Raw genomic sequence first — 72,089 nt, 5'->3', positions numbered from 1 at the left:
TGTGCAGATATGTTCTGCAGGCACTGAAGAGATATCAAAGGAGGAAAAGGAAGATTTATTATAAATAAATTAAGCTAAATGGACCCAGGAGCTGTTTCTGAGTATCAGAGTGCAAATTAATGAGATACTGATAATTATTTCTCTGTGGGCTTCTTAGCACCTTTATTTTTTTGTCACTCTTGTTTGTTTCAGGGAGCTAATGGGAAAGGACAGGTTGAAGTTGGCATTAAAAACTGTGTGTTCCACACTTTGATACTTACTCAGGGACACACATTCTTGTCTCAGCCCAATTAAAGGGAGAAAACATGTTTTTCCTATGCCCGGAGCCAATAGTCCAAAGATTAAAATGTGAATTGGCAGCACTGTAATAAGTTTATTTGGAAAAAAGCCCCACTGAGTTCAACTAGGCTTACTAGCAGAAAGGTGTGCATAGAATTACAATCTGATGGACAATCCTGTACCGCATTATAGAGCAATAATCTCCGCTGGGTTAAAAGATCTTTGGGTAATTTTGTGTAAGTCTGTAGTTTTAGTACTACCTCTTTAAAATGAAAGGATTGTGTACAATGTTGGCACCTAAAACAATAATCATCTCCCTGACCCTGCAGTCAATCATCCACTCAGAAAAAGCTGCCAGATCCTTACACTTCACCCAGTTCTGCTGTTGTTTTTTTTAAAAAAATTTCCCATTTAGTTCAGTCAGTGAAAAGAAAAATTAAAATTCTAGTGTTCCAAAATGGAATTCTGATTATTTATTTATTTATAATTTGGATTAAGATTTCAGGTGAAACGGATGACCACAAAGCTGTTCAGTTCAAATCAAATTCTGAAATCGGTTTGTTCCATCTCATTTGTAAAATGTCAGAAATAATATTTAGATAGTAATTGATATTAACATTAAATTTTTGAAAATATGGTGGATTTTGTTTTAAATTTTTTGGAGTGCATTTAACCAAAGTAACCATAAGTGGTTTCCAGGAAAGTATAATACTGGCAAGCTCAAGCTTAACTAGTTCAGTTACTCTGTCATGTAGCCTTGGAATAAATTGCTTCTTGGATAAATCTTTGAGCCAGAATATGTTTAAATCCGTACTAATGTATCTGTTTAAATAATTATTGGTCATTTGTATGTTGACAAGTTTGGCATGATCAGGCCCGAGGCAAAAGGTGGAGTCCTGTCTCCAGGCCACATAAAAATCTAACAGAGATGGCCATTGAATCATAGTTTAATTTTAGCAAAAGGTGGTCTGGGACAGTAGTTAAAAAAAATTACTTGGCAAAAGGAAAAGTTCCACCACCACCGCATGGAAGGGCACCAAGAAAAATTAGGTCTAGCTTTAGCTTTGGGACAAAGAGATTGGCTTAGCCCAGGGGTCTGCAACCTTAAACACTCAAAGAGCCGTTTGGACCCGTTTCCCACAGAAAAGAAAACACCGGGAGCCACAAAATCCTTCCCGTCCCTGGCTATTTCTTGAGCAGCCACCAAAACTAGCATATGTAGTTGAATTAAACGTTCTGTTGTCTTCTGAAACTTTTCTTTTATTGGATTTATTTATGGTTGGCCTACGGGGGTGGATGGGGTGTTGAAAAGCTCAATAAATCACATGCCGGTGGGTATCACACATTGGCGGTTGTGACACATATTTTGAGTGACAGGGAGCCACAGCAGAGGGGTGAAACAGCCACATGCGGCTCCAGAGCCGCAGGTTGCCGACTCCTGGCTTAGCCATTTCTGAATATCTGCCAATGGAAGCAATTGATTTAAGTTTGATAATACTGTGCCTAACCATGTAAAATGTAAATATAAATGTACAAAATGCAAATACAAAACAAAAGTTTCTTAAATATCTAGAGTCTAATTTTTTTGTCAGTGTAGTCGTAATTCTTCCAACTTGTATATCAGCAACCACATTCACTTTAGTTTTGAATTTGTAATGTTGTTCTTGATTTGAATTTCAGTGGGTGCACGGAATTGCAAGATTTCAACATCAATTTTTCTCTTGAGATTTTCATTACAAAACATGAGGTTAGCGATCCCCTGCTGTGCCCCAGTAAGCCCTATTCTATGCATGTTTTCTTGGAAGGAAATCCCATTTATTGTTCTGCTGGCAAAAACTTTCTGCCTTTGATGAAATTCACATAGGAAAGCACCGAGTGCAAAAATATTTCTTTATACCACATCCACACCCGCACCAATGCACACACATTATAGAAGTGCATACCAATGGGACTTGAATTTTTTCGGAACAAAGTTAAGGTACAAGTACAATCCTCAACGTGTCCAACAAAAATCTTCTTTCTTCTGTAGGAAGTTAGCACCCGCCTCTCTGCTAGGAAAATGAGATATTTGAGGAAATATTAAAAAGGCAGAATATTTCCCCTAAAAGGGAAGCAGGAACTCAGCCCCCCTCTACCTTTGTCAATGGGCCATTAAGGCCTGGGCCAGTCTATTCTACATAACAAAGATCTACCTCCTTCAGGCAGAGCCATATTAGGAATTGCCCAAAGCCCTTTCATTACATCATCACCCTGCAAGAATCAACCAGGCCTGGGACTCAAAAGACAACCTACAAAGTTACCCCTGCATGGCCCCATGGGAGTCTGACAACCAATCAGAACACAAGCTCAAATTCAAAGCCCAACAGAGGGCATAAAACCCAGGCACTCTCAGCATCTCTGCCCTTTTTTTTTTGCCCAGGATCTCAAGCCATGTGATCCTGTTCATCAATAAACCTTCTTTCCAAGCAACTTCCATGAATCCAGTGTCTTTTTCTCCACTTGGAACTGAACCCAGATGGACATTTCTTCCAACACTCCTATTTTAAGCACATGCCTTGGTCTCTTTCGCGTCTTCCTTAGAGGTAGACTAGCTTAAAAAAGATTCTGTAAAGATTCCAGGAACACTATTTTATTCTTGGAGGTATAATAACAAAAACTTTAAGAAAGATGTTTCCATAGTTTTCTCTGCCCCATCATGCAGTAAACAAAATCAATATTTTGAGTTTCTTGTTCCCATGTCCTTCAGTCCATGTACTCTTGTTCAAATCCTTTTTTAACAGTTTATTCATGCTTTCTCCAAGATCAACACTAAGCTTCTTTACAGCAAGGTCAGTATTGATTAATACTTAGGTGAGAAACTACCAGGAAGTCTCAGGACAATAAATTGGTCTGGGAAATAAAAAAAAGAAGACAACAACATCAAACCACTTCCATACTGTTGCCATGAAAGGAATACAGACAAGTTTGGGTAGTCGCTAAGCGTCAAGGGAGACTTCAATTTCACTTGGTCAAAACAACATACTACTACAACAGAATCTTAGGAATAAGAAGCAGGATGTTTTTCAATCTGCGTTTGCTGCCATGAAATGGCATTTCCCCTTCATAAGTATGACATCATTGACCCAAGGAATGTCAAAATTCTCCAGTTATGAGACACTTTGATGAGCCCTTCTATCAGCGGTGAAATCCACTTACCTTCGCTACCGGTTCAGGAATGGGAATGCACGAGCCTCTTCTGAACATGTGCAGAACCTTCTGCACATGTGCAGATGGTGAAAACATGGGACATGATGATGTCCCGGTAGGTGGGTGTAGCCTCCTATTGCTGGCGCTACCGGTTCGGCAAGCTGGATAGAACCGAGGGGGATTTCACTGCTGCCTTCTATCAAGACTGCACCTTTATCTGAAGGATCTTCTGCTATCTTGGTTGGGAGTGCCAAAGTTTGCTTCCCAACTCTGACAAAATTGAGATTCAAGTAACGAGGGAACCCAAAAAAGCTATTGCATAATCTGTTCATGTGTCTGCGGGAATAAAAATAAGAATGTGGGCTCCTAGAAGCCACCATTATTGCTGTGTCCTCACAGAGAGAAGCATCAAGCTCCTAATTAATGGCTGAACTAAATAATCACAAAGTTCAGTTACTTATAGCTATGGACCATGCATTTTTTTAAATTGGATGATGTATAAATTCCCTTGCTAAGTGACAAGTTATCTACTCAAATGCAGAACTACAGATACAAATCTGGGATGTAATCCTAACAAACTACTACTAGACTGATTGAAAGAAGAGGTGATCTACCCACTTCATCACCTACTTAGTTCTGAAAGGAAGAAGAAAATGACATCACGATTGATGGCATGATGACTGATGGAAATATTTATCTCAGCTTCTTCACCTGCTGTGATCTCAACGCAGAATTTTGCTATTAGGGAGAAGGTTAACATTCTGTCTCCACTTGCCTGCCTTCTCTTCCTCCCGATTCACTCTTGTTCCCATTCCTGAGGTTTGTTGTTCTTTGCAAAAGCCTGCAACTGTGGACTCCCTGCAGTGCAGTAACCAACCCATCTGCCCTCTGCCCAGAAAGGATTCTAGGGTCACCTGGTATTGCAGAGTCAAAAAGTGTACAGCAGCAGCTGCCACAGTGGTAACTCAAGGGAGGCCAGACATGGGAGGAAAAGCCAGGGCTAAATTAAAAGCTCTGAAGGGTCATTTGCAGACTGGGGACTGCAGATTGCCTGCCCTGCAGTTGCCACCGATGTTCACCAGGCCTGGCAGATGGTATCTGGTTTCTGTGCTCTAGTTCCTGTCAGGCTCCTAGAAAATCTCAGCAATTCCAGTTCTGCAAAATAGATTTTGCTCATTCCTGGCACTCAACATCAGATCAGCTAGTAGGCAAACATATGTCACAGAAACAAGTTCTGTGTTTCTGCTTGCTTTTTTTTAAAAAAAATAGTATAATTTCATCTAAAATTCCTTGTTTATAAAGATTCTGTTGCAATATTTTCAGGATCAGACTCAATAATATTAGTAAGAGTTAAAGGTTTAAATATATTTCCTTTTATTTACAATAGGCATTCTATATTCACTGAATATTCACAGATAGAAGCGAGGAAAAGGGTGTAGGTGGCTCCTTATATATACAATGGGTGGAGCTATAAGTGGGAGTGGTGAATTATGAATACATTAAGAAGTGAAGAATAAGTTAACCCCTGATACCCCGTTCATATATTATTTACACATTAGAGAATAAGGCATTTACATCTGACAAATCCCCCTCTAAATGCCGATTCGTTATACAACACCAATTACATTCAGATTCAGGACAATACAATACATATAACTTAGAAGTTAAATATTTGTGTTGCTTAGAAGGTAAAGGCTTTGTCAATATGTCAGCTAATTGTTCTGAGGTATCACAATGCACTGCTTTAATAAATCCATCCTGAGATAATTGTCTCACATGTTTAAATTTTATATCTATATGTCTGGACCTTTGTCCAATGGCATCAGATCTAGATATTTCAATGGCTGCTTTATTATCTTCATGCATAACAAAAGGCAAAACAGGTTTTTTCCAAACATCTGAAATTAAATCATTAAACCATACAAGGTTATTTACAGCTTTGGATAAACAAACATATTCCGCTTCTGTCGTTGAAGTGGCCACTAGTTCTTGTTTACCAGTGTACCAGTAAACTGGACAGTCATTTAAGAGAAATATATAACCAGATGTACTTTTTCTACATGAGGTGTCTCCAGCCCAGTCTGCATCTGCATAACATGTAAGCTTTGGTTCTTTATTGTCTTTAGGTTCTAATATTAAGCAAAAGTCTAGTGTACTTTTCAGATATCTTAAAATTCTTTTAACAGCTTCCCAGTGATACATTGTTGGTTTGCTGACATGTCTGGATAATAGATTGAGTGGTAAGGCGATATCTGGTCTAGTCCAATTAGATATATAAAGAAGTGAACCTATGATTGATCTATAAAATGTGTTATCCTTGAATTCGGGGGAAGATTCATCAGTATTTCTTAGAAAATCAGTTTGCATAGGAGTATCACAAGGTTTGGCATTGTTTAAATTGCATTTATTTAAAAGTTCTACAATCTTATCTCTCTGAGTAAGTTTGAATCCCCTTCTAGTCTTATTAATTTGGACACCAAGATATTTGTTTACTTTACCTAGAGATTTTAACGAGAAATGTTCATTTAGTTTGGTTACAAAGGTTTCTCTTCTCTCTTTATGTTTTCCTATGTATAAAATGTCATCCACATAAATCAATACAAATTCAATGTAATCATCATCCTTTTTGACAAAAAAGCAGTTATCAGCAGTAGTAGCGTTGAAGTCCATGGTTCTAAGTACTTTCACTAAACAATCATACCATCGTTTACCAGATTGTTTTAACCCGTATAAACTCTTGTTTAACAACCAAATTTCATTTTTGTTCGTGTATTGACTGTGAGGTGCTCTTACGTATATTTCTTTATCTAGTTTAGCGTGTAGATACGCAGTCTGTATGTCGTATTGAAATACATCAAGGTTGAGTGCTGATGCTACCACTAGAGCTGTTTTGACACTCTCTGTTCTTACTGTGGGGGAATACGTGTCAGTATAGTCCTCCGGATATTTCTGTGCATAACCTTGTGCAACTAGTCTAGCTTTGTATAGAGTATTGCCTCCCTCTAAGTTCTTAATTTTATATATCCACCTGGTACCAATAATTGTTTTATCCTTAGGTGCAATTGCAGGTGTAAATACATTTAATCCTTGTAAACTTTCCATCTCTTTTTTCATCGCTAATTCCCATTTTTCCTTTTCTTCACGAGGGAGTTTTAACACTTCCTCATATGTATTGGGTGTTGTTGGCTCACCATCCATATGCATTATGTAATCCTTGTATTTATTTGGCATTTGATTTCTGGTGTTTCTAATGGTTTTTTCAGGTTTACTATCGTTATCATGCAAATATCTTGCTTCCTTTTTTGTTAATGTGTCTGTCTTAATTTTGTGTTGGCTATTTGTCCAAATTTTGGTTTTGTTCTTATTTTTGTTGATATTTTGCTTTTCTATGATCCCTTCTTCATGAGATTTTGTACCTTTATATTTATTTGGAAATATTTCATTAAGATGTAATTTAGACCAGTTAGCCTGTTCATGGAACACAGCTGTTCTGGAGACTATAAATTTGTTATTGTTATCAATGAATCTGTACCCTTTAGTACCGGTTTCATATCCCATAAATCTGAGTCTTCTGGATACGTTTTCTCCCTTTCTTCTTAATTGTTTAGGTATGTGTACGTCTGCAGTGACTCCAAATATATGCATGTGTGCTAATTTTGGTTTTCTATTATACATCACTTCATATGGTGTCTTATTTACAATGCTGGACCATGTTCTATTTTGTGTGTAATTTGAATAATGTAAGGCTTCTGACCAGAATTGTTTGCTTAAGCCAGCATCTTCCAATGTGCATCTAATCATGGTTTGTAATGTGGAATTTTTCCTCTCTGCAATCCCGTTCTGGAACGCAGAAAATGGACTAGATGTGTAATGTAACATTCCTTTGTCTTTTAACCATTGGGAGAATTCTTTAGACATGAATTCGCATCCCCTATCTGTCATAATTTGTTTTATTTTGATGTTGTGTTGTGTTTCTATGCATTTGTAAAATTCTTTAAATTTTTGAAATGTTTCATCTTTGTGTTTTAATGTATAAACAAACCCATAGCGGCTATAATCGTCCACTATTGTCAGGAAGTAACGTTTTCTATAAGTGATTGATGGAGTTAATGGACCAACTAAGTCCATGTGTACTAAATCAAAAATTTTGTTAGTTGATCTAGTAGATTTTCTTGGCCTGGGGCTAGTTTTTAGTTTTGTAGATTTACATACTGAGCATTCCAAATAGTTTTCACAATTTTTTATTTTAACACCTTCTGCGTGTTCAGTCATTTTTTGTACTACAGGAAAACTGGCATGTCCTAACTTCCTATGTAAGATGAGCACACTCATCATGAATTGGCTTACCTATTTTTGGTTTTTTTTCATTGTGTGCATCTTTGTGATCATGAGATGTTTTACACTCATCATTGTCACTATTGCTAATATTTTCATCATCTACTTCAATACAATCTTCCATATTTGAGTCAATGTTATGCAACCATTTTTCCTTAGTTATCAGATAAGGTAGGCCTCCTTTAATCATCACTGTGCCTATATTTATTTTATTCTTCTCCAAAATCGCTTTTCCTTTTGAAAAAACAATGTTAATGTCAGAATCTCTACTTAGTTTTATGGCACTTAGTATGTTATGAGGTATCTCAGGTATTAGCAATACCCCCTCTATTTTTCCTAGACCAGGCAAGGTTACATTCCCTCTACCTAATACTTGCACCTTTTCTTGGTTAGCTACCTTTATTACAAATTTATCTTCTGCAAATGAAGACAATATATTTTTGTTATTAGTGGTGTGATTAGTTGCTCCAGAATCAATAAGCCAATTATTGTTCTCATTTTGCTGTATGTTAGTGTTGTCTTGTTTATTTAGCCCGTTCAGTGAGCCAGATTTTCTATCCTTTGAATTATCTCTGCCCCCTCTATTTTCTTTGTAATTTGGTGGGCTCCTATATCTATGTCTATCTATGGAAGACTGTCTGTAATTGTATTTGTTTCTATATTCTGACCTATGCCTTTCTCTTGAAATTTTGGGACAGTCTCTTCTATTGTGTTCCCTGGATCCACAATTGTGGCATTTAAATGTTTCATTATATTTTTCTTGGAAAGCTACTTTCCTATATGGTTTGTGTTCTGTGTGATTGCTAGAACGATTCCTTCTTGAATTGTCTTCTGCTATCAATTTATTGGATAGACTTTCTATGGATAAATATCCTAGATTGATAGTGTCTAAATGTGACATAAAATTGTCCCATGATGAATCAAGTGAGTTGATAATAACACTTTTCATTGTTTGGTCTGAAATCACCTCCCCCCTCAAATGCAGCTCAGCTCTTATTTTGTTTAAATATATTAAATGCTCACTTATGGAAACCCCTGGTTTTACCCTAGATGAAAAGAAATCTTTAGACATCCTTGTGGTGGTAGCTACACTGTCACTGTGAAACAAATTAAACATGCATTGAATGATTTCTGAAACAGTCAGATTTGGCTTAATGCTATGATACATTGCAGGAGACACACTAGATATTATTAAGAAAAATGCTCTATGGTGTAAACAATCTATTTTTAGAGTCCAAGGTCTTTTTGGGGGACTAGTGATAAAAAATAATAAGTTTTCCTTCATAAAGACAACCTGGAGCTGTTGATACCATTCTTGCAAATTAACGCCATCAACCCTTAGCTTTGGGAAGTCACTGGGTAAATTTCCGACATTATTGTGTCCATTACTTACAACCTGAGGTAGTCCGTGGTCTCGCAAGTGTAGAAAATTGCAAAACGGCATGGGGATGCTCGCAACGAGTCTGCATGGTCTCCTCGCCAGTTCATGTCTTCCCGGACCGTCTGCGTAGTTTGGCGCATGCGCGTTGTCCATTTCTTCTTTGGAGTCGTCGTGGAAGGTTCTCTCCATTGTGGCTCGCTCGTTCTGCTCCTCTTCAGATGAATCGGTCTCTGGTTCGATTTTGGGAGTCTTGACGACGGCGGCTGCTCTTCCTCTTCCCCTGAGGGCTTTGGTGCTTACTTCGGTCTGTGGCGTAGGGCGGTACCGGCAGGGCTCTCTGGGTTCGGGCGTCGGCGTTCTCGTAGTCAGGATGGGAGCGGGCAGGTCTTGAAGCATCGGCTTGCTCGCTCGCTTCTTCGGTAGCTGTTTGTTAATTTTTAGTTTTGGCCCAAATGCAGCAAAAAGCGTTTTCATTGCTGATTTTATTTGGGAGTTTGTTGAATCATCTTCAGTTTCTGATTCTGATTCTTCTGAGGAGTTTGAATCTTCTTTTTCATTTTCGTTGTTTGATAACGTTTTTCGCGCCAGAAATTTTGAATTGAGCATTTTGATTGGCTCTGCTTCGCTCACCCTGGAGGCCTGTTGAAACCAAGATGGCTGCCATTCAAAATTTCGCACGGGATCACCGTTTTTCTTCTTCGTAATGACTTTCTCTGCAGTCATATCACTCACTATTTTTGGGTCTTTAGACTTTTCATTAGTGATGTTTTTCTCTCTCGCTGCTCCGCTGTTCTTCAGCATATCTTGGAGTTTCGCGATGAGGCTTTCATCATTCTTCTGGCTCTTTAATAGTTTTAATATCTCTGACCTGAGTTCGTTATTCTCTATTTCGATTTCCTTCTGGTCATCAATTTCATCTATTATTTCTTCGTCTTCAGTGGTGTATTCTTCAGATTCTCTCGAAATTGCGTTTGTGGATTCGTTGATTATTTCTTGTTCTGTTTCCATTTCTTTGCTGTAGGCCCTGGTGTTGGGCCTATCTTTCTTAGACATTTTTAAGTTTTTTATTGAGTCAATTAACCATCCTCTGCTACCAGCTTGTTGCAATATTTTCAGGATCAGACTCAATAATATTAGTAAGAGTTAAAGGTTTAAATATATTTCCTTTTATTTACAATAGGCATTCTATATTCACTGAATATTCACAGATAGAAGCGAGGAAAAGGGTGTAGGTGGCTCCTTATATATACAATGGGTGGAGCTATAAGTGGGAGTGGTGAATTATGAATACATTAAGAAGTGAAGAATAAGTTAACCCCTGATACCCCGTTCATATATTATTTACACATTAGAGAATAAGGCATTTACATCTGACAGATTCCTTTTGCTGAGCACACAGAATTCCCATTCAGCCCTATGAAAGTCAAGTTAAATAAATCGCATTATGGTCTGGGATGGATGATCTGTGAAGATTAAGTTCTATTGTGCTAGTCTACTTTTCAAAGAGAGAGGAAGGATCCCTAACCATGTCTTGTAGACCTGGTTAAAAGTGTTTGCCCTCCAAATCCCTGGCTGTTGAACATGCTGTAATCATTTGCGATAATCAGTAGATCTTGTAAAATTTTATAATACTTTAAAAACTTCCAACTGTTCATTCAGACATAATTAAAAAAAGGGCAGAACACTGCAAGTGCATTCTAGGTACTTGCCTTCCCTGAATACTTAAATTGTTTAGATAATACGGATCCAGGTATTATTATTATTATTATTATTATTATTATTATTATTATTATTTACTTTATTCATTACATGAAACTCAATCAACTGAACATTCAAAAATGCATCACAAATACCATTGACTGGTGCTAATGGTTGATACGGGTTGTTGCCAGCGTCCTAGGTATCAACCAAGTACCTTCTTAAGATGTACGATGTTCCAAGTAGCACAGATTTTTATAGTTCCACTGGTGTTATTGCAGGAAGTTGCAATTTGTTTTCATCATCATCATCATCATCATCTCCTCCAAATCCCTGGCTGTTGAACATTTGTTTATTAGCTGCCTAGGGAGCAAACATAGTGCTCCCAACTCCATTTTTCCGCATATCAAGCATGGGAAGAAGGTTGCGCTGAGAGACTGTGATTGGTAGAAGTCACCAGCTAGCATGCATGGCTGAGATGGACTTTAACCTGTATTAGCTCCTATATATTGCAGGTGTAATAGAAGGCAAGATTACCTGGAGATTGGAGTTGGTTATAAATAGCAGGGAGCATTCAAAATAACATTGGCATTATTGGTTAGGAAAATTAATGGGATCTGAAATCAATTGAGGATTATCCTACTAGAATAGTTATTCTGCTGCCTCTTATGCATAAAACAATTCTATTTGCCAAATACCCATGAGTTTGTTTAAACTTTGAATATGCTTTTCTTCTATTTTATGAGTTGCTGATAGGTAGGAAGAAAGAAGGAGGTAGAACAAATGGTTGCTAAAAATTCTTGGGCTCTCATGTATTTCATATTCCTTTAATAATGTAGCACAGCTTCCTTACAACCACAGAGATCATGCAAGGAACATTTACCATTCTTGCTCTTTATTTGAGTTGAAGGCCTCAAATAAAATATGCTGAGAACTTGGGGGAAAGTCAAAGTAAATTTGGTGCCTGGTGAAATTTCTCTTGTATGAAGTCCACCTATACCTTAAAGTGATGTTTAGCAAATCTCGGTGTGCAGACATTGCTACTCAGCGCTTCATTTCTGAGATAATTAGGTTACAAACAGAAGCCACGTTCAATTTATGGTAGATAAAAAGAATATTTTTCTCAGGAGAGCCTCTAAATATTGAGCTCTAGTTGAAACAGCCAAATGACAGCAGAAATTACAGAAAATTATTTCTCATGGCGAGAATACCAAATTTAGGAGAGAAAAAAAGCAAGCACCCTGTTCTTTTGTTTTCTCTGAAAGAGAATCTCACTGGCTTAATTGTAACCAGATGAGGAAAGCAGCACTGTTGAAATGTTAAAAGACTGCCTTGGTACTTTTCTGATTTGTCTGCAGTGTGTTAAAATGAGAGGAGGAGTGACAATGCATATAACTAAAATGGTGGCTTTTATGAAAAATATAGCTTTGTCCAAATGTAAAAGAATGTGGTAAAAATACCTGTGCCGTTTATATATTTATACTGTAATCCTTTGTATGGTTCCCCAGAAGCAATAATCTATTCAGTGAGGACAACTCACGGTAGAAATGTTGAAGGAGTGCATTTCATTTCAAGAATCCATTGTAGCATTAATAGGGACAGAGAATCCAATTTCTTGCCCTGAAAATTGCTTATGTATTGCAAACAGTGATGTATACGATTAGCAGAGCTGCATAGAAAATTTCATGAACTAGAAGAGATGTCTATAAAACGTATGCTATAAATGTATGCTAGGGAAAATTATATTTAAAGATGACTTTAAAAAAAAAGGCAAAAAGATGCAAAAGGTTGATAAAAGAGTAATACAGGTAGTCCTCGACTTACGACTGCCATGAGCCCAAAATGTCTGTTGCTAAGTGAGACAGTTGTTAAGTGAATTTTGCCCCATTTTACTACTTTTCTTGCCAAAGTTGTTAAGTGAACCGCTGCAGTTGTTCCAACTAGTTAGAGGGTTGTTAAGTGAATCAGGCTTCCCCATTGACTTTGCCTGTCAGAAGGTCACAAAGGGGATCACATGATCCCAGGACATTGCAACCGTCACAAAAATGAACCTGTTGCCCAGCATCCAAATGTTGATCATGTGACCTTAAGAATGCTGCAATGGTCATGAGTGTGACAAACTTTCATAAATCACTTTTTGCAGTGATGTTGCAACTTTGAACGGTCACTGTTGTAAGTTGAGGACTACCTGTTCACCCAATAAAACTCCTCCCCCATCTTGTTTTTTTTTCCTCCTTGCTCTTTCCACCAGAGAGATTACTATGTGTATATTTCAACATACAATAATATTTATTTGTTTATTTAGCGTATGGCAAATGCATGGACTTATAGTTGTTTACCCAGAGAGCCAGGAGTTCTGCCAACTGTCGTTAACTGCCAATTCTTCAATGTAATCTGGTTGCTACGAGGAGGCGAACTAGCATCACACCTCATCCAATAATAGTTCATATGTAAGAGAGGAGATGTGGGGATCAATTCAGGGGTGAAATGCTCCCGGTTTGGACCGGATCACCCGATCCGGTAGCGATGGAGGCGGATGGCTTGGAGAACTGGTAGCAAAAATCCCTCCCCCCCCCAGTCCCCCCCACCATGCCTAGCTGAGCCGCACAATCATCAGAGGCTTTTTTTTTACTTTTAAAAGCATTTTTTCTACAACCTCTTCAGCCGAAAAAATGCTTTTAAAAGTAAAAAAAAAAAAGGCTCTGATGATCGCTCGGCTTAGCTGGGATCGTCAAAAGCTTTTAAAAGCATTTTTTATACAACCTCTTCAGAGGTTGTAGAAAAAATGCTTTTAAAAGCCTCTGATGATCCCAGCTGTGTTGCCTGATTGGCAAAGGTTTTTTTCTTTTAAAAGCCTCTGACGATCCAAGCTGAGTTGCCTGATCATCAGAGGCATTTAAAAGAAAAAAAGCCTCTGCCAATCAGGTAACTCAGCTGGGATCGTCAGAGCCTTTTGAAAGCATTGTTTTACAACCTCTTCGCAGAAGAGGTTGTAGAAAAAATGCTTTTAAAAGTTTTTTAAAAAGTGGCCACACCCACCCAGTCAAATTAAACCCCCCCCCCCACCAAGCCACGTCCACAAAACCAGTAGTAACAAATTTTAGATTTCACCATCAATTAATTTTATAAATCAAATGTGTTATTGTATGGCTGTGTGCATCGCATTGTCCTGGCCCTCGGAGTGTTGAGTGAAGCTTTCTGCACGTATATGTACCCCCATACATATACTGTACAAGTATATCACATGCACATTGGTTGTGTGATTTCAGAAAATCATTAGTGTTGGTTTCAGCTACACTTGGTAACTCTGGGTTGTCAAAATAAGGAAAGCTATGCATTGTACAGACATTTTTACTCATTTTTTTTTTAAAAAAATATTTTTTATTTGGAAAGCAGCATCTTAAATTCTGGATCATCTTTCATTGGACATATAAAATATATTAATATTTGAATCAATGCAATAATCTCATGAGGACAAATTACTCCCAAATTAGATTTATTTAAACATTTATAGCATACTGCCCATAGGCAAGGAGAAGTTCGTATACTTTTGCAAATGTAGAACTTTTTCTTGTTTAGGGAAATTAGCGATAAATAGCAAAGTAGATAAGTGGGTAAAATAATTTGACAGCAAACTGGCAAAAATGTGCCATTGGGCAAAATTATATACATATTTATATATTCGGAGAAATATGTATAAAATGCTTTTAAAAAATAATATGGAGGGTTTTCCCCATCTCCCAAATAAAATTAAAATTGAGATATTTTTCCCTCTTAGCTCTCTTTAGTACTTTCTACCTCTTTACGGTCCAGAATGAGAGGTGTATCTTCCCTCTTCTTGCCACTAATTTTTCTTCTTTTCTCTAGTTTATCTGATCTGAAAGAGTGGTGAAATAATTACAAAATTATAGGTGTTACACTTTAACATACAGGTAGTCCTCGACTTATGACCACAATTGAGCCCAAAATTTATGTTGTTAAGTGAAACATTTGATAAGTGAGTTTTGCCCCCTTTTACGACTGTTCTTGCCACAGTTGTTAAGTGAATCACTGCAGTTGATAAGTTAGTAACCCGGTTGTTAAGTGACTCTGGCTTCCCCGTTGACTTTGCTTGTCAGAAGGTTGCAAAAGGTGATCACATGACCTTGGGAAAGAGCAATGGTCATAAATATAAACCAGTTGCCGAGCATCTGAATTCTGATCATGTGACCATGGGCATGCTGTTCTTCACATAACTGTGAAGAACGGTCATAAGTCGCTTTTTTCAAAGCTCTTGTAACTTTGAACGGTCACTAAATAAACTGGTGTAAACCGAGGACTACGTGTATTTGTTTATTTTTGTATTTCTGACTCAGCTTTCCTCTATCACAGGGGTATCAAACTCAATTTCACTGAGGGCTGCATCAGGGTTGTATTTGACCTCGCAAAGCTGGATGGTGTGGCCAGGGTGGGTGTGGCCAGCTTGACGTCATTCATGTCGGGGATGCCTGTGGTAGCCCAAGCGCTCTGCCAGCAAGCTCCATTTTCACTGGTAGAGGGCTGCAGGAAGACATTGCAGCCAAAAATGGAGGTCGGGAGCACCCTGCACAGTGTCCACTGCCAGAGGCACCGCGGGCCGGTTCTTTGCTGTTTGAAGGGCGGCCCTGGGGGCCAGATCTAAGCACCCTGCGGCCGGATCTGGCCCACAGGCCTTGAGTTTGACACCCTTGCTCTAACAGCTCTAACCTTGTGTATATCTTCCTCCACAGACATGTACCCATGTAAAGAATATCCATAAAAAAAAAAAATAGTGCAGAAAATTAGACTGAAAGGCAGGGACTGATCTAAAGCCTTTGACCTAACAATTATATAGAAACAATTTTAAGCACCCAAGGGATGGAGAGTAGCAAAGTTGTGACAGGAAGGAATTTTGGCCTTGCATAAAACAGGATAAAGTACGACCAACAGGGGATGTAGGACAGTGGTGGGTTTCAAAAATTTTTACTACCAGTTCTGTGGATGTGGCTTGATGGGCGTGGCATGGCTTAGGGGGCATGGCAGGGGAAGGATACTGTAAAATCTCCATTCCGTCCCCACTCCAGGGGAAGGATACTGCAAAATCTCCATTCCCACCCCACTCCAGGAGAAGGATACTGCAAAATCTCCATTTCCTCCCAATCAGCTGGGACATGGGAGGCAGAGAATAGATGGGGCGGGGCCAGTCAGAATTTTACTACCGGTTCTCCGAACTACTCAAAATTTCCACTACCGGTTCTCCAGAACTGGTCAGAACCTGCTGAAACCCATCTCTGATGTAGGAGTTGAAAAGGCCTTGAACAACTGACACATTTTATTTATTCTCTGCATTTCCTCTGTTCTTCTCCTTCCCTCAACTGTCATGGACATTTCGATTTCAAAATACATCCTCTAATTAGCCCCATTAACCATAATCAGTGGAACATTTAATTGCCTCTTCTGCAGTTCATCATCTCATTGGAACTGCTCTCTACTTAATCTTCATCAAATCCCTGCAGAAAATGTCCAGACGCTGGGCTTCATGCTACAGTTTATGACAGGAATATTTTCCATTGCAGCTTGTGGTACGACACATACACGCAGAGAATGTTGAGGTTGCAGCCTTGCTGATCAGCTTTTGCGTGATCCTGCCATCCTGCCACAAAACAAATTGGTGACAGAAATCAAGGAAACAAATTTACATTTTATTCCAAACAGTTGTCCAATATCGTCGAATATGTTCCAAGAATTGATTATGCTTTCTTTATGTCAGTGGCCCATCTTCTCTGTCCCCTTTTCTTCTGATCTGTTTTGCTGTGTATTGAGGATAAGGGGAATATGGTTAAAATATATGTTTTAGTATATACAGGTAGTCCTCGACTTACGACCACAATTGAGGCCAAAATTTCTACTGTTAAGTGAGACATTTGTTAAGTGAGTTTTGTCCCATTTTACGACTTTTCTTGCCACAGTTGTTAAGTGAATCACTGCAGTTGATAAGTGAGTAACCTGATTGTTAAGTGAATCTGGCTTCCTCATTGACTTTGCTTCTCAGAAGGTTGCAGAAGGAGATCACATGACCTTGGGACACAGCAACAGTTATAAGTATGAACCGGTTGCCAAGCATCTGAATTTTGATCACATAATCATGGGGATGCAGCAAAGGTCGTAACTGTGAAAAATGGTCATAAAACACATTTTTCAGTGCCATTGTAACTTTGAACGAACGGTTGTAAGTCGAGGACTACCTGTATTTATAATATATAAAATGAAAATCCCTGGATAAAAAGAAAGATTAAAGGTATAGTGTGCTGCATTAAAATACAATAAAAGACAAAAGCTCTGGAAATTCCGAATTCATATTGCCACTGGGCTCCAACTAAGTACTTAATACTATTTTCTGACAAGACCCTGAGGAAAAGGACTCATGGCATCAAAGTTTACAGAAGCACAACTGCTATTAATCAATGGCCATCTAGTTGTCACATCTGAGCTTGATTGAGAGCACTTGAAAGCCGCTCTCAAAAAAAGTTTCAGCCTGGATAGACCATGGCAAAGATAATCAACGTAGATCTCATTAACAGAGCCCAAGATGTCCACTGACAAAATGAAATCAGATCTTTCTTTGGGAGGTGAGGATGATGGCAAAATAACTCTCAGGACAACCTGTTCAGTTGCCCAGCAAACTGCAGTTTGCTTCTGCTGAAGACACTTCAAACATGTTGTGCTTGCTCCCTGCTCATGTGGTCCCATGCTGAGATATTTCCAGTGAAGCTACAGCTCAACAGGAAATGCACTGAGTGTTTCAACAGGAGCAAGACTGGAGCTCTGTGGAGGTTGGATGTATTGTAGGCGGTTTTCCTAAGTGTGAGAACTTTTGCAACGCATCTGGGTCCTGACTGTTCTTTTTCCCCACAGAAGTTGAGCAACTGTAACTTTGCGCTATCATTTCCCCGCGGGTTCAAGAAATTGGGCAAAGGCATGGCACTCGGTCCACCTCAATTAACATCTGGGGATTTGGCAAGCAAAAATGACATTTGGTGTGGTGAGAACTTGGAACTCTAATTCTGCACTAAGCCCAAATATAGGTGGAAAGATATATTAGAACCAGAGGTGGTATTCAGCTGGTTTGGACCAGTTCGCCAGAACCAGTAGCGGAAATTGCGGGTGGGCCCGTCCACCCGCCCCAGCTCTATGCCATCCTATTTAGGCACATTTTTGAGGCCGGGCGCATGTGCAGAAGGCACGCATGTGAGCAAAGCGCATGCACGGAAGGCTGGGCGCATGTGGAAGGCGTGCATGAATTAGGCGTGCACACGCGGGGCGAACCGGTAGTAACATAATCTGAAACCCACCACTGATCAGAACCCAAGATGAACTTGCCTAACAGTTTTCAAGCAGTGTAAATTACCATTTTGTCTGATTTGCATCAGCCCATCCAAATGACCAAGGACCTACCGTATTTTTCGGAGTATAAGACGCCCCAGAGTATAAGACACACCTTAGTTTTTGGGGAGGAAAATAAGAAAAAAGCTGATTGGCAGGTGGATCGGCCTCCCAGAATACCCCCAATCAGCTGTTCCCAGAGGTGAATTTTAGCAACAGGTTCCTTGGTTGTGAGCTCTGCGCCTTGCTTTTTTTTCTGCCTCTGAAACTTCTGAAACTCTGTTTCAGAAAAAAACGTTTTTTTTCTGTCTCTGAAAGTCTCCAAAACAGCTTCAGAAAAAAAGCCTCTGAAGCTCTATTTGGGGGCTTCTTTCATGAAGCTTCGTTTCTGATGCTTTTTTCAGCCTCTGAAAGCTCCATTTGAGAAGCTGGGTGGGGCTACATTCGGAGTATAAGACACACCCAGATTTTCACCTTTTCACACTTTTTTTTTTGAGGAAAAAAGGTGTGTCTTATACTCCGAAAAATACTGTAAAATAGGTATTTTATTTGCTCAGTATTGAATGATATATGTCTGTAATTTAAACATGCTTCCGACACAAATAAAGAAGAGAAGCCCAGCCAGACTCTTACAGCAACCACACTGAAACTGAGAAAGTGAGACTTTCTTCATGTGTAATATATCCTTTATTTCCTTTCATATAACTCAGAACTCAGCAAGGTGCCATAGATAGCTGCAGAACTGTGTTTTTATTCAGTGCGTACAATGTGCTTCTCAATATTTCCAAGGTAAACCAAATTCAGATAAAGCCTAACCAGACTGAACTCAAATAATCTCGGCTCTGCATCAGATTGTTTTTGTTTCATTTCTTTTTATAAGCAGTTCTCGACAGACATGTATTATCATCATATCTTTCATTCTAATGCCATAAAGCTGTCATTCACGATCTCCACTGACATCAGCACAGTATTTGCTTCTGAGGGTGGTAAATTGGCTCAGTAGGACTCCATAGATGTGTTGTCACAAACCAAGGACAAACTTCGTATGTTACAGTAGTTTCTTAGGTGATTATGCAGTGCTGTCGGCCCAATATCTAACAGCCATTTCAGTTTAGTGCTTTAGTCTAGGATCAAGGTTCTTCATTGTTTTTTAGCAATGATTCATTGTTACATCTTTTAAATTATTTTACTAATTAGTGAATTTAATTGCATTCAGTTGGCTGGTTTTTTTTATATAGTTTTAATAGTTGCAAGCCACCTTAATCTTATATATATATATAAAATTGAAAGCATAGAACATGTGAACTAAACATGTTCCAATTGATGAAGCATTGGTTGTTTCTGCATCACTACTCTATGGTAAATATCAGGGTGGATTTGATTTAAATCGAGTTGATTTAAATCACAATTTAAATCATGATTTAAATCACTAGTTAAAAAGGCTTGATTTAAATCAACTCGATTTAAATCATAATTTTTAAAGAGCAACTGTCATCTCTGCTACTCCTTTGACCCACTGTTGACTCACCGATAGTCCCAGTGTTGCAGAATATACAGCCTCATACTACATAACTAAGCTCCATTTCATGCTAAATAAACTAAATTATTTATGTATCTTAAATAGAAAACTATCTTACGATAGATTTTTACCCCAAAAGTTTTTTATTAAAATAAATTCGATAAAAATAAAATAAAAAATCCAATTTAAATTAAAAAAATCTGTTTTTTTTGATTTTTTTAAAAAAATCATTGATTTTTATCCACCCTGGTAAATATCCAAGATGATTCCAATTATCTAACAGGACTAGAGAGGAGGAGGTAATTTTTAGAACATCACTGGAATTTTCAGGTCAAAATTCAAAACATTTCATCGCAACTATTGTTTTCTGCATTGCCCGTTGACTCTACAGCATGTATTACATTAGTATTATATTAATATTATAATATTCCAGCCAAAGTTCTTCGTATTATTGATTGTAAAGGGAAAATTATGCAAACATTAATCTCACCCGCTGAAATCTATTAGGCATTATTGGTTTGCTAGTTTACATTATAAAATTATATCCTGGGGCTTTATCAGAAATGTACATTCCTGGGGTAAAACAAAACAAAACCATGATAGAAAGGTACAATAAAAATTGAGAAAATACGATAGTAAATAACCTGCAGTTTAGCATGTAAAAAGTTTTTTTTTCAAAGCCTAGACTTCAAGCAGGCTGTCCAGAGAGTCTTGGAAAGGGAAGCCTCCCATCACCACTTGCTATCCAATCCCACCCACTCTTAACTAGGGATCAATCTAATTGCCTTGGCAGGGTGCTTCCTAATGAATATGCCCCACGGTAGGGATTTTAAAACTTTTTCAGGCTGTGGAATCTCTTAAAACCAGAAGTGTAACCTGAGAAAGCATGTCAGGAACAACTCTCCCTAGTTCTCAAGTACTTGGGGTGGGAGGAGTGGAAGAACGAGAACATTCAGAGTTGCAAGATTCTGTTAATGTAACCTTATAATAAAAGTAATATTTGCATTCATAATTATGGTTCCCTACTCTGGTCTACTTTGAAGGGATCAAGGGAAAGATATAAGCTTGGTGACACAGGTCTCTGACAATTCACCACAGCCAGTTCGCCATGACCAACCTGCCACAGCCAACTCACCACAGCCAACTCGCTGAAGGACAAGAGTTACGCTAATATCAAAGAAATGGTGGAATAGAATCATTAAAGTGTTGGCTGGCGACCCCTAGGGAGTGGACCTTCCATGTGGGCGCACCTACCCTCTGGAATCAGCTCCCCCTGGAGCTCCGGATGGCCCCCGAACTTCGCTCTTTCCACCGCAAACTAAAAACGTGGCTATTTTGCCTGGCCGGCCTGGACTGATGGGGGTTTTAAAATGGATTTTAATTGATTCTAGGGATTTTATGTGTAACTTTTAACCCGGAGTTTTTGTTTTATTTTTCTGCTTTATTGTTGTGAGCCGCCCTGAGTCCTCTCGGAGAAAGGGCGGCATATAAATCTAAACAAATAAACAAATAAATAAAAGAAAGAAAGGAGGGACAGAATGAAATGTGAATGGCAAAAATTAAAATAATTTTTATTTATTTTAAATAATTAAATAGAATTGTTAAATTGTCCTGCAATGAGTTGACTTGAAATGAGTTGGCCATGGCGAGTTTGCCCACTGCAAATTGGCTGTGGCGAGTTGGCTATGGCAAATTGTCCCATTCCCTGGTGACGCAGCCTGTGTTTTCCATTGAAAAGGTATCTTTTCAACCCAACTCTAAGGCTTTGTATCTCCCAACAGATTTGGAAAAGCTCCTCCTTGAAATGTTAAGAGTGCTGTTTTCCAATCAGTGTCGGCAATACTGAATTAAATAACCATAATAGTGTAAGACGCTTCCTTAAATTATTTAGAAACTGTGCTTGTCTCCATACGTTCTTCATTCTGCTCATAAAGAAGAATGCAGGATGAGTAATGAAGATGCTGCATGGCTCCTGTTTTTTCCACTGCAATCTCCCCAGGTAGACAGGGAAGAACTATGGTGAGGGTTTAATTGTCAGGTTTACTGCCTGAGCCAGCAATAAACCATTTATAGGAGCAATCTGAAAAGGGAAGTCATGATAAGTCCAGCAGCCTCACAGAAACAGGAAAACCTCAAAGTCCAATTTGTTAAGTCCAAACAGGAGAGAGCAGCCCAACAGCTTATTTTGGTATCTCAAGTAAGGCAAATTTTGGACAATGCAACCAGTGATTTAGGCATTCCAAGTGCCATGCTTCTTGATTGAGTTATGAAACATGACCCCGACAGACAAGATTGTCATTACAAGACTACAAAGCATCTTTGTGCAGTGAATATCAGCCCTACTAATTAGATCAGACCAGGAAGTCAACTCCACAGGAAGGTTCAAACTACTTAAAAAAAAAAAGACTGATTACACTAACAGAATCTTGCAAGTCTGATGGTGCTGTACCTACTCTTCTTTACACTTCAGAAAATTAGAGAGGCAACGGCCTAAACCACTTGTGAATGTAATCTTATGTTTCTAGATTTAAACATTGCTTCAATCCTTTTTGCCTATGTTCCTGCATGTCTCTGTCAAGGCCACCTTCCTTACTTTCTACAGCCTATGCACCAAGTAAATGAGCCTTGGTACTACAGTGGTTTAAAGCACCCTGTTATTAACACAGCTGCCTGCAATTTACTGCTGGTTCGAATCTCTCCAAGGCTCAAGGTTGACTCAGCCTTCCATCCTTTCTAAGGTAGGTTAAATGAGGACCCAGTTTGTGGGGGCAATAAGCTGACTTTGTATAAATATACAAAAGTATGAAGGCTATTGCTTAACGCACTGTAAGCCGCCCTGAGTCTCCGGAGAAGGGCGGCATATAAATCAAATTAAAAAAAAAAAAAGTAGGCACTAATCCTATACCTTTTAAGAACCATCTGTCTTTAGGACCCAGGATGCCTTTGCAAACTCATCCTCATCTGATGTGTCTTCCACCTGACTGAAGAGTTCATCTTTAAGGAGTTGTAAGCCCCTAGGGTCTTCCTGGGTAGGGAGGGACCTGCAATTCCTGCTGTTCTTCAGAAGAGGACTCTTCCAGAGAGGAGTGGCAGTTTGTGAATTCAGGTGAAGTTAATTACACCCTTCTGTGGTATCAAAAAGGGTGAGTTTCAAGTTTCATGGTGAATTCCAATAATGCTTGGCCAACCTTAAGTTTCAGCAGTGCTTGTCAAATAAAATTGCATCCCAAGGGTCACCAGAGGGAAACTGTGCATGATGATACATCCTACATGCATTCTTTTCACAAAAGAATGAAGAGGATATATATCTGCCTCCTCAGTACAACACATCACATTACTAATGTACAGTGGTCCTACAGAACATAAAGTTCATTTATCTAAGTAAACCAATCTGTAAGCCAGTGCAGACAAAGCTACCATTGAATGACCTAGCTCTGGAACCTCAGTCTCAAAGAGGAAAAAATAAGTTGTAGCAAAAATGATTCCCCCTCCCCAAAAAAGTAATGACTATCAAATTGAATTTGGCTCAATAAATCAGTTGATTCTAAAAATATCATAAACCTTGAAAGCATAGCTGACTGTTTTACAAAACTCAGCTGTCACCAAGATTCCGTTTCTTTCCATTTTGTTATTCAATCCAATATCACATAGTCTTTTTTTAAAGAATACTTGGTATATATTTGGAAATAGTAGGTGGGAGAAGAGAAATCAGAGAGAGGCAAATAAAAGGCCTTTTGAAGTGGAAATAAAATAAAAATTTGTTTGCTCAAGAGTGGAGAAGGAAAAAAATGTTCCCTTTTATATAATTTTCATAAGCTCCTGAGGGCAGATGCAATTTTTAAATATTACAAATTGGTGATATTAAACCATAATGCAGTTACAGAGGAAAGATTTAATAAAAACTCAGTATATACGAAAAAGAAGCAACCAACTAATGGAACGACAGTGCAATGCAGCTTTTCATTGTGTGTAATGGACATTCTTTTTTCAACAATTTATAGAAGAAATCCATGAAAAGTTTATGACTTTGACTGAAAATGACATTTTGCCCAGGATACGTAGGCAGGAAGGAGGGGAATACAGTAATAAACCCAGAAGAGTCTGTGAGTAATTAATCCCATGTATATCATAGCTGCTAGAATGCAGGGCCTGCCTCCAGAAAGAGGCAATATGCTGAAAATATTATTTTGTATCAAGAACAACTTATTATAGCTGCTATAATAAATAGAGACACTCTAAAAACCCAAATTTATTCAGAGAAAATGAATAAATCATGAAAAAAGTGCCAATGAAAGAGAAACAAAAGGAAAAGAGCACTTTATTCATCCTGAGGCATTATTATTATTATGTAAAAAGATTGTTGCCATTCAGTGGTCTTGAGAGTGCATGTGTGCTATAGGATTTTTCAGACCTCCAGTGACAAGAGAGAAGACTCTGATCTTGGAAGAAGATAAATCAGCCTCGTAAAACTCCTCTGGGTGTCTTAAAATATCTACGGCTGGTACCTGTCTACGGTTGAAACTGGGGTGGATGAGAAAGAGGAACACTGAAGTGATTATCTACCCACAGGGTTCAAAGCTGATTCATTTGGTCACTGCCCAGAAAGAGAAGTTCACGAGTGTAATTTATTTCTCTCCCATAATTTTTTTTTTAAAAAAACTTCCCTAATAGGAAGTGCAAAAGGCTCCCCATGAGGAAACCGACATGAAAAATGGAGGCTTAGGACAGGAGCTGCTTTACCTTGCTTTCTGTCTGTCAAGTGTTATGGAAGAGTTGCAAAGATTGAAGAAAAAGTTGCACTTCCCAAGTGCGTCTGCCAGGCTACGGCCTCAGAGTACTGCTTCAGCCTGTCGCCTCCTTTCTCTCTCCTTAAATTCAGCTGAAAAACAAAAACAAAAAAAAGGAGCCTTCCTCAGCTGAGTAGTTGCAATCAGCTGCTGATCAGTGATAAGGTCAAAAAGAGAGCAATGAGCTTGGTTCCAATTAGAGAGCCTTTCTAAACACTAGATGGGACTTAATGGAGAAGGCAGGGACTGATCAGACAAAATTGTCCTAGGTACTGAGCACTGCCTAAGGGACCAGGGCTGCTTCTTTTTTGGGGGGTGGGTGGGTGGGGGCTCCATTCCCTGATATAATTATCCTTCAGAGGTCAAGCTATAAAGCCAAATCCAACTTTTCCACTCCTTCAATAGGCTACTGTACATTCAAACTTCTTGCAATGTGGTTCAAAACGTGTACACAAAGTATGTCTGCTACAGAAAACTGTTCACAGTGGGAGTACACGTGAATTTACACACTTTTTGGCACGTGTTTTTCAAAAGAAACAAGCCATCATAGAAACATAGGAGAAAAAGGCTAAAAAAAACCCCCGGTTAACCAAGAAAAACCTAGGTTGAAGGTTTCTCCTAATTTGCTCTGGCCCACAGAGATGTGTGTCAAAGTCATTAACAGTCCAAGGTCATAAATTGATTGAGAAGCTCTTAAGTTAGCCCTGTCCAAGATAAGCCATAGTTTCTTATCAGCAACTGATGAAGAATAGGAAGCGGGCATCACTTCCAGGCACAAGATACATAAGACTGGGTAATCACTGAAGATATTCGAATCTCAAGATTCTCCAGCCTCCATGAATGCTGCAGTTTTTGGATGGAGGCCCAGAATGCAGAGATGGTGTCAGGATCAGGAAGGTCCCATTCAGCCTCACCACTTGATGCTAAGACCTAGTTGGATCTTCAAGATTGGATCTGCTTGGGTTTTTCTCCTGATCTCCTTGCTTCTTTGACAGGCCAGTGTTAGCTATATCTTAAGATGTAGAATATTCTGACTTTAAGGTTAATGAAAAAGCAGGAGAGACTGGGAGAGGGCAACTGCAACAAAATCCACTGGGATACAAATAATTGAAAGCCTCACACAGAAATGTAAATGTTGTGATTCAAAACAAGTTTTAATCATTGTTTTGTAATTATTTCTAAATATATGCCAGTCCAATTTGAACTGTATTTAGAGGACGGTGTTTTGTTCTGAATTTTCTAAATATAGTTCAATCTATAAAGTTCAATTTGGCTTTGTTTAATTTTATGCAAGCAGGCAGACATGCTAAATACTGAACAGACTGAATAAAGTCTCAAGAGGTAGCAGCATGTGGCTGCTACCTAAATAGCTGAGTGGCATAGGACCTCCAAGTGCTGCAAAAATCCTCTAAAATAGGGGTGTCAAATGGCAGCCTGCGGGCCAGATGTGTCACGCGCCAGCCACACCCACCCCAGCTCCACAATGGGAAAAAACATCGCAATACGACATGTGACAGCAACATGGCGCGGTGAGTTTGACACCCATGCTCTAAAAGGATGCAAATCACCATCTGTCTGCAAGGAGTATAAATCCTTCCATTTCCCACCATCCAGTCAGAGCTGAAGCAGCTTCTTGGATGAGAAGCGAAACGACTTCAAAGAAAAAACAAGAAAGTCCAGTTGCCTCCTGAAAAAAGCACCTTTGGAACAACCATGACATGGATGACTGAGAATCTCTATAGGCCATTGGACCTGGTTAGTACATGGATGGCAAAATCTAGAAAATTGGGGGGAAAAGATCAGCTTGGGAATTTGGGAGAAAAAGGGAAGCAATAGCACCCCAATTCAGTATGTCTTGCAAGAAAACTAACTGGATATGTTTATTGTCTTACTGTATATTGAAGTTACTTGGAATCAAGCTCAACATCAGAGCCTAAAGCTTTTAAAATAAATAAAATAATTGATAACTGTTAGGTACGTCTTTTTCAGCTTCCTGCAACTGGTTGCATGTCTACTTAAATTACTAGAAATTGTTTCCAGATCTGCATATGAAGATTTAAATTAACATATAGATATTTCATTTCTCTCTGCTTATCCTGCAGTTTTGAATGCATGTAAATTCAGCAATAAACCAAGCCAGTTCTAACACCACTGAATGCTCCCGTGCCCTCAATCCTTTTCTGGAACACTTTTTTTTTTTTTTTTAAATCCAGCACTGATGCATCAATAGACAGCAATAAGGGGATTTTATGAAAGGCCCTAATAGCACATGCCTGCCACAGCAACAATAAACCCAGCAAGTAGAGGACAAAGGAGAGTAGAGTCCAGTCGTACAAAATAGTGGGAATGTGGTAGATGGTTCACTAACCTGAGCTAACAAACCTCTTATGTTCTAATCCTTTAAATATATTTCATTTTCTCTGCGTGAGTCGTTTCTCTTTTCTCCTCTTCTCTTCTGCCCACCACTCCAAAACTTGATAACTTTTTTCATCATAATAAAAAGGGAGGCAAACGCTGAAGATGCTCTGAAGGCAGAAACCCTAAGAGGAAGAGAATGGGAATTGTGCAGCTTTATGAGTAAATCAGCAAAATAAAGTTACACAAGAAAAGCAAATGCGACCAAAACTGCATACTAATCTTTTGCTATGTCAAAAGAAGATGAGGGTTATTTATGATAATTGAAGTCTATGAAAATATTGTTATTGATCTTTGTGGGCTGAGGAGCAAGTCTATTTATCTGCTTATTGCTTTACATTTATATGCTATTTACCTGGCATCTTCAGGAGAAAGACAATTATGGTAGTTGCAGTGGCATAGAACAATATACACCAGGGTTTTTTTATTATTAACTTTTATTTCATTTTCATTTTCATTTTTTTCTGAATTTTTATTGTTTTCTGGTGCTTCACTAAGAAAGAAAATAAAACCAATTCATATAATATCAAATGCACATCAAATCGTATCAGAGTATGCACTAAGGTGGAGAAGGGAAGGAAAAAAGTCAGCCTAAAAAGTAATGAGGAGAGCTACTTCTAAGTGGAGTTCTAGAGTCACAGAGCTGTCTGTCAAAAGAACCTGTCTAGGCAGATGCATTTCAGTGTAAAGTCAATCATTTTCACCGTCGGCATTAATAGGATACCATTTCACCTTCTAAAATGCCTATTGTGGAAACCTTAGAAAGAAGCAAAAGACATTTATTGATATTAATGTTGGAATTTGTACTGAGTTAAACCTTCCCGTTACCAAATTCCATTCTTGGGGATGGACCTAGGGCAGGGGTCGGCAACCTTAAACACTCAGAGAGCCATTTGAACCCCTTTCCCACAGAAAAGAAAACACAAAACTCTTTCCGTACCTGACTATTTCCTGATCAGCCAAAAAACTAGCATATACTATACAGTTGAATTAAAGATTCTGTTTTCTTCTGAAACTTTTCTTTTCTTGGATTTATTCATGATTGGCCTACCAGGGATCAAAAAGCATAATAAATCGCGTGTTGGTGGGTGTCACACATTGGCAGTTGTGGCACATATTTTGAGCGACAGGGAGCCGCAGCAGAGGGATAAAAGAGCCACATGCGGCTCCAGAGCCACAGGTTGCTGATCCCTGGCCTAGGGAGTGAGTATCTATTTAAAAGGCCTATTTAAAAGACTTTTCCCTCCCATCATAAGGTAAGGTGTCATATTTCCAGGGCCTATTCCTTTTCAGGTTCTCCACTTACCACCCTCCAAAACTGGGAGCAACTTCAAAATGGAGCAGTCACTCGGGAGTTAACATTGTTGTCATATGGTATAGAAGCAAGAGACAGAGAGTGGGATGAACAGCTAGCTGTAGATGTACAGTTCATCCCCAAACTTCTAAAATATGAGTGTTAGAATTTAATTGGATTCTGTCTGAGACATTTTTCCCTTTGCCTGACATCTATCTTGGGGAACTGTAGGGATGACTGCTACATATGCCAACCAGTCAGCATTTGTCACTGCAGGTTCTGCTTCCCCCAAGCACACAGGCCCTGAACTGACAAAACTCCCTTTCGGCTTCACTTGAGAAAAATAATATCCCTTGCTAGCATGTTCCCATCCTCCCCCTTACATGATTCATGTATTTATCTACCTTAAACTGAAAACAAGCTCTTTGTGAGCTAGTTCATCAAATTAAAGAAATAGCAGAACTTCCTGGAGAGCAGAAATGACATCTGGAGGGCTAATATGGACAAATCAGAACTGATAATTCTACTCAAGTGGAGTTTATATTAATACGTCGTAGTGCTTAACATTCTGGCCTAGAAATCAGGAGACTGTGAATCCATCCCACGTTAGGCATGAAAGCCAATTGGGTGCCCTTGGGCCAGTCACACTCTATCAGCCCAATTCACCTCACAGGGTTGTTGTTGTGAGAAAAAACTGGAGAAGGAAGGATTATTAAGTATATTCACCGTCTTGAGTTACATATAAAGTAATAAAGGCAGGATAAAAATCAAATATCTCCTTTGTCCACCAATTGGGCAATAAACAAAGATCTGGGTCTCTATTTTAAGCCTTTGGAAGCTAGATGATCAACTGGAGGAAGGAGCTAACCTTTGGGCAGCTGCTCTCCAGGAAGAGCAAAGAATGAGGAAACAACAATGCCCTAATAACATAAAAGATTCACAACAAAAGAAACAAAAACGTTTTGAAACGTTGGAATGTTCAGGAAAGGTTACACACAAGGACAATTGAACTTCCTGGAATAGACAATGAAAAAAAGGCATCAGGCCACAAATTTGAAATAATTCGCTTGATAGGGATATTGGAAGAGCTGTTTGGAACCTGCTAACGCCAGGATAAAATGAGTGCTTGAAAAATCTCTTTATTCTGGATTTCTTTTTGTAACCCCTTTCTACTTTTGTATGTCCTTCAATGTTGTCAACCAGCTATTAATGCTAGAAGTTATCCATTCAGGGGTGTTATTTAAGAAATCATTAAGTTTTGTTTGGAAAGCAAGAAATGGAAAGAAACTAGATCTTATTGATGGTCTTGCAAATATATCATATGGCTGGTTATCAGTCTTAATTAGCATTGAGATTGGTAGTTGCCTGGCATAGATTTAGAACAACACCATCTCTATTGTTATTATTATTCAGTTACTAGAACTGAAAGTACTTTCCCTCAAAGCTTTTCTTTATATGCTATTGTACAAAATGTGTCAATTTTCTTTATGCACTCTCAGTTTCAAGCTCCAACTTTGAAATAGGAAAATACAATTGTATCCCTTTCGCTTTTCTGAAACATAGGTTTTTTTAGGCTAAATATGTTTTTCATATATGCAAAATTCATCAGTGATCAGCTGATATAAGTGAATATTAGACTTTTCAATTCTGAACCCAGTTTAAAAAAAAGGGGGGGGGACCAAACAGAAGGCTAACAAAGCACTTCCATGATGCTGAAAACAAAATATGCCCGTGAAGCTTCCTAAGTCAAGTTTGACTCAAAGGAAACATTACCTTCACTAAGTTGATTACTTGAAGTGATATTGAAAACAGCTTTCATAATATTTTTAAGTTAAGGTTTAAATACTTTATTTACATATTCTGCTTGGTTTAGAAGAAATAGATGGGACAACTATAATCTCAAGAATATTGGCTCAGTTCATAAAAATGAGGAAGTGCTGCATTTAAAAACACACCTGCACTTGACTTGCGTATGTAAAAGAGTAATTCTGAAGCTGGATTCTATATCAACATTCCAGATAGAGTTTGAAATAGTAGGTCATTGTTTCCCTTGTTTTAAATAAAGAATTAGCTATTGTCTTTGTAAAAATACAAATTAGGCATTCAATTGCAAATTTGATAAAAGTGTACATTTCTTTTCCTAATAGCATGATGATCTGTTACATTTGATTATCTAATTATACCTGGGTTACTGTATGTTGAACAATATTAGATTGTTTAAAATAATCCAGTGTGCCTGTCAACAGGGATTAGTAGCTAGTTCTTATGGTACTAATGCAATGTTGACATCATCTGCTTTATTTGGGCTCTGCCCTGATTTGATTTGATTTGATTTGATTTGATTTAGAGATTAAAGATTGGGAGAAGGCAGAGTTCAACTTGAATTTGTATCTCAAGATCTGGGAACAAATGGATTTGATTTGAGCCTCTTCAAAGTTGTAATAGTATCAAAATGCCTATAGATGCTTCATGGGGTGAACATAGGAAGAACGGAAGATTCATTAGAAGACATGGTTGCTGTCTAGCTTCAACTGGGTGTCTTCAAGAGTTTCTCCTGTTTTGAGGCAAAAATAAAAAGGTTGAGAAGAGGATAGCCCAGCAAACCACCTAAGATGCATTGGCTTAGAGCAGTAAATATCCTATCCCCAAAGTTGGTTAAAAGTACCGGTATATTCTTTTCCACTTGTTATTCTGGACTTCCCAACTTGGCACAACACTGCACAATTATTACTAATTTCTCCTTGTGGACTGATAGCTTTTTTGGGATACCTGGAGGATTGGCACAGTTACCTGAGAAGCTCCCCACCTAGGAACTACTCTTCTATCATCGGGTTAATTGGGGTACCAGGCTGGGAAGGCATGTTGGCAAAGTTTGACCTCTTCAGGGCTGGATTTGGAAGAACGTCTCCTGAAACGACCTTACTGTGTGATGTAGCTTTGCTGTTTCTGCTACTTAATTTGTAGTGTGACTGGAGCATTTGCATAACTAATTGGCAAGCTCTCCTGGGGGGAGTCATTCATAGGTAAGCAATGAGGAGCATCAATTCTAAATGTAAGTTAGCAGAGGCAGCAAAAGCAAGTAGGCATGGTGAGATGCATAGGCACTTGTAGCCTTCAGACTTAAAAAGAGTAAATGTTGAGGCTAGTACCTATGTATCTAAATACCCATTCACTGTTAAGAGCAAATATTAGATTGATTGGCCTTCAGCCCATGCACAGAACACGAATTTTACTGCTTCCAGTTGAATGGCTAGAAACCTGCATAGAACAGGGTTCCCCAGAGTAGGCAAAATTGTCTCCCCAAGATTCAATGGGATTATGTGTTATTTTATTCATAGTCCTATCAGTTAAAGTAGTATCTTACATACAATAAATGCTTGGGGGGGTGGGTGTCAGTGAACAATCTGAAACTTCATGAGAGGATTGAGGAGCTGAAGAGTTTGGCGACCTCTGCACTGGAAGAAAAGACCCAAAGCTTGTGAGTAGCTGAGCAAATGAAGGAAGTCCAAGGCAGTATTAGTTTTTTCATCTGAAGGGCAGGGATTTTAATGAGCTGATAACATTCATTGGGCCATCAACAACATCCTTCAGTCCAATGGGAGTGGCCTTGCAATATTATACAATCTATAGCTGCCAAAGCAGTGTAAATATGTCACGGAACCTTATGAAGCACTTTAAAAGACTTCAGAATGCTTTGAATCCACCTGATCCCTACTTTGTTGATTCTTTTTTCATCTGATGGATGCTTCTTTGCACATTCCTATAGAACACAGACTATGTGTTATCAAGCCCTAATGGGTCATGTTTATGTATTATTTGTTATGAGTGACTGTATATTGCTCCATTCATCTAAGTGGCTTCCTAACCAAGGAACAGCTTAAAAATGATTTAAGAATGAATCCTTGACTCTGACATTTTTGGAAGTTTCCATGTTTGCAGATTGTTGGCAATTTGAACACCACAGCAGTCAGAATATTTTCCCCAAATGCGGATATGCATGCACTCTCTGATCAGTTATGGTATGGATTGGGATTGAGAATTAGAGCACGGAGGTTTGGGAAAGAGCATGGAGGCATGAGGGAAGGATCAGGTGTCCCACTAATGTATTTTACTATAGAAAAGGACAGTTTTGCAGGATATTCTCCCCTATTCTTATAGTGATCACTATCCTACTGCCATATCCAGTGCCCAACAACATTGGGCCTCTTTGCATCTCTAACATTGTGGAACAGATAAAAATGGTCACCAAAATTTATTTATTTAATTTTTATCCCATCTTTATTATTGTTTTTAAATAATTCAAGGTGGTGAACCTAATACTCCCACCTCCTATTTTCCCCACAACAACTATCTTGTGAGGTGGGCTAGGCTAAGAGAGTGACCAGGCCAGTGTCACCAAACTGACTTTCAGGCCTCAGGTGTGACCAGAACTCACTGTATCCTAGTTTCTAGCCAAATGTCTTAAACCACTAGATCAAACTGGCTCTGTTCATACCGCTATTGCTTTATTTCTATGTTACTGCTACTGACAGGCTTGAGAAACTGCTGGAGAATTACGGCAAAATGGTCCTGTGTTTGCTTTGCCGACCAATAAGATAAAAACAAGGCATTTGTGCATAGCTCTACTAACAACTAAAGTGCCCTCCTGCCATAAGGCTTCTCAAATACAGGAATCACAATTCCATCTCTAATTGACATATCTCAGAATTGTTTGGAAGATGATGATGAGATCCATCTTGTAGAGATTCTGTAATAAATCCTCATCTACACTGTAGTCAGCATTGCCTAGTTAGTATTTCATATTCTTCTTTTTCCTAAAAACATTTCTAAGAGCTAGGGCAGGAGTCCCCAACCCTCAGGCTGCAGCCCACTAATAGGCCGTGAGCCATTTGGAACTGGGCCACAAAAGAGATGGGCGAGTGTGCATGTGCATTCTTATTTCTGTGAGCTTGCCCATCGCTCGTGCTGAACCATCCCCTATCCCCACACCCTCATGCCAGTCTGCAAAGCTGTAAAGGTTGGGGAAATCTGAGCTAGGGGATTCCAGAATATTTTTATTCTTATGTGGAGATTTAACAATTACTGGCAGGTTTTTGTTTTTTTTTTTGCAAGTGTTCTTTGGGCCAAAATGAAAAGCAGAAAAGAACTGTAGTTTCTTTCCTTCTTTCTGGGGCATATTTCTCTCAAACAAACTGTGGATCTTGCTCCAAATCTAGCACACGTAGGTGTGGCTGACTTTCCTAGCTGGTTTGGCCTCAACTGACCCTCATTATTCAGGGTCAAGGCAAAGTGGAGCTTCTGGCAGATTCCAAAGAGCGTCTGGCAGCAGAGTTAAGATTGCTGACATTTCAAAATCAGTGCATGAGAACGCTCAGCTATGGCAAGAACACACCCAAATAAACAAGTTTTGCTTGTAGGCGAGAAAGGTGAGGCAATAACTGTCCAGAAAATAGTCAAGGTGTACTCTTGCTAAAAGGTTTCAAGAAATGTGATTATTGGGCTATAAGTGTGTGTTTGAATATGATTTAGAGATTTGGCAATGATTTGCAAGCTTGTTCATTCTGTTATGAAGCTACGGTAATTAAGGAGGAATCTGTTCAAAGTTAGGCCTGGACCATTTAGAGCTTTATATCAGGGGTCTCCAACCTTGGCAACTTTATGACCTGTGGACTTCAACTCCCAGAATTCCTCAGCCAGCATGCGCTGGCTGAGGAATTCTGGGAGTTGAGGTCCACAAGTCATAAAGTTACCAAGGTTGGAGACCCCTGCTTTATATCATGGGATGTATTAACAGACAGTGCTGATCTTTGTAAATGTTCCCAGCCTCCACCATAGCAATACAGGATTTGATGTTTGCATGGCTTCTGAGGGAAAGCTGAGGCCAAAATAAAACAAATTCTGTTTACCCACAGCAAACTTTGAACTTTTGTTCTAAAGCAGAAATGCAATCTGTCTGTTATTATGGGAGGGGCATGAACATGGCATGAGTATACTGGCTTTTGATGGAGAATAGTGACAGACTTATGAGTAAACACTAGAAATAATTTTTGCCATGACCTTTTTGGCCCTAATGTTTAGACTGTAAATTATGGTAGTTAAAACCGGTTTTATAAGGAACTGTTTAGAGATATATAATCCAAAACAAATTCAGGATGAAAAATAAATCAAATGAACAAATAAGAGTATTTTTCCTTTCTTGTTTAAAGAAACCTGACATGAAAGCTATCACTACTAGCGATCAAACTGATGATTCAACAAAAATATGAAACCTCTTCTCCCTATTATGTATCTGTTTTGTCCAACAGACATCTCTTTGCAATAACACAGAGAAGAGGGCAATGTTGATTATAGAATGTTATTGCTTTGTGTCAGGACTGCTGTAGGTTGCTGCCCTCATCTACTGGACTTTCTCTTTCTTTCTTTCTTTCTTTCTTTCTTTCTTTCTTTCTTTCTTTCTTTCTTTCTTTCTTTCTTTCCCTTTTTCTTTCTTTATTTTTGAGGAAGGAAAGAAAAAAGGAATCCGCACATTAAGATAACAAGAAACAGTGCTACCACATTGAAAATCCGGGGGAAATATTTTGCAGTTCATGAAAACTCAATTCACATATGCAACAAGCTGCTTTGATGACTGAGCCATAACTCTGCCTATATTTGGAAGGGATTAAGCTGGAAGCTTGTGGACCTCACAAATTGCTGTAACTATCTTCCAACACAACAATCCTATTGGCTAAAGTTGCTGGGAGTAGAGTTCAGCAATGTCTGGGATAGTTTGCTGGTTAATCTTCAGGATTTACAAGAATCCTGAATTATTGATCAGTACATTAAAATATTGGGGCTGGAAGTGGGAGGGGAAGGAGAAGGGAAAGGGAAAGGAAAGGGAAAGGAAGGGAAGGGGAAAGGGAAAGGAAGGGAAGGGAAGAGGAAGGGAGGAGGAGGAAACGAAGGGAAGGGAAGGGGAGGAGAAGGAAAGGGAAGAAAAGGGAAAGGAAAGGGAAGGGAGGAGGAAAGGAAAGGAAAGGAAAGGAAAGGAAAGGAAAGGAAAGGAAAGGAAAGGAAAGGAAAGGAAAGGAAAGGAAAGGAAAATTATTTAATGTTTGAGAAAATGAATATGTTAAAGATGTAGGGCTGGATCAAAAATTCATACTTGGTCAAAGCAAGCCCCTTTGAATGTAGCTCGACTGAGAACAATTACATAAAAGAGGAGAGAAGATCTGAATCTTCTCCTTTCCCTAGAATCCCAGGGCTTCTTCTTTTGCAATTCTCCAGACCTTAATCAGGAGATTAGAGGCAGAATAGATAACATTCACTTCCTCTCCTGTGCAGAGGTCACAGGAAAACATTCACAGGATTTTTTAAAAAGCCTTTTGACTTTCTATTCGCAGGAGGATTCTCCCAGATCCTGTCTCTTGTGAACTGCACACCTTCGAGAAAGAAGCAGCATCGTTTCTTCATTTTTACCTGGCCACTTCAACAACCTTTCAACCTGAAATAAAGAAACGAGCAAGTTGGAGCATAGTGCAATTTGCTTGTAGTCATTCAGTTATATTGCTATACCATTGCTATACCATCATGACTTTGATTATTAATCAATATGGAATGCATGATACACATATGTGAGATTGGGTGTTAATGATAAGGAATATTAACCTTAACCCTAACTTTAACCCGATCTTCCTGCTGGCTCAATTTAGTCATTGATGCTTTTCCAAAGCAGTAATTGATGAGAGAGTTCATTGAAAAGAGATGCGACTGAATGGCAATCAAAGCTGGGGTGCTCTACGAAATCCCTGCAATCCAAGCAATGGGAAACAATTGCTTCAGGCATCCAGTGATGGTGCAATGCTAACGATTCAGCACCAGAGGATTTATCTTCATGTTTCCATTGCTATTTCACAACATGCTGCTTTATGGTAGTTGTATGTAAACTTCCAATTGTTCATTTTACAAACCAGCACGGGACACACAATAAACGAGAAATCAACAATGGGATACCGGCAAGATCCATAATGGCAGAGTGTCACTAGATGTTGCCTATTGTCCTCCAATATTCATTAGTTTTTTCATTAAACTCAAAAGATCTTGGTGTCACACTGAGTTTCAAATTTTCATCTGCGCTTTCAAAATTCATTCTTACGTTTACGCACACAAGCATTTATTTATACATAAACAACCACCTCAACAGGTGATAGCCTACAGTCAACATTGTCTGACTTTAAAAGGTAATCAATACTGATAGGATCCAGTCAGTACATGGATGGGAGACCACCAGAGAATTCCAAAACTAAGTAGCCAAACCAGGAAGCAGAAAAATATTGACAAAACAACAAAGACAATTGCAAGCTGCTTTCTTATTGATAAGAAACGTGTATCTGTGCTCATCAGACCCCACACTAACTGGGGAAATAGTCATAGGAAACAGTATTCAAGGACGTCAATGTTTATATATATATTAGTGTCCATGAAATTGCACTTAGAATTCCCAAGACGGTTTCTTTAGATCAGGAATCCCCAATCCCTGGGTACTGGTCCGTGGCCTATTAGGAATCAGGCCACACAGCTGGAGGTGAGCAGCAAGCAATTGAGCGAAACTGAAACCATCCTCCCCCCCCAGTCTGTGGAAAAATTGTCTTCCACAAAACCAAGCTCTGGTGCCAAAAAGATTGGGGACCACTGGCTTAGATGATGGGTGAGCATAATTCCTTACCACTTCAAAATCAATTGAATGTATAAACTATAGGTAATCCTTGACCACAATTGAGCCCAACATTTCTGTTGTTAAGTGAATTTTGCCCCATTTTACGACTTTTTTGCCACAATTGTTAAGTGAATCACTGCAGTAGATAAATTAGTAATCTGGTTGTTAAGTGAATCTGGCTTCCCCATTGAATTTAGCTGGTCAGAAGGTCGCAAAAAGATGATCACATGACCTTGGGACACAGCAACGGTCATAAGTATGAACCAGTTGCCAAGCATCTGAATTTTGATCACATGATCATGGGGATTTTTCAAGGGTTGTAACTGTGAAAAATGGTCATAAGTGACTTTTCAGTGCCATTGTAACTTTGAATGGTCACTAAATCAACTATTGTAAGTCGAGGACTACCTGTATGTACTTATTTTTTAAGCAGGAAAGTGCCATGAATTTGCCTACATGGAAGCAAACTAACCTTGATCCTATAGCCTGCTGTAGGAAAATACATTGCAGCTACTCCACGTGAAGGAGAAAGAGTTCTGTTTATACTAGTGGTATTTTAGGCTTATTTCAAGTTCTAATTAAGTATACCATCTTGCTGTTATAGTCCGTAAAATCTAAATTATTTTTCTCCAAAATATTCATGTACTTTGAACACTTAGGACTACCTATATACCAAAGTATTTTTTTAAATATGCAAATCAAGAGGCATTCCAATCCAATGTCTATCTGCTCTGAAATTGGTCCAGTTCAATTCAATGGGATTTGTTCTTGGGCAAAACCATATAGGATTATAGCATTCGTATAGAGAGAAGCCAGCACAGTCCCAGTTCCAATGAATCTCCTTCTGAATCCACTTGTAATGGTATGTGAGAAAGACCTAGGGAATGGTTAGATAAGAGAGAGCATAGCCCGCAGCTACGTAATGGATGGAGAAAGAGGCTGAGAATGGATCCTCCCTAGCTTCTCCGCTGTAAAGGAGATTTGTATTTTCAGACTTGGAAGATTCTGTTAAGGTAGCCTTAACAGTAAAGAAAAATGAGCTCATTGGTCATGTTCCTGTCTGGTCTAACTGGAAAGGCTGACACATATACTAAAAGGCTGGATGTAAGAAAATCGGTATACTACAGGTAGTCCTCAACTTACAACCGTTCATTTAGTGACCATTTGAAGTTACAACAGCACTGAACAAAGTGATTTATGACCGTTTTTTCACACTTACAACTGTTGCAGCATCCCCATGGTTATGCAATCAAAATTTGGATACTTGGCAACTGACTCGTATTTATGATGGTTGGAGTGTCCCAAGGTCATGTGATCACCTTTTGCAACCTTCTGACAAGCAAAGTCAATGGGGAAGCCAGATCTACTTAACAACCATCTCACTAACTTAACAATTGCAGTGATTCACTTAACAATTAAAGCATGAAATGTCATAATATGGGGCAAAACTCACTTAACAAATGTCTCACTTAGCAACAGAAGTTTTGGGCTCAGTTGTGGTCATAAGTCGGGGACTATCTGTATAGCAATATAAAAGCAATGAGCCATAAAAGTTTTCTTTTTCTCATATTGGGGTTCATCAATCAAACCCCAGCCATAACTCGCGAGGAACAAATTGCTTCTAACTATTCTTTTTTGGGTTACAAGAATCTTGTTTTTATCCAGCAATTCACAGGTGCTACATATTGGAACTACTGCAGCAGCTAGAAAGGCGAGTAAACATTTGTTTTGTGACTGGGAAGAGAAAGAGGTCACACAAACCACAATGCAAACCCTAATGGCTAATCTGACTACTAAGCAGCTTATTTGTTCAGGAGTTGACAGGGGTGCACCTTGAACCATTCTGACATTGAAATGCAGTCTATTTATTTGGCAGGTCCTTGCGTTGTCAGGCTGCTGAGAATGAACTGATGCTTGTGTTCTGAAGTTAATTAAAAGAGTAATCTAAATGAAGCAAGTTCCTGATGAGATGCCAGCTGTAGACAAAGGCATTCCTATCCACCGATACAGCATGAGAAAGCAAGCGACATGCAAAACTAATTATGAAACGAGGCAGTGTAGAGTCTCTGGTCCTGAAAACACTGCAGTGTGGAAGAACAACACGAGCTCGTTCTGTGGGTACGTGACAGAGGCAGAGGAGAAGGCATTCGGCTGCTGCTTGCATTGCGACGGTGTAACACTCCAAGTGGGCTTTCCTCTGTGCTCATTTTCATTCTTTTTGAGACATCCTCCGTTTAGGTTCAAGCTACCATCCCTTTCACATTACAGCTGTCAACTAGTCATTAAACTGGTGGGCTGTCTTGGTTCTAAAACCTGGCTGGGGAATTCTGAGAGTTGAAGCCCACAGGTCTTAAAGTTGCCAAGTTTGGACACCCCTGCTCCAAGGGTGAAATCGAGCAGCTTCTAATAGGTTCTGGAGAACCGGTAGCGGAAATTTTGAGTAGTTCGCAGAACTGGCAAAAACCACCTCTGGCTGGCCCCAGAGTTGGGTGGGAATGGAGATTTTGCAATATCCTTCCCCCAGGAGTGGGGAGGGAATGGGAATTTTGCAGTATCCTTCCCCTGCCATGCCCACCAAGCTACACCACGCCCACCAAGCCACGCCCACAGAACCAGTAGTAAAATAATTTGGATTTCACCACTGCCCTGCTCTAAAAGGGAGCAGTACTTATGAGGGATAATGACTATGCCAATCTTCCGCAACTTCTCTTTCCAAATGTGGACAGTGCCTACTGGTCAGTTAAAACAGGTTAGTCTCTATGTCATTTCTGTATGGGGCAAAATATCCAGAGTTTGAACAAGTATTACAAGACAAGAAACAAGGCAGGAACATTTTAGGGAGCTCTTTGGATCTTTCAGGTGCTTGAGGTGAGGCATATATTTGATTCACCACCTTGTTGGAACTTCATACAGTGACCAGTCTAACATTTGCCACAGAATAATCCATCCATGACTACAGAATTGCACAGAGCCCCTCTCTGCCTTACCTGACTTCTATATTAAAATTCACTTTTACATAATGAAAATGGAAAGTCAGTGCGCTGTAAACCAAAAGCAATCTTCTGGCATGTGAGATTTCCAAGAATCTTTCCCAAAAATGAGGTTGGCTATAGCCAGTGTTTGGCTAGAGGCATTCCCATCCCTTCCTAAAAAAGGAAAAGGATAATATAGAGCGGGGTCTCCAACCTTGACAACTTTAAGACTTGTGGACTTCAATTCCCAGAATTCCCCAGCCAGCAAAGCTTTGCTGGCTGGGGAATTCTGGGAATTGAAGTCCACAAGTCTTAAAGTTGTCAAGGTTGGAGACCCCTGATATAGAGCATCTGTTGAGAAGGAAATGGCAGGGAATATTAGTGCTTGTAACTGATTATGTCCCCCATTATGAATGGGCAGCATCCCCATCAATCATTAGTGAAAGTGCTACACAATGTTCTCAAAACCCCAGATCCAAAAAGTCAAGAACCCTTTCCTTGGCTTTACTTACATACTTAGAACCCGGGTCTCTTCCCTGGTCAGGTGATTACCGTATCTTCATGGGCAGCAGCAAGTTGTTCAGTTTGGTCTAGTGATTATGGCCCTACGCTAGAAACCAGGTGACTGTGAGTTCTAGTTCCACCTTTACCATGAAAGCCGGGTGACCTTGGGCAAGTCACTTTCTTTCAGCCTAACCCATTTTACAAGGTTGTTGTGGGGAAAATAGAAAGAGGGGGTTGACTTATCTTTTTTTTTCCCATTGCATCCAAAGTTGATCTAGCATACCAATACTCCTCCTCCTCCTTCTCAGGGTTTAGACTCTCTTAAAACATGTGCCCTACCGTTTAGCAATAGACACTCCCATAAATATATTTCAAGGCAGGATCTGAAGCAAGAGTGGGCCTGGATGGTAATACAACTAAATGAAAAAAGCCAGCATTTATACCTTGGTCTTATAGAGAGATCACAAAAAAATTATCTGAGGAAAATTCACAATATTACACAGGAATTAAAGCCAGTAATAACAGCAATTGGCTACACAATGAATGATGCAGTGGGGTAAACATCCTAAGACCAACTCAGCTAAGCTTGGGTAGGGGGTGAGGAGAATACAGAAAACTCCCCACATTTGAAAGAAATAATGGGATTTACCATTGAAGGTTGCTCCCTCATAAAATATTTTCAATCCTGAACTATGCAGAGTTGCAAACATATGATTGGTTATTTTAAGTTTCTCCATATTGTTTGGTTATGGTCCGTTTCCTTTATTCTTTGAACCTACTTTATTCACTAACCTTTGACCCTTGATGTTTATAGTTCTTAATGGATTTTTGTTCCCTATCTTCCCTTTTCTCTTCTCTTTTGCCGCCAACTGCTTTTCAGAGCTATTTAATTTGTACACCTCACTACTGCACGATAATAATAATGATTCTTATTATTATTAGCTTTAGATTGACTTCCTTGCTTGGTTCTGCTATGTCGCACCGTGTGCATTTTGGTCCAACTCTTTTATCTGTCTTTTATAAAGGATCTGTAATAACTGATTTTAACTTAACTGGGTATGCATGGAAGTATGCTCTACCAATTGAGCGGTAGAGCATTTAATCAGCAAGAATAAAACTCTACGCCATCCTTAGAGTTGGAAGAGGACATTCGGTCTTCTGAGTTCATTTCCCTGCTTGGTGCAGAAATCCAAATTAAGGAAGAGTTTCCTGTGTTTGAAGACATCCAGAGAAAGGGAGCCCACCATTTCCAAAACAACTACTTTATCCTCCGCTGACAACCATTTCTGCAAAATCCCCTCATTGTCGGGATAACTGGGAAGGCAAGCGCAGCTTTGGTATCTGTGGCAACTGAGATTATAACTCCCCAACCTCTGATACAGTTGTATTTACTGCTTTTGTTCAGAACATGCCATAAAGCCTTCCCCGCCACTCACCCCCCCATCTCCCCCCCCCACACACAAAGCACATAAACAGGTACTCATTTAAAGGTAATGGGCACATTCTCGAGAAATACACAAAATATTTCCTTCGTGATACCTAATTTTTATTAGTATTTTTTTTCCCTCCCTTCGCAAGCCAAGTTGAGCTGGCGTGTAATTGGGAAGTCTGGGTAAGGTTGAAAGGAAAGCCCGACTCCGAACCTAAGAGCGGTTTGGAAGCCTAGGAAGATCGGAAGGGATGATGATGATGATGATGATGATGATGATGATGATGATGATGATGATGATAATAATAATAATAATAATAATAATAATAATAATAATAATAATAATAATAATAATAATAATAATAATAATAGAATGAAGCGCGATTAATGGCACGGTTATGCATTACCTGGTGGGCTACCCGCTGGGGAGTGGGGTGGGGGGCGGGGTTAGCCCTGGGTTTCCCTTCCTACGGCAGCGGCTTGCCACCAGCGAAGCCGCCACCTCAAACTCCTCCAAGGGAGCCGGGCATGCCAGGCAGAGGGTGCCGGCCGGGGTCTCGCCCGCCGCAGGGAGAGAGAGAGAGGGAGAGCAGACGGCGAGCGTCTGGAATCCCACCCTTGGAGCTCCCGTGATTGACACCCCAGAGGATGGCTCGAGCTTTCCAAGCGCAGAGCCGAGCAACCAATGAACGCGACTCGGGGGCGGGCCTTGGCATCAGGAGTATCTGTTACTTTAGACTCGCCGGCGCTGCTGAGGGGAGCCCAGAGCCGAGCCGGACGGCGCAGGTGAAGGGCGCGCGAAGCGACCGAGCGAGCGAGAGAAAGAGACCCGGAGCGGACACTCGGGGCCGGGGGAGTCGCCAGCGCTTGGACGGCGGCGGGTCCTGCTGAGGGGCCACCCGGCTCCACTCCTCGGCTTCCCCGGCGGCAGCCCCCATGGCGACCAAAGGACTTTAAAGGAGTTCGGGGGCTTGGTCGGCATCTGGGCGATTCCGGGTACGCAGCTGTCGTCGATCCTTCCCACCTTGCAATGCTCCTTTTTTTGGGAAGGCCCGCCAGCGGGACAGGTTTTGCTTGCCCGCGACTGGGGCATTTTTTTTTTCTTCTTCTACCGGGCCAGGAGTTTAAAGAAAGGGCAGAGCCACGACCGAGCCTGGGGTGCAGAAGCGTGCGTGATAAAGCCGGAGAGCGGCGGCTTGGAAGCTCCCTGACTTCTCGGCGAGAAGTGGCCGCCGCCACCGCTTTGGAGAAGGAAGGGAGGACGACAACTGGAGACAAAGCGAAGAAGGGGCGGGAGGAACGTCTCGCCGGGACATCTCAAATCCACCCCTAGCCCGGATGTGGCTTCGATTCTTTGGGGAGGGAAGACCATTTGGGTGCCGTCCGAAACAGGCGACCTCCCCGCCGCCTCTCTCCCCCCTTTTTTCCCCTTCCCCTTTGTGCACCGCTAGGTCTCTTAGGAGAGCCGGCAGCAGATCGGGGGTGGGTGGGTTGGCAAAACGGGGCAGCCCGGGGGGCTTCTCGCAACCTCTGGCGACCAGGAACCATCCCCTGCCTGTCTTAAGGGTAGGGTCGGGCGAAAGGGTGGGCGTGTTAGGGGGGGGAAAAAAAGCAAGAAGGATCGGTCGGCGACAGGTTTTTTTTTCTCTTCCTTGGCCAAGATGGGGCGCTGAGACCCCTCACAATCGGATCCCCTTCTCAGCTTGCGCCCCCTTTTTCCTGCCGTGTGCGTGTTTCATTGTTGTGCTCCCACCCACCCCGGCCCCCCTCATGGCGTTAATCTCCCGCTTCTTCTCTCCCGTTTGCTGTCTCTCAGATCCGGCGATTCCTGCTCTCGCCGCGCCCTGTCATTGATGGGAAATCAACTGGATCGCATCACTCACCTGAGTTACAGCGAGCTGCCGACCGGGGACCCCTCGGGGATCGAGAAAGACGACCTGCGCGTCGGAGTGGCTTACTTCTTCTCCGACGAGGAGGAGGATCTGGACGAGCGAGGGCAGCCGGACAAGTACTGCGTGAAGGGCTCGAGCAGCCCGGCCCAAGAGTCCCCCACCCGCCACCACCACCACCACCACACGCCGCAGCTGGTGCTGAGCGAGACCCAGTTCTCCGCCTTCCGCGGCCAGGAATGCATCTTCTCCAAGGTGAGCGGAGACTCCCAGACTGGAGATTTGAGCGTCTATCCGGCGTCTTCCCTGCCCGCCCTGTGCAAGCCGGGAGACCTGCTGGAGCTGCTCTACCTGGGCCCGTCCGACCACCCTCCGCCGCCCCCGCAGTGGGCAGTCTATGTGGGCAACGCTCAGATCATCCACTTACACCAGGGCCAGATTCGGCAGGACAGCTTGTACGAGGCGGCCGCCGGCAACGTGGGCCGGGTGGTGAGTAGCTGGTACCGCTTCCGCCCCCTAGTGGCCGAGCTGGTAGTGCAGAACGCCTGCAGCCACCTGGGCTTAAAGAGCCACGAGATCTGCTGGACGAACTCGGAGAGCTTCGCCGCTTGGTGCCGCTTCGGCAAACGGGAGTTCAAAGCGGGCGGCGAGCTCCAGCCGGCCTCGGGCTCTCAGCCTCAGCAGCAATACTATCTCAAGATCCACCTGGCGGACAACAAGGGCCACACGGTGCGCTTCCAAAGCTTGGAGGACCTGATTAGGGAGAAGCGCAGGATCGATGCCAGCGGTAAACTGAGGGTGATCCAAGAGCTGGCGATCGTGGATGATGGCAAAGAATAAAAAGCGCGAGTGGGGAGGAGGGAGACCGGCCGTGGCCCGATCGGCAAGCACCACCCGTCTTCCCCTGGGACTCGCACCGCCGCCTGGTTGCTCGGCTTCTTCCGCCTTTTCTCTTCCTCCGGTCTTTCCCATGGAGGGAAACCCACGGCCACATTGCAAACGAAACCACCGGCTGCCCTTCCCTTGGCCTCGGCCGGAGGTTGGTTCGCCTCCCGCGAACCGGGATCGCCGTCACCACGATCCCGACCACCCGGAGGGAGGGGTGGAGGGGGGTGGGGCCGGCCCCGCGATGAGCAAAGTCTGTGGACAAAGTCACTCCGTGTTCATCATACTTCCCATCCTGCTTAAATAAAAAAAAAATGTTTTAAAAAAATTACCCCCCCTTTTTTTTCTAAAAAAAAAAAAAAAAACCACGTTCCTGGCTTTAATTCCCTAAGAACCATGGCGATTTTTTTGTTGTTAAGGTAAAAACAGAGATTAGTTTTTGGGGGGTTCTGCCTGTTCTAAGTGTGCAAGAACTTTGGATGGGGTGTTGTTATGGGAGAGGGCGAGCAACCTGGTGCCCTCCTGATATTTTGGCTGCAGTTGCCCTTGGCCACTATGTCCAGAGGGAGTGCAGTCACTTCTTTGCAGCATGGCAATTTTATAGGATGATAAATCTTGTCGTAGCATTACTCACCAGGGTTTTTAAAATCTCTTTTCTGAAAGGCTATTTATCAGTTATCGGAGTGTTAGACTGATATAAACATGCCGTAGAATTGTGAGGGGAAAAAATGGCCATCTAATGCAACTTACCTGGGCTTGTTTTCTGAGTAAGCATGTATAGGATTTCACAATACAGTTTCAGTCCTGGATCTGATTTTTATGCAGCTGTTGCCACCAGGACAATTACAGTCCCAGCGAGTTATAGTCTTAATTTGTTTGGATGGCATTAGGTAGTAAAAGGTTGTGCTTAGGCCATTGCATGGTTAAAACAGCAAAAAATACCTTCAAATTAAGTTATATTGGTGTCTGTATAGCATTTCCTCAGTGATTTTGCAAAAGCTAAGCAGAATGCAGTTGGTTAGTATTTGGATGGGGGGCCATCAGGAGATCTTGAGTTAAGATAAGAATTTTTGTAAAAAATCTGAAATTGCCAAAAATCCCTTATATGGGAATAAGGTCATCAAGAGATGCTTTATCTTTATTACATAGTTATGATTTATTTTAAGAGGTAGCAGTTGCCTTCCCCGCCTTTAGCAATTAATACAGTCTCCTGTTTGGAATGGAGATTTTACTTTATGGTAAAGCCATGTGGTGTTATTTAGGGTTGCCTGATGCCAAAATGACAGCACATCGATGGTAACATTGGCACATAAATACTGTATTGATTGAACTTGTATCCTATACAATAATTACAATATTTACATGTAGGAAAGTCACAGCATTTACATAATACTGAAACACATGTTTCAGCGTTTGGCACCTTGCAAATGACCATGTGATATATATGGTTACCTATTTATTTATTTACTTACTTACTTATTAAATTACCATACTTCCCATCTTGCTATCAATTACTGCAGAAGCAGTTGGATCTGTTCTGTTTCCTGCAACTGCACTGAAATTTCAAGAATAGTGAAGGGGATTTAGTCCCTTCATAATTCCCTCCTCCCTTTCTGTTGTTTTTGTTTTAGACTTCACAGGCATGGTGTGACTAAAATTGGGAAGTTGGGGCATAAATTTTATTAAGCCTATCCTATGCTTCAACCAAGGGACCAAATGATGCAGATTAAAAAGACCCTAAAGCTGCAATTCCATATCTATTTATTCAGAAACATCCCCACATTAAGGCAACTGGGGCTTGCTGCTCTTTGTGATTATACCCTATGAAATATAAATATTTTGTACATGGCCTTCCCAGACCTTGGAACTGCTGCTTTTAGAATTCCCACTTACCTCCTAATTTCCCCTGAATGTAAATTCTAGGTATTTTAATCAGGGCATGATTGGGGAAGGCAGGCTTGGACTGGATCAAAAATTACAAGGCACACAGTAGAAAGGGTTAAACTAAATTGTGTGGTGGGCAGAACAAGACTTAAAAAGTTGTTCTGTTAAACACATTGGAAGGGAGAGAAGATGGTTTCCTTTTTAATGACCCACTCAAAATTTTAACTTGTATTTCACTTGATAATGTTCTTAGTGGTTTCTTAAATGTTCCCTTCTGCTTGGAAGGCAGCCATGTTTCAGTGATCTAAAAAATTACTTTAATCCCATCTGCATTCTTTGGGACTATTATTTCTGAATAAACTTGCATAGGACTGTGCTACTGCTTATTTCTCCAGTTATAGTGGGGTGCTTGAGGGGAACTGGGGGCGATAGACTTAATCTATTCCCACAATCCATACCTCTCAAGAAACCAATGCTCATAGAAATGAAAACAACAATAACATAACCACAATAATTCAGATGTGGGTTGGAATTCTCATGTTTCTATATATAGATTTACTCTGTCCTTTTACTCAAAAGTAAGTCCCTCTTGTCTCCAGTAGACTCTCCTTTCAGGTAAGCGGACCCAGGATTGCAGCATTTCTGCTATGCATCTACAATCAGATACAATACTATCTGATTCAGTGAGGTTTATTCTGAGGTAAATATGTAGGAACTGATATCTTTAGATAGAACAGCCATATAGTTGGGATTGACTACATGGTAACCCATGAATCAGATTGAATGCAATATAATTGTGTTTTTGTATATGTTTCTATGGAATAATACTTGAACTCTTCTGTGCGATTACTCCAGCGTAATAATCCTTTTTCTTCCATGGGCCTACTTTGCTTAAGTGATTTATGAATCATTTCAGCTTTGGACTCCCACATATTACACAGCTATTGTATGCTCTGGTTCTGTGCCTGCCCAGAATATTCTTCAGGAAAACAAAGAAAGGTGAGTATAGATTCCAGCCGATAATAAGCTGTTTGTTGGTGATAGTTCTTTGCAAAGCCACAAAGAGATTGTTGCTGAGTTGCTTGAAATTCAAACTGATCACAAGCCCTATTTGGTTTGATTTCTTTGTTGTTGTTAAGTACAGAAAATGTACCTTGAAAGAGCGGAGTGCTTCATATATTTCAAATCTTTATTCTATTGTCTGTCCTCAGTGTTAACAAATCTGAGTAAAGAAAAACAGGAACATCTCCCAAAATAAAGTATTCTGCGCGGAGTACATTCTAATTCTATTAACATGATGTTTTTGTTCAATTGATCAATTTCTTGCAGATACTCCTACTCTGAAAGCTTGTTAAGCAATAACATACAAAATTATGCATTTCTTTGCCCTTCACAATGCAATCTTCACATGTCTTAAATTAACGAATATTTATTGCTTCAATATATTATTTTGCTGTAGAATAACTGACAGTTGAATAGTGAGCATGGCAAAAATACATCAAATCTGAGGCTCGGGTAGGAAAGAAAACTGACCTCCAATGTTAGCCAGTTTATTAGTTTCAACTGTTCTGATCTGTAGAAATTCATTAAATAAATAAGAGGAACCTTTACTTCCTTCAAATTTAATAACCTGTAAATATTCAATTGGAAAGAATCCCACTGAGAATATAGTGGGATACGTGCCTGCTGTTCATAGCTTGGTGATAGCTAAATCGGTGTGGGTTTAACATTTGTTCATATGTTCACCAATGCAATGCTTATTAATTATGTGTGAACAGAAACAGTAGATGTAGTCACACGTGTATTGCTTTCTGCAAAGTATTTTGGCACAATCACACTCTATTGGTGCTGTAATCCATAGGAAGATCACTGATACATCCAATAGTCATTGAAGGCTTCCACTTTCCACATGAATTGGACTTCACTCCTTAGTAAGGGTATAATATGTAAACCTTCTAATGCAGAGGTGTCAAACCTGCGTTGTGACATTGTCATCACGTGACTTATCACAACTTTTTTTCCTTTCGCTAAACCGGGGTGGGCATAGCCAGTGTGTGACACACCCGGCCCGCGGGCTGCAAGTTATCCCTCTTAATGGGATAACACCTCTTTCTCCCATTTGAATGATGTCATCTCAGTGATGTCAGCAGGAGACATGCCTTCACCAGAGCCTCTCTTAAGAGGAGAAGTAATGCCTGAAAAAGACTTCTCCCTCTTTCTTAAATATGTGATGGCTGGCTGGATGAATTAAGCTTCTTAAGGCAAAAGGTTAGAATACCTTCCAATCCTGCCTATTCAGCAAATACTTTATCATTCCCTTTGATCCCACTCCATGCTGATCTGCTCAGACTAATCCATTCTGCACTGTTTTAGGGATCTTGAAATAAGGAGCGTGCTGACCACAAAAGATTTGAGTAGCTGTAGCTTTGTGGTGGTTTGTACTTCACATCAACAATGGTTACGTGTTATGTGTTTTCTGCAGAAGCATGCCAATTTCTTGGAAGCATTGCAATTGTGGGTTAATTTTTTAATACGAAGTGTTGAGTGCCTCAAAGCTAGATCAATCCTTCAGGACTTCATGTTCATTCCTTAAAATTTACTTCAATAGAATTTTATAGAGATCATTGGAAAGGATGTTTGTGTATGCATATTTTAGAATCTAGGGTCCAAATTATATTCGATTTCAAGTACTGATTTCAGATTGACACTACTTTAAATTTGTACTTGAGTGAGCGTTGTAGACTTTACAGATGCAAAAAGGAACAGCTTTGCAGAACAATCAGCATTTAAGCATGTTTGAGTCTTTCTCAGGGCCAAATATTTTGCCATATCTTTGCTTCTGGAAACTCTTCAAGTCACCCCTGTAATGAAAATTCCAATTTGCAAAAAAGTTACAACTTGAATGGTGACTTATGACCTTTTTGCACATTTACAACCATTGCAGTACTTCATGTGATCAAAATTCAGACACTTGGCAACTGACTCATATTCATGAGATGGTTCCAGTGTCCTAGGGGTCATGTAATCACCTTTTGCAACCTTAAAAGCAAAGTCAATGGGAAAGCCAGATTCACTTAACATCTGTGTTACTAACTTAACAACTGCAGTGGTTCGCTTAACTGCTGCAAGAAAGCTCGTAAAATGGGACAAAATGCACTTCAAACAAATGCTTCACTTAGCAACAGAAATTTTGGGCTCAGTTGTGTTCATTAAGTAGAAAACTACCTGTAATTCATTTTGGATTCTTGGTTTATTCTCCCTTAGTTATAAGACTGACTTGTAGAAAGGCTCCCACAACTGAAAATAGCAATATGCATTCTTGCCCATAGTGTAGTCCCATTCAGAAAGAAAAATGCTGAGAATGAGCAATTTAGAGAAGCCATTCTCCTCAAGCTCCGCTTTCAACATATAAATAGCAATACGCTTGGCTGAAACTTTGAAATTGATCTACACTCCAGCTAAAAATATTAGGTCAATCTGGTTCCCTTGGTTTTTATTATGATATGGTTTCAGTAGCACTAAATCATCTTAAATCTAGGCACTTGGTTTACGTGGGATTTGCAATAGACTTTCATATGATTAGAAATTAAACACCTACTTGAATTCTTAAAGCTTTTCAGGGCTTTGTACTAAAATTAATAAAATGATTGAATATGACAAGCCCTTTTTAAATAATTCCCCTAATTCTATCTCAACTGCTCAATTTGGACTCCATCACCAGTCTTTTGGCAATCTAGGAGGGCAATTGATCAAGAGTTCAGTAACAATAATGAACATTTGATTATAATAATTAACAATTAACTGGATGCCATGTACTTTCTTTCAGCTTGGTGGACTGCATATCGTACAGATTTGATTTAACCTGTATAACTTGATTAGGGTAAGAGAGAAAACTTGTTCCTTCTGATTGTGCAAACTACAAAACATCCTTTTCAGAATTTATAATGCAGTAGGCAACATATTTATTTTTGCTCAAAAGCAATAAAAAAGAAGAGTACCTTAAAAGAACAGGGATGGGCAACCAGGTATCTTGCAGGTGATTTGAAACAACCCCCAGGGCACTCAATTTTGATGGCCAATGGCAAGAGGTTGTGGGAGTTGTAGTATCTGGAGGACACAGGTTGCCTATGCTTTCCTATGGGGGATGATTGAACAAAAATGTTTTCTGTGAGTAGAAATTTCTCAGAGAAAGTATCTACCTCTGGGGAAAGTGCGTATAAAATAGATTTATTAGGAGAAGTGCACACAAAACAGCCCTAGTTATATTAATGTTCATGCTGTCTTTGTTTTAATTGGGTCCAATTGGAAGAGACTGAAATCAATGTATAATCGGGAAAATGATATTCAGAGTGAAATAGGTTTGTTCATTCCTAATGATGATTGTTCATCCCTCTTTTAATGTCCTATTCCTATGTGAGTGTGTCTAAGAAATAGAACTTAGATATGATACAATGTTCTACCAATCTATGCAATCCTTCTTTCCCGCTCTCTCTCCCCCCCCCACAAGCTGTAATCAGAATAGGATGCATATAGGGGGGGGGGCAATATAAATCTTCCAAAGTTATCAATGACCACCCCCAAAATAGCCTTGCTGCAGCATCTCCAATGTAGGCAGTAAAATTCTAATTGTAGTTAAGGTTGTTGTTTTCTTTCCAAACTACTGATTATGCAGACTTTCTCTCTTTCAGTCTGATTATTTGCACAAGGTAGTGGATTACTCAGGAGAGGAAGAAATTAATTAATCATTATCCTGATCCAGCCAAGTGCAGTGAAGCACATTAAATTCTGGTGATTTCACCAGCCGAGTTGCATAAGGGCTTAAAAGTTTCCCACTGAACAGTAAGCTTTTAATCTGAAATCCTTTGCTCTGGGTAATAGCGCCTCGTTTCCACCAGGAAGACCGATTCTGTATACATGGGATTGCAAAAGAAGCTGTACACTTCTGGCTGCAACATACCTTAGGATTTTTGGTTAATTACATTTTCTTGATTTTCTATTTTCAGAACATTTTTTAAAGTTAATAATTTCTCCACATAATACCAATTAATTTCTTATTATAGCAGTTCATCTTCCCTTGATTTTCCTATTCTAAGCATTGTTGCAATATCTTTGGAGAGCTTTCCAAGCATTGCTCAATCATAATTTGCTTTTATAAAACATATCAGTTTAATTTTAAGGCAAGCAGCATTACAATGATCTTTTTCCCAAGACATCCAAAGAGTGTTTCTAAATTTAGCCTGTTAAACAATAGTTATTAAACCAGATTTTCTTTTCCATTCCTTTTTAATTTCCTGTTAGGATGTCTGTCAGGTTGGGCCGGAAAACAAAATCTGTGATGATAAGAGGAAAAACTCTAGTCTGTGACTTCATGGAATCAGAAACATTATAGCAGACTTATAAAGTAATAATAGGTGGATCGGGCTAGGCTTCAAAAATAATTCCAAAAGGTTGCCCTGGAGCATACAAAACAGTGAAGAGAACATCTGACTAGTTCTTTACAAAGTATCTCTGTCTTTTTCATTCAGCAGCTGCCATTCAATCTGGGGAGAAGAGCTATTCCACAATTCTGCTGATATTTTTTTTTCCTCCTGTTCATTTGTCATTCGCTGATGCTGCTTGAAGGCTAAACATGCTGTTATTGGCTTAATCAACTTTCACTAGCATACTTCATCATCTAACAACTGCAGTCTAAACTTGCATTATAAGCATCATGGGACTTGTATGTTTGGGCATTAGCACATTGTGTGCAACAGCTTGGGTGACACCAGCGATTATGATTTCTTCACAAGCCACATGTAAATCTCTGTAGCACTGCACTTCCTTTTAAATGCCTGGTTGTAATGGTTTTACAAGCTTGTAAAGTTCAATATTATGGTGGGTCCCACCACATTTTGGATTGTTGGGATTTTTTAAACCTAAAATGGTTTCACAACTTGTAATACTTGCCTCTTCTGTTTTGTTTTTATTAATTTTGGAGTTACTCTACTTAGATATTATTATATTGATCTATTAAAGAAAGAAAATCTGTAAGATTTAAATATGAGATCAAATCATCATCATCTAGTCCTGTGCAGGGACATTGGGCAGCAAGTATTTTCCAACAGTTTCAATCATTCACAACATCTTCAGCATCCGAAGGGACATTAATGATCTTAACTTCCTTAAGGGTTTTGTGCCAAGTTTTCTGAGGCTAGCCTTGTTTCCTCTTTTCTCCAGGAGGTTTCCAACATAGTGTAATTTTTGGATGCCGGCCTTTAGGCATATGTAATACATGGCCCACAAGCCACATTTGAAGTTCATTCCCAGTTCTCAATAGGTATTCTAAATCTGATCTTTGTAGGACCTCTTCATTAGTGAGGCGGTCATAATATGAAGAAGTGGAGGAGTCTTCTCAAGCAGCATGGTTAGAACACACTTAACCATTTTCATTCTTGGTTGTACACTTCCATGTTTCACAAGCATATATTGCAGTTGGTATAACAACACTCTTGAAGAGTTTTTATCTATGTAGTAATACTTATGGCTGCCGCAGATCGAATAGGGCGCATGCATTGAAACACATCCACTGCCATTCCAATTTGATAGTTAATGTCCTTATCTGTATCTCCATTGATAGACATAATGCTGCCAAGATAAATAAATCGTTGGACTTATTCTAGAGCCTGACCATGGGTTGTTATAAGCATATTATCCTGAGCGCTTCAGACTTGCGTGAACTTGGTCTTCTCAAAATTTATACGTAAGCCAATCTTTTTGGCCTCATTATCTAAACTGGTGGTCATTTCTTGCAAGCACACCTTTAATTTCACCGAGCAGTGTGATAACATCTGCAAAATATAAATCTGTTAAAGATGGGCTGTTGCCCATAGGATGCTTAAAGCTAGAGTTATCCATAGCTATCTGCATAACAGAGTCCATGGAGAGGAGCAATAAGAATGGTGATAGTATACATCCCTGTCTCCTTCCTGTATTGATGTTAAAGAAGGCTATGTGGTCACATGGGTTCTCAAAATACTCCACACAATTTGTGCAAGCAAAGTGTAGGGGGAGGAGTTATTTTCCTTTATTTCCACAAAAGGAGAGCTGCTGTAACCACTTTTGAGGAGTGATGGGAAATTAACTGGTGCGTTACTGCCATAATGGCAGTCCAAGTGCCTCTTTTTTTTTAAATGTCTTACAATGCCAAGTGGACTTTGAAAAGCGAAATTGTAAGAGTGTTGATGCTTTTGAAATGGAAGGTTCCTAAGTACACCGTGGACAGCTTATGATTTTTGGATTTGCTGATTGAAAAGGGTTGGATATCATAATAAGTGAACTATGTCCTTGATGGGGAAGAAGTGAAAAAAAAGTATGTTTGTGCCTACTATAAGAAAGATCAGAAGTTGCTTCTTTAAACTTTTTAAATGTTTCATTTTTTTTCTACTGCACTTCTTTTTCTTATTGTCATTTTCTATATTTTCCCATATTTATCTTTTATCTATGTTCAAAAAAATTCTAATGAAAATCATACTTAAAAGAGAATGCTGTGGACAGGCAAGAATATAAACCAATGAAGCATTGGACAAATCAATCCAGAATTCTCACTCAAGACACAAGTGGCCAGCTTCAATTTGTCATTGTTTGGCCACATTATGTGCAGACCCAGCTCTCTGGAAATAGCTATAATCCTGGGAAAGGTGGAAGGAACGAGAAGAAGAGGAGCAAGGTGGATGGACTTAACTCTAGTGACAATGGATGCACTGTTGGAGTCCCTGAAAAATCAGGTTGGGTACAGATCACCCTGGAAAAAAATCTGTCTACATGGTTGCTAAGAGTTGATGCTGACCTGATGGGATCTAATCCATCAACAATGCAAAGGGCATCTTGAAACATTATATTGTCTGTGTAGAAAACTGATAACAGGCACCTTAACCAGAAAAAGAAACTGGAGAATATTCAAAAGAAAAACCTACAAAGTGAGGTTAAAAACTCTGAAAAATGTTTGTGAAATTTCAATTGAACCCTAAGAAACTTAAAAAGAATGCAATAGGTAGATTGGAGGACTGGTGGACTAGTTTAGACATATTATTTTCTTGTTTTTTGGTTGGCCTCAGAATAAAATGGGGTTACTTTCTCCCTTTTCTCATCTTTAATGCATAAGCAATTTCATTGAGAATGAAGATTACATCAGATGCTCAATCAGCTAGTAACTTCAAGCCCAAAAATTAAAAAGAAGGTGTGTGTGTGTGGGGGGAGAGAAACCTTCATTGCGCTCTCTTTATTCCCTATGTCTTGGAAAGATGGCATGCAGGGAGAAATGGGGCCTTTTCAATTAATCATTTTATTTCTCAAGGAAGATGTACAAGGAGATGCCACTCTCCTTGCTCCTCCATGTAAAGGATGGAAAATCCTCTGCCAAAGGATTTTCTCTGCTTTTTGTTTCTGTTAGGAAAATGCAAATAGGAGAATAGAAACGTGTCTTCCTTGCAGCTCTTTGGACACTTTCTTCAGGTTGAGTTTCTGGAGCAAGATGTATTTTGTATTTGGGTGTGTGGAAGCTTTGCTTTCTTCTTATAGGGGTGTAACATCAGAGGAGAGACAAAACTCCCAGCAAAGGCACATACTTTCAAGTTTGAAAGGCTGAAATGTGCCTGTTTTATCAATTTTTTTCTTTTAAAATTCACCTTTTTGGAGAAAGCATGTGAAATAGTACAGGATTTCGCACTGAGAATGAAGAAGGCATGAAACACTGTACCTGTTTTCTGGCTTTTCTTCTTCTGAAAATGAAACATGAGACCAAACATTGTCTCATGGAGCTTTAACATCAGGACATGCATGCTTGCTTGTTTGCTTCTTAGGTTTAGGAGGCAGCTTAATTTCAGGAGGGGAGGGGATGCTATTCCAAAGAAGCAGAGTTATAAAATGATTTCCCCCTGGCTCTTTGGTGCAGTGATTGGCTGCTGCTCGGAACCGAAAATGTGAGTGCGCGCATGTGCGTAGCATCGAAAAAACAGTGATTATATAGGATGTGATAGCACCAGGCGGGGCCAGACACTGGTCGGAACTACCGATTTGCTCGAACCGTCAGCAGCCCACCACTGCTTTGGTGTCAACAGAAGCATCTGTTTAGTGATGGAACAAAGTCACCCATTGAGGAATTGGATGAACACAGTAGATGATTCCAAAATACACCGGGGAGATGTTGGCTCTTTAAAGAACAAGCCGGACTGGTATGTCCATCTCAGCCTTGACCATCAATAGAGGAAAAGGGAGCCCTATCAGACTTGGGGGAGGGGAAGAAATGTTTTTGGGGTCTTTAGAGAGCTGGCTGGTTGTCACAGATGAGGGATTGACCTCAGGCAAGGTTGGAAGCTTGAGTTATTTGGCTAAAAAGCTGTTTTACCTCTTTCTAATCTCATTGTTAGAAAGAAGCGTCTCTTCTTTTGGCACCTTTAAGAAAGTTGCTTAAATCCAGGAATTGGCAAGAAGCCCTCTAGCACCCGCCTCAGCTTGGCTGAGCACCAGATTCCCAAAGTTGTGGTGGTTTCCTTCCCTATCTTTAGTTAGGTTGTGGGGGAGATGGCCAAGGAGTCCCCCTTCAATCCTCTCCTGGTTTCCCAGAGGACTTGTGGGGAAGGGAGAAACTGGTTAATGGAGGGGGGGGCAACAACAGGATAGGTACCTCATTTTCCAGTCACTGTTCATCTCCAGGCACAGATTACCTCAGAATCAATGTGCACAAAAAGAAGCTCTGAGAAAACAAGTATTAAACCCAGTGCTCACTTTGTTCTTATACCTTGTCCCAATGGTGAAATCCAAATGTTTTTACTACTGGTTCTGTGGGCATGGCTTGGTGGGTGTGGTGTGGCTTGGTGGGCATGGCAGGGGAAGCATACTGCAAAATCTCCATTCCCACCCCATTCCAGGGGAAGGATACTGCAAAATCCCCATTCCTTCCCCGCTCCTGGGGGAAGTATATTGCAAAATCCCCATTCCCACCCCACTCTGGGGCCAGCCAGAGGTGGCATTTGCCAGTTCTCTGAACTACTCAAAATATCCGCTACTGGTTCTCCAGAACCTGTCAGAACCTGCTGGATTTCACCCCTGCCTTGTCCCCTTCAGTCTTACCTTCAGCAGCAAAGGATAAAACATTGCCTAACGCATATGTAAGTCAAAAGTCTTAACTGTTTTTTTTTTCCTCTAGAGGAGATTTTATTTCAAAGAAATAAACAATGGGTTTGCTTTCTCAGTTCGTTTCACATTATACAGGTAGTCCTTGACTTACAACAGTTCATTTAGTGACCAAAGGTACAATGGCACTGAAAAAAGTGACTTATGACCTTTTTTCACATGTAGCATCCTCATGGTCACGTGATGAAAATTCAAATGCTTGGCAACTGTTCAAATGCTTGGCAACTGACTTGTATTTATGACAGTTGAGGTGACCTGGATCATGTGATCTCCTTTTGTGGCCTTCTGACAAACAAAGTCAATGGGGAAGCCAGATTCACCTAACAAGTGTGTTACTAATGTAACAACTGCATCGATTCGCTTAAAAAACTCTGTCAAGAAAGGTCGTAAAATAGGACAAAATCCACTTAAATGTCCCGCTTAGCAACAGAACTTTTGGCTCAATTGAGGTCGTAAGTTGAGGACTACCTGTGATAAGGAACAACATGTGGTTTGGTTGATCTGAATGTAGCATGACCTACCTAACATGCTTTATGGCTTAATATGATGCGCAAACTCAGCCAATTAAGAATTATGCAGGAAATCATGACTTGGCAGAGCCAACAATCATTGCTTGTTCTGCAAAACCAGCAATGTAGAGAAGAACTGATGATTAATACACATTCACTTAAAAGGGTGGCAGCCTTATAGCAGTATAGAGCTTTCTCTTTTTAATTGAATGGGAGATTTCTTAAAATAGGATTGTTGTGGACCTACAATAGATTACCAATGTATTGGATTAAGGTGCAATTTTTCTCATGGTTCTTACATTTGGAGTTAGAAATATTTTTCATGAAGTAGAAGCGCTGACTTTACTTCTCCTTCCAAATCCTTAGAGGTAAATATGTCATGGTTTATCTGCTTTTACTAAGCCTGTGCATAGCATGAGCAAATTCCAGCTATCTCTATAATTTATTTTGTGATAGGACGGTTTGTTTCTGTGTATGATGAGGAGATTTACTGCAAGGTTGCACATTGAGGGTGTGGCTTGATAGCTGGAAAAGCATGTTCTCAGGTAAACTGACCATCTACGTTTTAAGATTTGGTTTCTCAAACATTACATTTCTTTTTAAAATTTAAAATTCACTAAATGTCAGAGATTATCGCATAGTTCAAATCCATTGCCAGCCATAGAAGCAGCCAGCCAACTGTAGATAAGGGAGACTACATATGTCATGCTGAATTAAAGGAGGAAATAAGCCTAAATCATCATCAATCCTATTTTTTATATTGTTTCTCTCATTATTATCAGTATTAAATAGTATAACTTGGTTACATTGAAATAATTTATTCAAACACAGATTACTTCCAGAACGTTAGATTTCAGTAATAACATGGATTTCTAATGAGGTATTTGTAATGAGATTTCTAAGTTCAGGTACACTTAGATATTCACTTGAGCTCAGAACAGCATTACCGGTCGTCCTCAGGTTATGACTGTAATGGAGTTCCACAATTATGGCTGTAAGTCATCATGGTCATAAAGTGGATCACCCTCATAACCAGATCCAGTTTTTTTATCTTTTTTACTGGAAGTCATTAAGTAAATGCTGTGGTTGTTAAACGAACCTATGGTTCGCTAAAGGGCAGTTTTTGCCAGAAACCAGAAGAAAATGCCAGTTTCTGACAAAAATGTAAATTGCAGTCACATGATTTCAAGGTGATGCAAATGGGTGTAAACATGGCCCAGTTGCCAAGCACCCAAAATGCGATCATGTGACTGTGAGGAGGCAGACGTTGGAACCCGGTCATAAGTTCTTTTTCAGGTCTGTCATCATTTCAAACAGTTGCTAAGCGACTACATTGTTGTAAATTGAGGAGTACCTGCACTGAACTGGACCTTGTAGCTGACAAAGATTAGGTAGAAAACAGTAGATGAAACATGAGACAGAAGTCAACACTCATATGTGCTTCTCTTGTGCTTCCAATGCATACAGGTAGTCCTTGACTTACAACAGTTCATTTAGTGACCGTTACAACAGCACTGAAAATGTGACCGTTTCTCACAGTTATTGCCTTTCCAGCATCCTCATGATCATGTGATCAAAATTCAGATGCTTGGCAACTGGTTCATATTTATGACCGTTGCTGTGTTCCAAGGTCATGTTCCAAGGACCTTCTTTTGCGACCTTCTGACGAGCAAAGTCAATGGGGAATCCAGAGTCACTTAACAACTGGGTTACTAACTGATCAACTGAAGTCATTCACTTAACAACTGTGACATAAAATGGGGCAAAACTCACTTAACAAATGTCTCACTTAACAACAGAAATAATAGGCTCAATTGTGGTCGTAAGTTGAGGACTGCCTGTTCATGCTATAATTTCTAGCCCTATGAATCCAATTATCTCCTCAGAATTAAGTTTTGTACAATTCTTACCAAGATTGTAGTCTTGGTTCCAAACAAACTGCTTGGGTTTTAATTAGCTTTTCCCACTTATTTCAGCAAGATTTATCTTGAATTGTACTGTTTTCTGTGGAACTTTAAATGCACTATGACCATTTTTCTGAGAATCTACAGCGCCAAAGAGTCTCGCTTTTGAACTGGGACATATACAGTTATGCTGTTTGCCATAACTGAAGTTTGCTGGAGTGAACCTGGTTAAACATCACATAACCAGAGGTAGCCTCATAAGGGACATTTTCTAACCAAACACAAAAACAAATCTTTAATTCTGTTACTTCCTCCAATAAAAAGAGTTATTTTTCAATGCAAGTAATAATGTAAGCCCCAATTTACCAGCAGATATCAATCATAGAACCTGCTGCTTGCTCCAACAACAGCAAGTCTACTTCTTGTACTAAACACCTTGACCCATTTTCCTTCTTCCTTCCCTCTCCCCAATCCAGGTCCTGAGATCTGCAAACAGCGATAGTGCCCATTTCTTTGGAAAGTGATCCAATTCATATTCCCTTCATACGCCTCTAAGAGTGCGTGGATGTCTGTCAGGCTCAGCTTCTGAGTGCAACTTGAGTAAAAATTGCACACAGGACATTGAGCCATAGTGGCACAGTGGTTAGAATGAAGTATTATGGGCAAGATGTGCCCGCTGTCAGCAGTTCGAACCTGACCAGCTTAAGGTTGACTCGGCCTTCCATCCTTCCGAGGTCAGTGAAATGAGGGCCCAGATTCCTTATTCAATATGCTGACTGTAAACCATAGGGCTGTAAAGCACTATGAGGCAGTATATAAGTCTTAAGTGCTATTACTATTACTATTTTAGTCAGACTTGGTGTTATTTTATGTGTTGTGACCCCTACTCCCGAGCCTGTCCTAACAGAGGAAGAAGACTCAGAAGGTGATGGGGAGGAACTGACAAGGCCTCCCTCTCCAGGACCCTCCTTTCTGCCAATGCCTCAGGTTCCATCCGAAGGCCAGGAGGAACAGCCTGGGATGTGCCAGGAGGAAGGCATATCGGAGCACCAATTGACAGGGAGTAAGGAGGATGAATCCTGGCTTGATCCCAGGCAGCGTCGGAGGGAGAAGCGTGTGCAGCAACGGAAGAGGCATGGGATTGAGCTGAGTCATGGAGCCACACCCCATCAGGAATAAAAGTGGGTGGGATTGCTCTTCAGGCTTTCTGACGGACAAAGTTAAAGCCTGAAAGTCACATCGTGATCTCTGAAATTCAGCTTGGATATATTTTGGACTGAACATTGACTAAACTCTTGTCTCATGGATAAGTTGTTGCTCCTGGAATGGACTGAAGATAAGTCCTCTTCTGCTTTATGGGAGTGAAAACGGTCTTGGCAGGCATTCAGCAGTTTGCTGCCAAAACCTTGGTCTGCCAAGAATTCTAATCTGTTTACCTAATAAAATATTGGCAGGTGTGCTTGGTATTACGTTTGCCTGTGTGAGGAAGGGGGACAGAACATCATGATTCTAGGTCAGGGGTGGGCAAATATGGCCCCTTTATGACCTGTGGACTTTAGAAGACATTAAAACATTAAAATGTTAAAACACATACACTCCAATTTGTGGCCGGGTCTCGCAAGTTCACTATAACGAGATGAACAGCCCCAGGCCTGCCAGAAGAGCCAGGTCTTCACCGCTTTCTGGAAGGCCAATAGGGTGGGGGCGGTCCAGACTTCAGGAAGTAATTGGTTCCAGAGAGCCGGGGCAGCCACAGAGAAGGCCCTCCCCCACGGGCCCGCCAGCCGACATTGTTTAGCTGACGGGACCCGGAGGAGACCGACTCTGTGGGATCGTACCGGTCACTGGGACCTATGTGGTAGAAAGCAGTCTCAAAGATAGCCTGGTCCTGAGCCATGTAGGGCTTTAAAGGTAATAACCAACACCTTGAATTGCGCCCAGAGACCGATAGGGAGCCAGTGCAGCTCGCGGAGAATTGGTGTAATGTGGGTGTATCTAGTGCACCCACTATAACTTGCGCGGCTGCATTCTGGACCAACTGTAGTCTCCGAACACTTTTCAAGAGTAGCCCCATGTAGAGCTCGTTGCAATAGTCCAACCGTAAGGTGACAAGGGCATGAGTGACTGTGAGGAGAGCCTCCTGATCCAAGTAGGGTCGCAATTGGTGCACCAGACGAACCTGTGCAAAGGTCCCCCTAGCTACAGCTGTCAGATGTTGTTCCAATCTCAGCTGTGAGTCTAGAAAGACACCCAAATTGCGAGCCCGTTCTGAGGGGGGGCACTTTCTCTCCCCCCAGAACCAAGGATGGTCAATCGACATAGTCTTTAGGGGGCAATTCTAGGTCATGCAAATCCAGAATGTTGGCTTAATAGTTCAGTTAATCATGTATAAGTATGGTGGGGGGAAAGCCATTTCCTGATACATTTCTAGTCAGAACTGTGTTTTTCTTCCTCAGTGCTTCTTGATGGCAATATCTCTTTCCTTCTGTAACTTAGATGAAGCCAATCCAGCCTGAAGGTCTCTAGATGGGATAGGGAATCTGATTGTGATTGGCGCAGACAACTTTTCTTCTTTGTTGATACCTTCCTGGCCTAAATGTCTCCCTCGGTTGTTAGTCCCCTTTAAAAAAGGGGTTGGGGGGGAATCAGGTGAATGTATCTTGCCTGTGTCTTCCTCTTCCTTATTTCTTTTTTCCATTCTCCTTTCTTCCATTTTGGATAGTAATTTTGACATGGGAACTCTAAATCTGAATACAGAACTAGGAGGAAAAGTTAAATGTGCCCCATCATCTCTGCTACCTGCTGGAATTAATTTAATTTGGATTTTTAAACAAATTCTCCTCCTAAATTACTATACAGGTAATCCTCAATTTATCAACAGATCATTTAGTGACTGTTCAAAGTTACAGCACTGAAAAAAGTGATTTATGACCATTTTCCACACTTACAACCATTGCAGCACCCCCATGGTCAGGTGATCAAAATTCAGACACTTGGCAAGTGACTCATATTTATGACGACTGCAGTGTCCTGCAATCATCAACTTTTGCAACCTTCTGACAAGCAAAGTCAATGGGGAAACCAGATTCATTTAACAACCATGTTACTAACAGCAGTGATTCACCACAAATGTGACAAGAAAGGTCGTAAAATGAGTCAAAATTCACTTAACTGTCTCGCTTAGCAACAGAAATTTTGGGCTCAGTTGTGGTTGTAAGTCACGGAGTGCCTATATAGAATAAAAGACAGTTTTCTGATGGTCAGTATACTTCTTCAAGCATTGCAATGGGTTCTTAATTCAAAAATCACGGACAAAAGAATGGCTATTCTAATGTTACAAAATAAATGCCTATTAATATATGTTTCTTAATCACAGAATATTTAAACATTGTATGCAGTGGTGAAATTCAAATTTTTTTACTACCAATTCTGTGAGTGTATCTTGGTGGGCATAGTGTGGTGAGGCTGGTGGGCGTGGCTTGGTGGGTATGGCAGGGGAAGGATACTGCAAAATCTCCATTTCCACCCCACTCCAGGGGAAGGATACTGCAAAATCTCCATTCCCTCCCCACTCCTGGGGGAAGGATATTGCAAAATCTCCATTCCCACCCCACTCTGGGACCAGCCAGAGGTGGTATTTGCTGCTTCTCAACTACTCAAAATTTCTGCTACCGATTCTCCGAACTACTCAAAATTTCCGCTACCGGTTCTCCAGAACCTGTCAGAACCTGCTGGATTTCACCCGATTGTATGGTACAATGACCGGATAGATGCAAAACTGATATCAAACAGGACTTAGACGGCTTTGCCCATTCTTTCCTAAAACAGAACCTTACATTATACTTGAAGAAAAGCATTTCTTGTTTTAAAACAAACCAGGACAAATTATTTTCTGTCAGTTGAGTCAACATTCAATAGTACATAGAGTCATTGTGTTTGAATTTTGTTACAATTTAAACCCCTTTGTTTTCCTTTCCAACCATCTTACAAAAGATTTTTCCCCATCTTTCAAGGTTCACTACCTTTTGGTTTTCTTTATTTATGAAGATAAAGAAGGTTGCAATGATATTATGCAGATTTTAAACTGGGCAACCAAAATAAACTATCATGAGCCAAACTCCAGGCTTAACAGGAGGCAGAAGTTCCTGAAATTGTGCTGTTAAACTTGTTTTCAAAATGAAGTAACAGCCCTATCCATGACATTGGTTATTCCAGATGTGTAATGATGACTCTTCTGATTATGTGCAGGGTTCTTTTCATTTTTAATCCATAAATAATTACAAGCAAATCTTCTAGATTTAGGAAGGTGGAACTTCCAAATCAAAAAGTTTGAATGGATTCTTGGCAACTTGAGCAGTCATTATTTTGATATTAAATAAAAGATTCCACTGCAGTACATTGAAAGTGATTTGGAAGACTGGAGTAAGTGAGGCAGAAGATTAAAACAGAAAGATGACAGATTATGATGTTCATTTCTCAGGTTCACTGACCTATGAAATCTAAAGCTTCCAAGGAGCTTCAACATAGTTCTTGGCAAATGATCCCCGATGGTGCTTTGTTTTTGATTTCTTGTACAATAAATTATTTCTTTCCTAGATGAGAGAAATCAGATAATGATGACTTTATCTTGCATAGGCTGTGCTCCTCAGAATAGAACTGATTTATCATCAGTATTACATTCAAGATGGGTCAAAAGATATATGGGATGTACCAGCAAATGGAGGCTTCTCCGTTCTTTAAGGCAGGGATGACCAACATTTTAACTATCAAGACAGACTTTTTTGTCTTTTCTTCACCCAAACAATGAAGGCTAAAATGAATGGGATACATAATTTAGTGGAGTGCGGTGGCAACTTCTGCTGGGAAAGAACATTAAGAGTTATCTTAAATGTTTTATTTTATTTTATCCTGCCTTTATTATTTTTCAAATAATTAAAAGGGGCAATAATTAATTTATTACAAGAGCCCTGAAAACAACTGTGACACAATTGCAGGAAAGGGGAGTAAGAATTTCCACAATATAAGTAATTCTTCTGTTTTTGTGCATCCTGAGTCCATGTCTACATTGGGGATTGAAGGAATTAAGGATTTAAGGAATGAAGGTGAGCTGTGTGAATCATTGAATTTTTTCTATTGGACAATGTAACCACCTGCCCCTCTTTCTAAGCCAGGGGTCAGCAACGCACGGCTCAAGCCACGTGGCTCTTTCACCCCTCTGCTGTAGCTCCCTGTCACTCAAAATATGCATCACAACCGCCAATGTGCGACACCCACCGGCACCCGATTTATTGAGCTTTTCAACCCCCAGCAGGCCAACCATGGATAAATCCAAGAAAAGAAAAAAGTTTCAGAAGAAAACAGAACGTCTAATTCAACTGCATATGCTAGTTTTGTGGCCGCTCAAGAAATAGTCAGGCACGGGAAGGGTTTTGTGGCTCCCGGTGTTTTCCTTTCTGTGGGAAACAGGTCCAAATGGCTCTTTGAGTGTTTAAGGTTGCAGACCCCTGTTCTAAGCATTCCTTTTTCCTAACAACATCTTATTTTATTATTTTATTTTGCTATTTTGGAGAGCATAGAGGTAGCTGCTTAGGAACTATGTGAAGCTGATAAAACGTGACATTGGTGCAGTGTCCTAATACTCAAAACACACCTGTATTTTGTCTTATTGCCATATTCCAACTACCCAATAGGGAAGTCAGAATTATCCCTTATATTGCAGATGAGATAGAGAAGGAGATTAAGTCTGAGAAGAAATAATTGATTGCCTTAAGCCACCCAGCAAAATTAATAACAATTTTAAAGCTCGTACTTCGAGCTATCTGATTTGTGGTCCAGCAACCTGAATGAAATAACTATCATACAATTGTAGAATTTGCTTTTTTTTTTTTTATCCAATGTAGTTGGAGGACACAATAGGCTGCAGAGTTATAGCCTCACATCCCTGGGTCCTTTTCTGCTACAGTCCCCCCAGTATTTGCAATTGTTTAAAAGCTAATCACAGTACTGCAAAAAGTGGCACAGCACTAGTTTTTGGGCAGAGGCCCATGGTAGCATACATGATTCTTCTTTCTCCTATTTTCCTCCACAACTACCTTTGTAGTTTTTGAGGAAACGGGGGCTGAGAAAGCATGCTTGTCCTAATGCTTCAGCTGGTGTAGAATGCAGTGGCATGAACAATTTTATGGAAGCCTAGACTTCCATAGCACAAGAGAGGATGGGATAATTATTCCTTGCTACCAATTCTCACCCCAGGAGACTCTCTGCCACCTTCCCTTCTTTTTCTTTTCTTTTTATTTGAACTAGAAATGGAGCTGCAATCACCCTCCCTTTTTATTTTCTAAGAACTTTCAACGAGCCCAGAGGTATTATAAGAAATGTAGAGGCATTGCCAGCTTCTCACTTATTAAGGTATTTGTAATTGAAACTTAAAAAGCCAGGAGGACCAAGGGAGCTGGCAGGCAAGCACCAAGTAAAGTGTCAAGAGCTATACTTGGATCCATAAGAAGTCAGCTTCAAATTGTTCTTGCATGGAAGAATAAACTGAAAGAAGGGCTATTACAATTACATGAATTATTTTATGGTAATAATACAACACATTCATTAACCAAAGCTGTGCAACCTGTTTTGCAGAGAAGCTGCTCTCTGGTTGTTGTTGTTGTTGTTGTTGTTGTTGTTGTTGTTGTTATAACAGGAGTAATCTAACACAACAGACTTGTTTCCAAGCTTTGCCAAAGAACTCAATATTCAGAATTACTGATGGAGTAATTTCCATGAGTCTTCTTGTGAAATGACCCAGGTAAAAGGAATGAAGAGGCTTCCAAATTCACCAGTCCTACATTGTGAGGCTTTTGAAGAAGTTGCATAATTTTGATTAGAGTTATGCACTTTGGGTTCTATATTGCTTCTTATTTCACATTGTTTTCATTGGATTGCATATGTTTTAAATTGCCACAGAGGTGGCTACCGTACTTCGTGTGTAGTTCATGCTATATCAAAGAAACAGTCCTGATTGTCCTCAGGAAAATATTCTTGGGAAACCAACATTGTCTTTCAAATAATGATGGACCCAAAAGAAAACTGGCAGCCAGTACAGCAGCCATACTGCACTGCTAAATCTCCATCTGCTGGTCTAACAGTCCAGGAGAACCCCTCCAGTCATAGACCTGACTCTGGGAAGTGGGATTCCTTCTAGTCAAACTTGAAACCATAATCATGCCAGTTCAAACACCAAAAATAAGCATTGCACAGGGATTTAAATCTGATTTTGTTTTGACTCAACCATGTTCTCACACAAAGTCATTCCTGGTAGGGTTCAGGGTACAGCTCTATGTACCTTGTGTTAAAGCAGCAATTGGAAAACTGATTTTTTCCCTATGCATTCTGACTTGACTCTCCAACTGAGGAAGGAGCAGAACTACTAAAATCATTGCCTCCTATCTCCAACTCTCACAAAGGTTGAGCCTTCCTCAATCTTTTTGGCACCAGGGACCGGTTTCATGGAAGATAATTTTGCCACACATGGGTGGGATGGTTTCATGTGCAACCTAGATCCCACACATGTGCAGATGAAGCTTTGCTACTTGCCTGGTACTTACACCCAGCTGCACAGCTCGGTTCCTAACAGGTCATGGACCAGTGCTGGTCCACAGCCCAGAGGTTGGAGACCCCTGGCCTAGAAGGATACAATAATCAATGGTATTGAACCCTGATATGAGAGCAAATAGCATCATGATTGATATTACTGGCAGCCCTTCATGACACTGGCAGAAAGTGACAAAAATGCTACTGTTTTCTGTTGGCAACTTGTTTTCCTTGTCCATGTTTTACTCACACGTGTACAAAAATATTGCAGAGATCGATGATTCTTATTCTTACAGAATGCTAATGCTTGCACTTCTTAGCAGAGCGAACTAAAGACATTTGGTTGAGAGATTCTGCTACACAAACTCAGTGAATGAAAGCTGCTCAGTATCTTACAGTGGGATACAGTTTTATGGAAACTGCAGGGAAATTTTACAATGGATTGCGTTCATTACATATCACACTTAATCACACAAGATCCATCTGTAGGTTTCTGGTGTGCCTCATTTGGTAGATTGCTTCATCGTTTGATTGTCAATCTGAATGAAGCTCCAGTGGAAAATATGTTCATCATTACATTACTTTGATATTCACGCTGGCCTGCATTTTGAAATCTACAGTCACACTTTTGTATAACTGCTCAGGTATGAAGATCTATCTTGATTATATTTAATTTGGATGTATTCCTAGAAGTTAAAGAAATCTCTAGCTAATGACTTTAAAATAGTGGATGCTGTCTCATGTCCAAACTTTAGTCCATCTGTACCGATATTATTAACACTGATTGGCAGCAATTATCCAGATTTTAGGTAGGAGTTTTCTAATCTTATCTAAAGATTAAAACCTTCTGCATACAAACTAAGAAGATGTTCTGCCAATGACCCTCCCAGAGACTGATTGGAAATATAGTGACTCCTACTTAGTATCTCTGATTCATCTCTTCAACAAATGAGTTTACAAATTAAGTTTTTCTCACACTATTCCACTGCAAATCAATATTCCACAGGCCCTATGAGCCGCTATTGTCTTATTGGTGCTACCAAAAGTTTGATTTTAACTAGGGTGTGCTTTTATAATGTAGCAAATGTAGCATAAAAGACTAGCTGGACCCTCATGCTTTGCTACGAAACTATGTGCTCGGCTTGATAAATTGACACTTACAGCCTGAAACTTAATGTAGAATGTGTAACTCCGTAGCATCAGAGTGTGTTAATATAATGCAACTGGCAGTTGGAACAGAGGGGGAAGGGGATTAGAATGTCCCAGCCTATAGCATCCATCGGTATTCATTTGGCTAGCATCCTGTCAGTGTGTGAGAGAGTTGAGGGATGTTTGGAAACTCAAACAGTAATTGCTGTGTGAGCAAGAAGGAGACAGGAAGGAGCCTGGACGTGGCTTAGCTCAACTGTTCTGTAGTAAAGCTGCTTGCTGCCCTGAAAGTAAAACTAAAACTGAAACTCCACTCCTCTGCTTGTGTTTTGCATTTGGAACAGATTTCTTTTCAGGTGGGGAGGGGGAGTAGAACTCCTTAGCATCAGAGCTTGTTAATAATAATATAGGAAATACTAATGCTCTGATGGTCATGTTGAAAAATCCTTTCTTAGTGAGCGCCTAGAAGCCAAAAGAAAAATATGTGGCAAATTTCAAGTTTGTAGGTTTTTCGGTTGTGGAGATTTCGTGATTATGGCATGAGTGGTTTTGGCTTTTATATATATAGATACTGTATATGATTATACTGATTTCAACAAACTTGAAAGGTAGGACTGGCAGAGCTAGGGGGAAGAGTGAAAAGGATCACTATGTAACTACAAATGAACAAAGATCAACCCTCCTTTGACTGATGTAGACCTTTATCTAACTCCCAAGTGCTGACCATTAATTGAGAATATTCCTGTGCATAGACTTTTAGCACTAAATCAGTTAAATTGAATCTTTACAAGTGGATTCATCTCTCATGCCCAATGGTTTCTTGATAATCATTGAATCTTTTAAGACAGCAAAAGATTTTTTAAAGTTGGACCTGGATGAGAGAAGATCACAGACTATATGATATTGGGCTATCAGTGGTGCTGTTAGGACTGGATATTGGGACCCAAGCAATCTTGAGCCAATAACAAACAAAAATATAAGGGGGGGGGAGGTTGACAAGGATTGTCACAATGCCATTTTCCTCTTTATTTTAAAGCATTTTATGATTAGGGGTGGCCAATTCGTGTTATGTAATATTTGTCAGGCTTTCTTAAAAATTTTTTTCATTGTACGATAATTGTTCCCAACTAAGACACAAAATGCAGAATCTCCTAATTGCATTGCTGAAAGTTTTAGGGTTAGGGAACAATGAGAGGTACGTTCCTGAAAGACTTTTAAAGGTAAAATGGGAAATATTTTGCATCAGAAATTGGAAGAAAAAATCAATTTAATCTTTCTGAAAGCAACAGCCTTGATCCAGCTACATTGACAAAATGATTTAGGAAAAGAAGACAGTTATTCAAACAAAGAGGAACATGAATGTAGAAGTAGTACTTAGCTGACAAGAGCCATGCCACATGACTTTAATATTTAGAATTATAAAGTTGATTCTCAACCCTACCTCCCTTCAGTGTTAAACAACTCTGTTCATTTTAGTTTGATTCTCAATAACCTTCATGGTGATACCAGATTATGACCTTAAATACTGCTGGAATAATCTATCAAATGTCTTGGATCAATGCAGTTTTATAAATTGAAGTATTTAATTTCTTTCCTGTAATCATAAGTGTCAAGCCATTATTACTGAGGTTAACGTTGCTTCCAGAGATTAGTGAACGTACAACCAAGAGACAGAGTACATTCTCTCCCCATGTCTAACAAATTGTAAGAGTTGATACTTTTTAAAGTATTAACTAAACTATATTTTCTCCTCTGAATTGTCCTTGGTTGGAACGACCCATGCTACAACAATATCTGTTGAAAATGCGCTTGAAGAAGAGGAGAGATTGGCATTTTTTACTCTATTATTATGGTTGGCCATACTGTCAGCCACAGCTACATTTTGACTTCTTAATGGCAATTCATTAAGAAGGAGGTGGTTCTTACATATGAGAGCAAGCTGTTTTACAGGAAGGATAAAAAAGCCCCCCCACCCCCATGATATTTCTGTAGCTAGAACTCTTTTGGAGCTGAGATCATCAGCAGGAACTCTCCCACAGATCTTAATAAATTGGCAGTCTCTGAGATGACCAGGCCCTGAGTCATGCAGGGTTTTAAAGGTGATAACCAGCATCTTGAATTATACCCAGAAGCACACTGACAGCCACCAGAGCTCTTGTAGGAGAGAGGTTATGTGGGCAAATATTGAAGCACCCATTGTTAGCTGGATCAGTACACGTAGAACCAGTTTATGTTGTCAGAGGGCTTGAGTGACCACACACAACTTATATATTTGTGACTAACAATGTTCTTGGCTGTATTAGAAGCAGCAACGTATTAAAAACATGTGAAATCTCTTTTTGTCTCTACTCAACACTGAGGATACCACACTCAAGGTATTGTGTATGATTCTGGGCACCACATTTCCAGAAAAACATGGCCAGGTTAGAAGGGCAATAAAGATGATACAAAAATGTAAGGAAATTCCTCCTGAGGTAGGTTGAAGGACCATTGGCTATTCTCAGTATGAACAGAGGAAAACTTCAGAAACATGATAGCCATGTTTAAATTCATACGGGGATCTACAGACAACATAGTCAAGAACTATTTTCCATGGTCACAAAGAAGGATGGGAAATATAAGTGGTATAAGTGCAACTACCCAAATTTCATTTGAATACAAGGAAAAAGGGCCCAATAGAAAGATCTATATCAAACTAAAACAACCTACCTGTGAGGAGGTTGCAGGTTCTCCATTTTTGACAATTTTTAAGAACAGTCTGGACAGTCTGTGGGTGGGTTAGTTTATTTTTCTACAGAGATTATTTTTCTAATCTTTCCAGGTCTACAGTTCTATGAGTCTATGATTTAAAGAATAAACTCTGCAGATATTATTTATAAAATTGACTGCATATAACAAATATAATTATCTGCATATAATTATATGATATCTTCCCTTCCTCCCTTCCCTCCCTCCCTCTGTCCTTCCATCCTGTGGTGGATCATTAACATGTATCACAAAATGTACCTTTGCTTGTGTGTGAATCTAACCTAAAGCACTAAGATGCATTAAAATTTTCCTAATTGTACAGGAATGCTGCTATTTATTCCAAGGCTTTTACTCATTCAGTTATGTAACAATCAGACAGAGTGATTTAACTATGAAGGCTTCTTTGCTGCCTTCTGGAAAAAAAAAATGTGCAATCCCAATCATGAAGCAACCAAGCTAACTTAAATCAGGGAGCCCATTTGTGTTTTCACAAAGTTAAGTTTGATTGACATCACTGAGGTTTTCTCCCAGCATTGCAGCCTTTCTCTATGTTGGGTCACAGGCTTCAGAGGTTGTCTTCAAGGCTTGTAAAAAAAATGCCTTTCCTTGAGTTAATGATGTGTAGAAGAATTAGTTTTTCCAAATCCTTATTTTCTGTAAAGAGAATAACAGAAAAAAAAAATACTGGAATTCAACCCCAGGATTTTTCAGCATCTTTGTATAACAGCCATCTGATGGCCAAGGAGTCAATTATATTCTCTGTTTCAAAGCAGCAGATCACTAAGCAGGAAGAAACACATCGCCAAGGAACATTTCTTCCATGTGGAGTAATACAACTTCCCTTGACTGGTTCTCCTTTGAGCCCATTGTGAAATTGGATGGTGGCCTCTCCCATGCTCCTCCGGGCAACTTTGCAAAAACTTTCTGGCGTCAAGCAATTGGGGCTTCATCCCTTAGCAAACCTGACCATATAACTTCCTTAGGAAGTCTCTAAAGCAGTGGTGAAATCCAATTTTTTTTACTACTGGTTCTGTGGGCATGCCTTGGTGGGCGTGGTGTGGCTTGGTGGGCATGGCAGGGGAAGGATACTGCAAAATCTCCATTCCCACCCCACTCTGGGGTCAGTCAGAGGTGGTATTTGCCAGTTCTCTGAACTACTCAAAATTTCCTCTAACAGTTCTCCAGAACCTGTCAGAACCTGCTGGATTTCACCCCTGCTCTAAAGGCCACGATCCATGATCTGCATTCAGCTAGAAGGATTCAGCAAAGAAGCCTGGCCACCCAGCAATGCTCACGGATGTCCTTATTAATTTCTGACTGTATTTCTGCTAAAGAGTAATTCTAAAATACATTCTATAAATAGCACAATGCACATGTTACACATGGGGGTAACCTAGAGGGAGGGCTCCTTTATTGGCATAAATTGTGTATGCAATTTTATCCTTATTTGCTATCTCAAATGTGCAGTACATTTTCCCTTTAAAATTACCATATAA

The 72,089-nt window shown here is 40.1% G+C and overlaps 1 protein-coding gene and 2 long non-coding RNA genes across 10 annotated transcripts; 2 read left to right on the top strand and 1 right to left on the bottom strand.

Moving 5' to 3' along the window:
- Window positions 1–14,237: 14,237 nt before the first annotated feature.
- On the bottom strand, window positions 14,238–42,452 carry LOC117674242 (uncharacterized). 3 transcript variants are annotated; one of them, XR_004593777.2, is made up of 5 exons: window positions 42,282–42,452; window positions 35,696–35,757; window positions 26,934–27,105; window positions 24,519–24,657; window positions 14,238–16,687 (listed from the first exon to the last, which is right to left on the bottom strand). It is a non-coding gene; the product is annotated as an uncharacterized LOC117674242 (long non-coding RNA). The 3 variants fall into 3 exon arrangements; XR_004593776.3 differs by having other exon boundaries at window positions 14,238–16,529; XR_004593775.3 differs by lacking the exon at window positions 14,238–16,687 and having other exon boundaries at window positions 17,745–24,657.
- LOC132711125 (uncharacterized) lies at window positions 34,731–36,362 on the top strand. The gene is made up of 2 exons (XR_009621946.2): window positions 34,731–34,969; window positions 35,657–36,362. It is a non-coding gene; the product is annotated as an uncharacterized LOC132711125 (long non-coding RNA).
- Window positions 42,453–42,610: 158 nt separating the features above from the next.
- Window positions 42,611–54,661, top strand: LRATD1 (LRAT domain containing 1). 6 transcript variants are annotated; one of them, XR_015731306.1, is made up of 5 exons: window positions 42,613–42,870; window positions 43,691–44,802; window positions 47,449–47,531; window positions 50,359–50,412; window positions 54,050–54,661. XR_015731306.1 is itself a non-coding variant. In XM_087882371.1 (3 exons), exon 3 carries the CDS (start codon window positions 43,728–43,730, stop codon window positions 44,601–44,603), a length of 876 nt encoding a protein of 291 aa, XP_087738497.1. In that variant the 5' UTR covers window positions 42,611–42,870; window positions 42,995–43,440; window positions 43,691–43,727; the 3' UTR covers window positions 44,604–44,976. The 6 variants fall into 6 exon arrangements, 2 of the variants coding, with proteins under 2 accessions (XP_087738497.1, XP_034288016.2); XR_015731305.1 differs by lacking the exon at window positions 54,050–54,661 and adding an exon at window positions 52,061–52,471; XR_004593774.3 differs by lacking the exon at window positions 54,050–54,661 and adding an exon at window positions 52,058–52,471.
- The last annotated feature ends 17,428 nt before the right edge of the window (window positions 54,662–72,089 follow it).

Source organism: Pantherophis guttatus, chromosome 1 (genome assembly GCF_059756535.1).
Source record: "Pantherophis guttatus breed Tessera chromosome 1, ASM5975653v1, whole genome shotgun sequence".
NCBI lineage: Eukaryota > Metazoa > Chordata > Lepidosauria > Squamata > Colubridae > Pantherophis > Pantherophis guttatus.
Note: the sequence above shows the minus strand (reverse complement) of the source record. Positions and strands in the feature narration are given on the sequence as shown.

Coding starts and splice junctions, on each gene's coding strand:
- LRATD1 (XM_034432125.3), top strand. CDS start 43,728: ATGGGAAATCAACTGGATCGCATCACTCACCTGAGTTACAGCGAGCTG.